Source organism: Thamnophis elegans, chromosome 9 (assembly GCF_009769535.1).
Source record: "Thamnophis elegans isolate rThaEle1 chromosome 9, rThaEle1.pri, whole genome shotgun sequence".
Lineage (NCBI taxonomy): Eukaryota > Metazoa > Chordata > Lepidosauria > Squamata > Colubridae > Thamnophis > Thamnophis elegans.
The window spans coordinates 63,137,530-63,209,618 of record NC_045549.1 but is presented as its reverse complement, the minus strand read 5'-3'; the positions used below and the strand labels follow the sequence as shown (position 1 = coordinate 63,209,618).

At 39.4% G+C, this 72,089-nt stretch overlaps 2 protein-coding genes and 2 long non-coding RNA genes across 4 annotated transcripts in view; 3 read left to right on the top strand and 1 right to left on the bottom strand.

The window, feature by feature from the left end:
• Positions 1 to 15,072: 15,072 nt before the first annotated feature.
• Positions 15,073 to 18,484, top strand: LOC116513460. Its single transcript, XR_004255992.1, has 5 exons — positions 15,073 to 15,109; positions 15,234 to 15,671; positions 17,115 to 17,236; positions 17,853 to 17,982; positions 18,446 to 18,484. It is a non-coding gene; the product is annotated as an uncharacterized LOC116513460 (long non-coding RNA).
• Positions 18,485 to 18,839: 355 nt separating this feature from the next.
• Positions 18,840 to 27,525, top strand: LOC116513473. The gene is made up of 5 exons (XR_004255994.1): positions 18,840 to 18,985; positions 19,471 to 19,698; positions 19,856 to 19,991; positions 20,675 to 20,789; positions 27,222 to 27,525. It is a non-coding gene; the product is annotated as an uncharacterized LOC116513473 (long non-coding RNA).
• A 12,761-nt stretch (positions 27,526 to 40,286) lies between these two features.
• Positions 40,287 to 59,020, bottom strand: PLRG1 (pleiotropic regulator 1). The gene is made up of 15 exons (XM_032224390.1): positions 58,889 to 59,020; positions 56,086 to 56,192; positions 55,139 to 55,281; positions 54,183 to 54,233; positions 52,629 to 52,722; positions 50,586 to 50,676; positions 50,367 to 50,468; positions 48,918 to 49,010; positions 46,937 to 47,086; positions 46,745 to 46,846; positions 46,049 to 46,151; positions 45,260 to 45,368; positions 43,845 to 43,984; positions 41,990 to 42,183; positions 40,287 to 40,954 (listed from the first exon to the last, which is right to left on the bottom strand). Exons 1-15 carry the CDS (start codon positions 58,895 to 58,897, stop codon positions 40,895 to 40,897), a joined length of 1,548 nt encoding a protein of 515 aa, XP_032080281.1. The 5' UTR covers positions 58,898 to 59,020; the 3' UTR covers positions 40,287 to 40,894.
• A 5,277-nt stretch (positions 59,021 to 64,297) lies between these two features.
• Positions 64,298 to 72,089, top strand: part of FGB (fibrinogen beta chain) — a 14,133-nt gene continuing 6,341 nt past the window's right edge. Inside the window, exons 1-5 of the mRNA XM_032223568.1 lie at positions 64,298 to 64,425; positions 64,614 to 64,631; positions 67,862 to 68,074; positions 69,033 to 69,216; positions 70,953 to 71,180. Coding sequence (XP_032079459.1) covers positions 64,327 to 64,425; positions 64,614 to 64,631; positions 67,862 to 68,074; positions 69,033 to 69,216; positions 70,953 to 71,180 — 742 coding nt within the window. The 5' untranslated portion in view covers positions 64,298 to 64,326. The remainder of the gene's footprint in view (positions 64,426 to 64,613; positions 64,632 to 67,861; positions 68,075 to 69,032; positions 69,217 to 70,952; positions 71,181 to 72,089) is intronic.

Here is a 72,089-nt window from a genome sequence, read left to right as displayed (position 1 = left end):
AAAACATGCTGGCAGTCCTTGATCTGCCACTGTAACAGAGACTGCTCACAGGTTCTGATGACTGTTAAGTAAAGTGTCAAACCTAATGACCACCCTCCGCTCTCCCTGATGTAAATGAACATGCAGGTCATTAAGTGGGGCTCAGGGCTGTAAGGAGGCCTTTCTTTTTCTACCTTCAGCTGCTTTGGAGAATAGGTTGACCCCTTCTTCTCTGTAGTAAGCCCTCACATATCGGAACGCTGCTCTCATGTCACTCCTAGTCTTTCTTTTCACTAGACTAGACATACCCAGTTCCTGCAACCATTGTTCATATATTAGCCTCCAAGCCCCTCATCATCTTTGTTGCTCTTCTCTGCACTCTTTCCAGAGTCTCAACATCTTTTTTTATATTATGCTGACCCAAACTGGATGGAGTTCTTCAAGTGTGGCCTTTCTAAAGCTTTATAAAGTGGCACTAATATGTGATCTTGATTCTACAGCCCTGTTAATGCAGCCTAGAATTGTACTGTTTTTTTCGGCTGCTGCCACACACAACTGGCTCATATTTAAGTGATTGTTCACTAGGACCCCAAGATTGTTCTCAGAGTTAATGCTATTGAGCCAAGTTTCAACTAAACTGTACTTGTACATTTAGTTTTTCTTGTGGAACATTACTTTTCTCGCCACTAAATTTTGGGCCCTATCATTTTGTTAGATAGGGTTCCACCACAAAACCGTGCTCGACTAAACCGTGCCCGACTAAACTGCGCCGCTGACATCATCAACAGGGCGACAACAGCGCGGAGACAGAAGCACGCTGTAAACCTAAACCTAAAATTAACCCCTAAACCTAAACCTAACCCCCCTAAACCTAATCCTAAACCTAACCCTTAACCTAACCCTAAACCTAATCCTAACCCTTCACCTAACCCTAAACCTAACCCTAACCCTTAACCTAACCCTAACCCTAACCCTAACCCTTAACCTAACCTTAAAGCTAACCCTAAACCTAACCCTTACCTTAAGTTGAATCGGCTTGCTTTCAAAGCACTATTTAAAGCGCCCTTCTTTCTCCACGCTGGCTGTTGTCGCCCTGTTGACAGCGACGCGGTTTAATCGGGCGCGGCTTAGTCGAGCGCGGTTTTGACGGGTCACGGTTAGATAAGGCCCAGAAACTGGCTCAGGGTTTCTGAGATCACATCTGACAGCTCCTTCTGAGCTCTGGGATGTCATCCCTCTGGTCTTGGTGATTTGAACTCATCCAGAGCAGACAGGTGTTCTCTTTCCATTTTCTTGCTTATTTTAATTTGTATTCCACCTTAGTTATGTGTCCTTCTTTTGATTTTTTTATACTTATTCTTTTTGTCTTTCAGTTTATTAGAGAATTCTGATACGCTGGTTTTTTCTTGAATTTTTTTTTCAATGGTATTGAGTTGGACTGGGCTTTTATACTCATATTTTTCAGAATTCCCCAAGCAAAGTTTCTATTCATGGATTCTATCAGGACTTTAACAATAACAAGGTCATTATTTCATTCAACCGATTTAGTACCTGCTCTTCATACACTTCATAGGCCAAACGTCTCAAACCTTGAAGGAGCTCATCCAAAGAGGCCGCTCCCTGAAGACTATCTGTCAGAAGGAATGAAAGACTGCAATGAACAAGAATCATTCATCTAAGGGTCACATAGATTTCAAAGTAAGCCTGACTCAGAAACTCTTACAATGGAATTACATTCTATATATCTCTGAATATCTCTATATATCTCTGAATAAATCCATATATCTCTGAAGGTATACTTTGTGTACTCTTATGCAAGGCAAATGATGAGATGATTATTCACAAGTCACAATACAAAAAACTAGTTTTAGATCATAAATATTAGTTGTGACAGATTATAAATTAATTGCTGCCCTCTCTACTCCAATAAAATTTGGTTCCAAATACTGACACTATCAAAAGTATAATGCTATAAAATAGGTTTATTGGGCCAAAATGAGTAAAAAGGCAGGTTTCTGGGTGGCAAAGTTAATCATTCTTCACCCAGGAAATTTAGAATTGTATATCCCGAATATATGTTTTAGAAGTATGTGGAAGAAATGTAGTATTTGAGATAAGTGGCTATATAAAACCAAACAAAAAATGAAGAATATTGATGTTTTGGGCTGCTTTTTATATTGAAGATTCTCTTACATGATTTTTGTGTTTTTTAAAACTTTCTAATAGTTTAATCTGTTTTTATATTGTTTTTAATTGTTGTAAGCTGCCCAAAGTCACATATTTGAGGCAGCTACGAATGAAGAAGTAAGGGAATAAAAATAATTAAGATGTTTGAAACTAATTTTTCACACCTACCTTCAGTGGATAGCTGGAATATGGTAGAATTCAATGTTACCCATAGTAACTTATTGAAACAAAAGAATGCCTGGGAAAAAAGATAAAACATTGTTTTCCTGTTAATGTAGTTGATTGTTACAGTTTTCCAAAAGTTAATTAAACCTTATTTGATCGATCAATCGATCCATCGATCCATCGATCCATCCATCCACTTTTTATATAAATTATAAGCAACAATTCAATAAAATAAAACAGCTCACCTTGCCAAATGAGATCGTCTCCACTGAAATCACAAAGAGGAAATAAAGGAGAGGAAACCTAAGGGAAGAAAGAAGGAAAAAGAAAATAAAGGGGGGTTCATTGGGGGTGGGTGGGTGGGTGGACATATAGTTTCAATATATAGAATAAGAAGAATACACTTGTATACTGTTGTTCCTTATCTTTTCTTTTTATTTTTCTCTTTTTTTTTCTTTTTATTTTTTTTTCTTCTTTTTTCTTTTTAGCGTAATTTTTAGTAACTGAATAGATTAAGGAATAGAGAAATGCACCAAAGTGAGAAGTAGAGGAAAGGAAGAGGGAGAAGTAAGGAGGGAGGAAGAGGGGAATGTAAGGAGGATGAGAGGGGAAGGAGGGTGAGGAAGGCGAGAAAGGAAGATAGGAGGGGAAAGGGAAGTAAGAGGGGTGATCGTTGGGGGGAGAAAGGAAAGTTGGAGGGGGAGAAGAAGGGGTGTATGAAAGCGATAGGTTGGGTTTATGATGAGTTGTGTTTAGGTTGGGGTTTTTCTTTTTTTTATTATTATATTATTATTATTGCAAATATTCAGTATATAAGTGAATGTACAAAATTGAAAATGAAAATGAATAAAACATTTAAACATGAACATGAAATAAAGGCAAGGATCTCCTACAAGCTGGTAGGGATCCCTCTGCAAATCCTAAACAACAGAGGACCCAGAGGCAGATGGGAGTCTAAAAGAACCGTCCCCAGGTCCTTAAGCCAGCCAGTACTCTGGGAAAGGCAACTGAGGCACTTACAAAAGGTAGAATAGTCTTCTGCCTAAAGCGAGTTAAAAAAGGCTGTAGACATTTAGACAGCCCATGAGGTCTTCAAAATGAAACCTTTTAGGGAGTACTTTCTCAACCCTCCAATCCTCCCTCCCCCCAGATTTTTTTTTTTTTTAAGTATGAGCCAGTTAGTCCACTTCTAACTCAGAGCAGCTATGAGACACTGGCATTTTTATACAGAAAAGTCAAAGTCCTCCCCTTGTCAACAGAGCCTCAGCAAGGGAAAAGTCGAATTAGCAACTTGTTCCACTTACACCCAAGCAACAGTTAAACGAAGAACCAGGTGGCAGTTGGATCCCCCCCCCCCGTGTTCCGTGACATCAGGCTGACATCATCAGCTGGATGACATCACAACATTCCTGTCCTGCAGCCAAGTCTCTCTTGGTCCCTAGTATCAGTGTCTGAAACGAAGTCCTTCTCAAGGAACTCCATGTAGATAAACCCTCTTTAGTTGTGCTTGGTGGCCAGAATATATCTGAGAATGTATCTCCTTCTGAGTCCTTCTACTAGAGAAAAGGAGCTCTTTTCTTCAGCTGCTTTTAGGCTACTTCTGGCTGCATTATTTCCAGACAGGAAACACATCCTTCCTTCTCTCCTACACACCAACACCCCCTCCCTCCCTCCTCCTACACACCAACACCATCATCCCCAGCTGTTTTGTCAGCTTTTAGAGCCAACGGTCCTTTGCTAGCTGAGGAAAGGGCTTAGAGAGGCAGAGCAACCACTGCACAGACAGAGGCTGTTTTCTAGGCAACCTGACTTCTGACATGGATGAAGTAGATCAAAGTTGCCCTCAAACCAGCTTAACTCCTCCTAACTTACTGAGCACAAACAGATTCAGTAATTGGATTTAAAGTTTTAAAATGTTCTGGGAACCTTTTCAAGATCAACTATATGTGCTGCCAGTGATGAAGGAGCACATCAAATTATTAATGCAATTATTTAAATGTTAGCTTCTGATGTATGGCCCTGTGGAGGCAGCTCAGCTTTTTTGGGAGAATCTTGGCCTTGCTGCATGCTATTATAGGCTTAAAATAAACATATCATAAAACAACAACAAAAGAAAAAGAGAGAGAAACTTGCTTCTCAATTTTTAAATGTTCACTTTTTTTAAAAAAAAAAATGTATGTTTTAAATTCAGTGTTAAATTTGCAAATAGAGAGTGAAGCCAAGCGAAGGCTTCACTCAGGTACAGCTTTAAATGACACATTAGCCTGAAATCCTCTGAACAGCAGGCAGGCAAGAAATAGCTGAAATCAATGAATAAATAAAAGGTGCTTTTTGACGTGCACTTTTCCTTCCACAGACAATCCTGGTTCCCAACTCGGATGTGACATGAAACTGTGGCTGGTTGAACGTTTTCCCTCTTTTGCTTTGCCAACTTGCTAGAAGAAGAGAAGCCAAAGAGGGGATGACTCATCAGGGAGAGATTTGTCAGGATCCGTCCCACCTTTTGCTCGAAGCCTACCAGAGGTTGAAGGCAGAGTGTTGATTGAATCTAGTGGATCTCAGATCTTCATGAACTTCCTCAGGAAGATCCCTTCCCAACCTGACCCTTTTAGGTTCTCCAAGGCTGCACCCACCACTGTTGTAACTGAGTCCATCCACCTTGCTGGTGCTCCTCCTCTGCCCTTCCGCCTGTCCCAGCGCTTGAGCTGTGTTCCAGAGGCAGAAAAGGCACCCCCTGAAATCAGCCCCATCGGATCCGTGACTTTGAGGTGGAATCGGAGGGCTCTGGTTTTGGAGATGACTTCAGTGTGCAGGACCTTTTGTCCCCGCTTTACCAGATGATGGCTCAGAGCAAAGAGGGAACTAGCCCAAGATGATGGGGGTTGTTTTGTTTAGCCTTTGTCTCACGGTTACAGAGTTTTTGCCTGGTGCTCACCTCGCTCTGAGGGAAGAGCTGTGCATAGTGCAGTGAGGAGGCTCATGGCTGGTTGGGGTCAGGAAGGACTGACTGGGCCAAAGTCCTCCAACTTTTGTCACTAAGGAGGACCAGGACCTGGCTCTTCTGACTGTCCTCACATCATCAGTGGTGATCAGTTATAACAATGAAATCACATTGGAGCGACTAACAAAATTCTAGTAATCCTGGAAAATATAGACAGTAAATAGAAATCCCAACTTTCTCAGGGTATATTAGGTTAATAGTTTCTATTTGGAATTGGTTTCTGTTTCTTTCCCTTTCCAAATTTCACCAGGTTTCCTTGTGACTTCCCCTTCAATGCAGAACTCCACTTAAAATCACTCTAAATGTGTTTGGTGATTACCATTTTAATGACAGAAAATATTAACGGTTTAATTAATATCAATATCCTAGCATTAAACTCTTGATAGAATTAAACATGCTTCTTGGGGAGACAGCAATATTTTCTAGTTGTGACTTGCACTGTAAGGTTCATATAGTTCTGTAAGCACAACATCGTTAATAGGTGATTTTAAAAGGAATGAAATTTTCTCCAAATATCATAGGATACCTTGGGAGATTTAATATTGTGAGATTTGGCTCTTTTTGTAATTCATTTTAAAAAGATTGTTTGGGGGAGGAATGTGATTTCTATGAGTCCTCTACAGTATTATAAGACTGACCTAAGCTCCCATATTTGTTAAACAGAGATGTACATTATGGAAGCCATTCCTTTTTTAAATTCCTGAATGTCTCATACCTAACAGTAGTAAGTGAGAAGATCAACAGAGCCAAAAAAGGCCCAGTAAGCAATAGTGAGCAGTTCTTGCAGTGGGAACCAATACTTCTTTATGATGTTGTGCACTGGCCTTGAAGCATTCTGAATTTTATTTTCAAATCCTGCCATTTTAATTCCTTTCAGATCTCTGGGTTTGCATCACAATTGTATCTTTTTTCCTCTGGGTATCTGTACCAGCCACAAGCCACACTTCAAAATGGAGAGGGAAGTGAGACAATGATAAATCAGTGAGTAAATATTGAATTAAGAGCTGCTAAATAAAAAACATTTCTTTACCTACTTCTCTCTCTCTCAATCTGTCATCTATCTATCATCTTTCTATTTCCTGCCCCCTCTCCCCCGATAATTTGAAGCTGAACACTGGAGTCAGTCTCAAACTCACTAATCTAAATCTTTATTGAGAAAGGTGTATTTTTTGTATATTGTTCGTTTATTATAACTACACTTGGGAAGCTATGTCAAAGTTATAAGGGCAAAAGGAGAGAAAAATTAAAATCTGCTTAAACCACTGGGTGGCTGAAAGAATGCTAATCCTTCAGACAGAGAAATCAGTTAAGAAGAGCACCAACAAAGAAGAATATTTATCTTTCTCTGCTTTCCTCCCAGGCCCTTTTCTCTGCTTTCTTCTCAGGCCTCTTTCTCTACTTTTCTCTGTTTTCCTCTCAGGCCTTTTTCTCTGCTTTCCTCTCAGGCCTCTTTCTCTCTTTTTCCCTCAGGCCTCTTTCTTTACTTTTCTCTGTTTTCCCCTCAGGCCTTTTGCTCTGTTTTCTTCTCAGACCTTTTTCTCTGCTTTCCTCTCAGGCCTCTTTCTCTACTTTCCCCCTCAGGTCTCTTTCTCTGCTTTCCCCCTCAGGTCTCTTTCTCTGCTTTCCTCCCAGGCCTTTTTCTCTGCTTTCCTCCCAGGCCTCTTTCTCTACTTTTCTCTATTTTCCCCTCAGGCCTTTTTCTCTGTTTTCTTCTCAGACCTTTTTCTCTGCTTTCCTCTCAGGCCTTTTTCTCTGCTTTCCTCCCAGGCCTTTTTCTCTGCTTTCCTCTCAGGCCTCTTTCTCTACTTTTCTCTATTTTCCCCTCAGGCCTTTTTCTCTGTTTTCTTCTCAGACCTTTTTCTCTGCTTTCCTCTCAGGCCTTTTTCTCTGCTTTCCTCCCAGGCCTTTTTCTCTGCTTTCCTCTCAGGCCTCTTTCTCTACTTTTCTCTATTTTCCCCTCAGGCCTTTTTCTCTGTTTTCTTCTCAGACCTTTTTCTCTGCTTTCCTCTCAGGCCTCTTTCTCTACTTTCCCCTCAGGCCTCTTTCTCTGCTTTCCTCTCAGGCCTCTTTCTCTACTTTTCTCTATTTTCCCCTCAGGCCTTTTTCTCTGTTTTCTTCTCAGACCTTTTTCTCTGCTTTCCTCTCAGGCCTTTTTCTCTGCTTTCCTCCCAGGCCTTTTTCTCTGCTTTCCTCTCAGGCCTCTTTCTCTACTTTTCTCTATTTTCCCCTCAGGCCTTTTTCTCTGTTTTCTTCTCAGACCTTTTTCTCTGCTTTCCTCTCAGGCCTCTTTCTCTACTTTTCTCTGTTTTCCTCTCAGGCCTTTTTCTCTGCTTTCCTCTCAGGCCTCTTTCTCTCTTTTTCCCTCAGGCCTCTTTCTTTACTTTTCTCTGTTTTCCCCTCAGGCCTTTTGCTCTGTTTTCTTCTCAGACCTTTTTCTCTGCTTTCCTCTCAGGCCTCTTTCTCTACTTTCCCCCTCAGGTCTCTTTCTCTGCTTTCCCCCTCAGGTCTCTTTCTCTGCTTTCCTCCCAGGCCTTTTTCTCTGCTTTCCTCCCAGGCCTCTTTCTCTACTTTTCTCTATTTTCCCCTCAGGCCTTTTTCTCTGTTTTCTTCTCAGACCTTTTTCTCTGCTTTCCTCTCAGGCCTTTTTCTCTGCTTTCCTCCCAGGCCTTTTTCTCTGCTTTCCTCTCAGGCCTCTTTCTCTACTTTTCTCTATTTTCCCCTCAGGCCTTTTTCTCTGTTTTCTTCTCAGACCTTTTTCTCTGCTTTCCTCTCAGGCCTTTTTCTCTGCTTTCCTCCCAGGCCTTTTTCTCTGCTTTCCTCTCAGGCCTCTTTCTCTACTTTTCTCTATTTTCCCCTCAGGCCTTTTTCTCTGTTTTCTTCTCAGACCTTTTTCTCTGCTTTCCTCTCAGGCCTCTTTCTCTACTTTCCCCTCAGGCCTCTTTCTCTGCTTTCCTCTCAGGCCTCTTTCTCTACTTTTCTCTATTTTCCCCTCAGGCCTTTTTCTCTGTTTTCTTCTCAGACCTTTTTCTCTGCTTTCCTCTCAGGCCTTTTTCTCTGCTTTCCTCCCAGGCCTTTTTCTCTGCTTTCCTCCCAGGCCTCTTTCTCTACTTTTCTCTATTTTCCCCTCAGGCCTTTTTCTCTGTTTTCTTCTCAGACCTTTTTCTCTGCTTTCCTCTCAGGCCTCTTTCTCTACTTTCCCCTCAGGCCTCTTTCTCTGCTTTCCTCTCAGGCCTCTTTCTCTACTTTTCTCTATTTTCCCCTCAGGCCTTTTTCTCTGTTTTCTTCTCAGACCTTTTTCTCTGCTTTCCTCTCAGGCCTTTTTCTCTGCTTTCCTCCCAGGCCTTTTTCTCTGCTTTCCTCTCAGGCCTCTTTCTCTACTTTTCTCTATTTTCCCCTCAGGCCTTTTTCTCTGTTTCTTCTCAGACCTTTTTCTCTGCTTTCCTCTCAGGCCTTTTTCTCTGCTTTCCTCCCAGGCCTTTTTCTCTGCTTTCCTCTCAGGCCTCTTTCTCTACTTTTCTCTATTTTCCCCTCAGGCCTTTTTCTCTGTTTTCTTCTCAGACCTTTTTCTCTGCTTTCCTCTCAGGCCTCTTTCTCTACTTTCCCCTCAGGCCTCTTTCTCTACTTTCCCCTCAGGCCTTTTTCTCTGCTTTCCTCTCAGGCCTCTTTCTCTCTTTTTCCCTCAGGCCTCTTTCTTTACTTTTCTCTGTTTTCCTCTCAGGCCTTTTTCTCTGCTTTCCTTTCAGGCCTTTTTCTCTGCTTTCCTCTCAGGCCTCTTTCTCTACTTTCCCCTCATGCCTCTTTCTCTGCTTTCCTCCCAGGCCTCTTTCTCTACTTTTCTCTATTTTCCCCTCAGGCCTTTTTCTCTGTTTTCTTCTCAGACCTTTTTCTCTGCTTTCCTCTCAGGCCTTTTTCTCTGCTTTCCTCCCAGGCCTTTTTCTCTGCTTTCCTCTCAGGCCTCTTTCTCTACTTTTCTCTATTTTCCCCTCAGGCCTTTTTCTCTGTTTTCTTCTCAGACCTTTTTCTCTGCTTTCCTCTCAGGCCTCTTTCTCTACTTTCCCCTCAGGCCTCTTTCTCTACTTTCCCCTCAGGCCTTTTTCTCTGCTTTCCTCTCAGGCCTCTTTCTCTCTTTTTCCCTCAGGCCTCTTTCTTTACTTTTCTCTGTTTTCCTCTCAGGCCTTTTTCTCTGCTTTCCTTTCAGGCCTTTTTCTCTGCTTTCCTCTCAGGCCTCTTTCTCTACTTTCCCCTCATGCCTCTTTCTCTGCTTTCCTCCCAGGCCTCTTTCTCTACTTTTCTCTATTTTCCCCTCAGGCCTTTTTCTCTGCTTTCCTCTCAGGCCTTTTTCTCTGCTTTCCTCTCAGGCCTCTTTCTCTACTTTCCCCCTCAGGTCTCTTTCTCTGCTTTCCCCCTCAGGTCTCTTTCTCTGCTTTCCCCCTCAGGTCTCTTTCTCTACTTTCCCCCTCAGGTCTCTTTCTCTGCTTTCCCCCTCAGGTCTCTTTCTCTACTTTCCCCCTCAGGTCTCTTTCTCTACTTTCCCCCTCAGGTCTCTTTCTCTGCTTTCCCCCTCAGGTCTCTTTCTCTGCTTTCCCCCTCAGGTCTCTTTCTCTGCTTTCCCCCTCAGGTCTCTTTCTCTACTTTCCCCCTCAGGTCTCTTTCTCTGCTTTCCCCCTCAGGTCTCTTTCTCTACTTTCCCCCTCAGGTCTCTTTCTCTACTTTCCCCCTCAGGTCTCTTTCTCTACTTTCCCCCTCAGGTCTCTTTCTCTACTTTCCCCCTCAGGTCTCTTTCTCTACTTTCCCCCTCAGGTCTCTTTCTCTGCTTTCCCCCTCAGGTCTCTTTCTCTGCTTTCCCCCTCAGGTCTCTTTCTCTACTTTCCCCCTCAGGTCTCTTTCTCTACTTTCCCCCTCAGGTCTCTTTCTCTACTTTCCCCCTCAGGTCTCTTTCTCTGCTTTCCCCCTCAGGTCTCTTTCTCTGTGTTCCTTAGGCCTCTTTCTCTATTTTCTCCTCAAGCCTCTTTGTCTGCTTTCCCCCTCAGGTCTCTTTCTCTGCTTTCCTCTCAGGCCTTTTTCTCTGCTTTTCTCTGTTTTCCCCTCAGGCCTTCTTCTCTGCCTTCTTCTCAGGCCTTTTTGTCTACTTTCTCCCTCAGGTCTCTTTCTCTGCTTTCTCCTCAGGCCTCTTTCTCTGCTTTCCCCCTCAGGTCTCTTTCTCTGCTTTCCCCTCAGGCCTTTTTCTCTGCTTTCCTCCCAGGCCTCTTTCTCTACTTTTCTCTGTTTTCCCCTCAGGCCTCTTTCTCTGTTTTCTTCTCAGGCCTTTTTCTCTGCTTTCTTCTCAGGCCTTTTTGTCTGCTTTTCCCCTCAGGTCTCTTTCTCTGCTTTCCCCCTCAGGTCTCTTTCTCTGCTTTCCCCTCAGGCCTTTTTCTCTGCTTTCCTCCCAGGCCTCTTTCTCTACTTTTCTCTGCTTTCCCCCTCAGGTCTCTTTCTCTGCTTTCCTCTCAGGCCTTTTTCTCTGCTTTCTTCTCAGGCCTTTTTGTCTGCTTTTCCCCTCAGGTCTCTTTCTCTGCTTTCCCCCTCAGGTCTCTTTCTCTGCTTTCCCCTCAGGCCTTTTTCTCTGCTTTCCCCTCAGGCCTTTTTCCCTGCTTTCCCCTCAGGCCGTTTTCTCTGCTTTCCCCTCAGGCCTTTTTCCCTGCTTTCCTCTCAGGCCTTTTTCTCTGCTTTCTTCTCAGGCCTTTTTGTTTGCTTTCCCCGTCAGGTCTCTTTCTCTGCTTTCCCCCTCAAGTCTCTTTCTCTGCTTTCTCCTCAGGCCTCTTTGTCTGCTTTCCCCCTCAGGTCTCTTTCTCTGCTTTCCTCTCAGGCCTCTTTCTCTACTTTTCTCTGTTTTCCCCTCAGGCCTTTTTCTCTGCCTTCTTCTCAGGCTTCTTTCTCTACTTTCCCCTCAGGCCTCTTTCTCTGCTTTCTCCTCAGGTTTCTTTCTCTGCTTTCCTCTCGGGCCTCTTGGTTTGTAAAATGTAGCTAAAAATAAATTGATGCCTTCTTTCTATGTGCTTGTGTAAAAAGTCAGAAATGGGTCAAAAGTGAATTAAGAATGTAAAAGAAAAAAACTGTTTACCTATGGAAGAGTTTGTTACAGCCATTGCTGCCTGTCCACCCTCTTGGGTGTCATGACCTCATGTTATGGAAGGTCTGCAAGAAAGCCACTGAGCCCAGGGGTGCAAAAAGGACCTCAGCTATTCGGATGCAAACTGGGGGTGCGGAGACCCCACTTTCCCACGTGAAGAAACTGGTGGCTTCCTGGAAAAATTGGTGAAGAGTAAAATTACTTTTTACTTTACACTTTGCTTCTTTTCTCTTCACGTCAATTTCACTATAAATCGTGAATGTTTATACACTATATTGCCAAAAGTACTCGCTCACCCATCCAAATAATCAGAATCAGGTTTTCCAATCCCTTCCATGGCCACAGGTGTATAAAATCAAGTAGCTAGGCCTGCAGACTGTTTCGACAAACATTTGTGAAAGAATGGGTCGCTCTCAGGAGCTCAGTGTCTTCCAGCGTGGAACTGTGATAGGATGCTACCTGTGCAACTAATCCAGTTGTGAAATTTTCTCGTTCCTAAATATTCCACAGTCAACTGTCAGCTGCATTATAAGAACGTGGAAGTGTTTGGGAAGGACAGCAACTCAGCCACGAAGCGGTAGGCCACGTAAATTCATCCAACATCTGTGTGTGACCTCACAAATGCGCTTCTGGAAGAATGGTCAAAAATTCCCCCAAACACCCTCCTAAACCTTGTGGACAGCCTTCCCAGAAGAGTTGAAGCTCTTATAGCTGCAAAGGGTGGACCGAGGTCATATTGAACCCCATGGATTAGGAATGGGAAGTCACTTAACAGTAAGTTCATATGCGAGTAAAGGCAGGTGAGCGAATACTTTTGACAATATAGTGTATGTTTATATCCAAACACTGATTGTGCATTGCTGTACAAAAATGTCATCCCATCTTTCATTTGTCTTCCTCTGGCAGGTTCGCAAAGCAGAAGAGGAAAAATATTTAACCAGCCACAGTTTCATGTCATGTCCTCCATTTCAAGGAGGATTTGGGTAGAAGAGATTTTTTTAGCTGTCTCCCCAATTTTTTCTCCCCAACCCTTTTTTTTCTCTCTCCCAACAGCTATGTGCCACCCCCCTTTGGGACTTCGTTGCAGCTTCTTTTATTCTATCATGAGCAAGGTAGGCTGCTTTACACCCTATGCTTCTCTTAATGCTGGGGTTTCCGTTTTCAGACAGGTGGGAGTCATGTCCCAAGAGGTGTGCATAGCCAAGAACATCGCAGTGGAGGAGAGGAGGTGCATAGTCGACAACATTGCAGTGGAGGAGAGGAGGTGCTTGTTTGAGAACATTGCAGTTCAATTAGATTAGGGAAAGACTATTTTGAGGAATTAAATAAAATAGTGCTGAAGTTTATTTGGCAGGGGGGGGAAAGCAAGAATAAAATTAAAATTGTTACAAGATGCTAGAATAAGAAGAGGACTGGGCTTACCTAACTGGGAATTATATTACCAGGCAACAAGTTTGATGTGGGTTAAGGAGTGGATAACATTAAGGAATTCTAGATTATTGACTGTAGAAGGACATGACTTACTATTGGGATGGCATGCTTTTCTATGATATAAGGGAACTAAAACACAGGGTTATTTTAGAAGACACTATTTACGGGAGGCTTTGTTACTGAATTGGGAGAAGATCAAAAGGCAATATTATTTAAAAATCCCAGTCTGGCTATCAACTATTGAAGCTTTTTCATATCCAATAATATACGAAAAGGAACAAACAGATAGGGTGAAATATTGAATGCAGAGTGTGAACTTAAATCTATGCACGAGTTAAAACAGGAAGAAATAGGAATGAATTGGTTTTCATATGTGCAAATACAATCTAGATATGATAAAGATCATAAAACGGAAGGTTTCTATGTTAAAATGACTGAATTAGACAAAATTTTGACAGGTACTGATGAAAATAATTAAAAAACTATATGGATACTTACTAGAGGTTAAGTTAAAGTAAGAACAAGTTAAAGAATCTATAATAGCTTGGGGGGGGGGAATTTTGGACATGAGATTGAACTAGAAAAATGGCAGAAATTGTAGTCTCAAAATTATAAAATGACAATGTCAACATCATACAAGGAAAATTTGTATAAGATGTTTCACAGGTGGCACCTACACAAACGAGAATAGCAAGAATGTCCAAGAACAAGTCAGAAAAGTGTTGGATATGTCATCAGACACCGGGTTCATATTACCATATGTAGTGGACTTGCATAGAAGCTAAAAGATACTGGACTAAAATTCACACATGGTTGGAGAAAATGATACAAAAACACATAGACCTTAAACCAGAGATTTTTTTTATTGGGAATCATACCAGAAACATATAATAAAGATCTGAAATATTTGATTGTAAATGTTTTAATGGCAGCTAGAATTGTATTTGCAAAAAATTGGAAAAACGAGAAAATACCAACGTAGGAGGAAGTTATTCGAAAGACAATGGAATGTGCTGAAATGAGTAAATTGACATTCAAAATTAGAGAACAAGAAGATGAACAATTTTATAAGGTATGGGATTTGTTCTACAGGGGTAACATTAAAAAAAAATATGGAAATGAAAAATCTTGGAGATGTTTTTCATATTGTAATAATAGAATGAGATAGATGATACTATAAAGACATATTATTACTAAATAGATTAATAACAATGTAATGGAATGTTGGTATATACATGAATCTAATCTTTAGAATATTTGTTTAAAATGAAGGAATAACAATTTTAAGCTGAACATATGATCTACAATGAGAATAATGTACCTATGTATACTTGATGGACAATCTGTGATTTTATATATAATTGAAAGCTGTGATGCACAAATGTTTGTAACCAAACAACATGCTTTATATATATGTATTGATGATGGTTTTATGTTTCATGTGTTGTTCCTCTTTGTCTAAAAATAAAAAAATTTTTTTAAAAAGAACATCACAGTGCAGGAGAGGAGATGCACATAGTGGAAAATATTGCAGTATAGGACAGGAGGTGCATAGTCGAAGCATCACAGTGGAGGAGAGGAGGTGCATAGTCGAGAACATTGCAGTGGAGGAGAGGAGAAGAGACTGGACACTTGCAAAGTTTGGAATATTAGAATATCAGGTAAGACTGCACCTTGATTCTGCAGAATGGAATGGGATCGGATGGGATGGATGAATGGATATAGATAGATAGATGAGAGATGGATGGATGGATGTTTGATTAGATAGATAAATATAGGTGATAAAGCAATAGAGAGAGAGGTAAGATAAAGAGGGGTAGGTAGGTAGGTGGATAAATGGATGGATGGATATAAATAGATAGATGAGAGATGGATGGATGGGTGGATGGGCGGATGGATGGATAGATATAAATGATAAAGCAATAGAGAGAGAGATAGGATTAATAGAGGGATAGATAGGTGGGTAGGTTAATAAATGGATGGATGGAAGTAGATAGATGGATGAGAGGTGGGCAAAGGATAATTGACGCGCAAAATATAGCCTCTCATTATCAAGACAACCCCTGCCTTCTCGAGGTGCCCACCGTTTTCCAACAGAAGGGGCTCTGTCGACTCTTGGGCCCGGCGAGCTCAAGTAGTACTCAGCCTAGAATCATGGATCCCGTTGATTCGGGATGCATGCGACTCTACAGCGAAGGGATTGGCGATGCCGTACCGACGCTAAAGACTTAAGTCAAGTAAGTCAAGATGGATGAGAGATGAAAGATGAGAGATGAGAGACACACAGAGAGATGGATGGATAGGAGCAGCAAGGACACCACATTTCAACCTGGAGTTACAAACATTCTTCTTTATTGATAGGATCTGCTACCAGATCTAGTGGTCTCGCTTCACAGCAGGATGAGCCATATCCTGAAAAAGTTGCGGTTCCTAAAGAAGATGGAGAGAAATGAGTCCAATCCACAGATCTATCGGCGGTGAAACCAGAAAGCCCATTTCTCTGGTTCCTGTCCTTCCAGTTCCCAACCCTCAGCCAATCAGTGAACCACGGAAGTCTTTCCTCTGCTTGTGAAGTCTTCCCCAGCCTCAAAGAAGGTTCAGTCCCCAGCGCTGGGGCTGCCCGGTTTGACACACAGAACAACTGTCAGGATCCCTCCGGGGGCTCTTCAGATGGAGAGGAAGCATGGCATGAAAGAGACCGCTCCCTTGCCAAGGCTGTATGAGAGGGGAAGGGCTCAGAAGAGCAACCTAGTCCAAGGGAAAGACCTTCTCCAGATGCCGTCCCGCCTTTACATCCAGGTATATACGCTAGAGGGCTGGGCTACCTATAGAATAACAGCCTTGTCCTATCACATCAGCCCATCCCACACAATCAATCAGTCAATCAATCAGAACAGAGCCGGAAGGGACTTTGGGTGTTTTCTAGTCCAAGCCCTCCAGTCTTGGAGCACTCACAAGTTCTGGTGGCAAGCCGTTCCACTGGTTGATTGTTCTCATTGTTAGGAAGTTTCTGCTTCATTCCAGGTTGCTTCCATCTGTTGCTTCTCGTCTTGCATTTGGGTGCTTTGGAAAATAGGATGACCTCTCCTCTTTGAGGCAGCCGCTCAAATACTGAATGACTGCTGTCATGTCCTCCCTGGTTCTTATTTTCTCTAGACTGGCCATACCCAGTCCCTGCTACCATTCTTCATCAGGCAGGGAAGTTATGGTGCAGACCCCCTCAGTCAAAGAATTTCAACTTTGAAAGGGGGGGCTCAAGTGGGTTGGACTAGAAGACCTCCAAGGTCCCTTTCAACTCCTATTCTGTTCTGTTCATTCCTAACATTTTGCAATGTCTTGGGAAGACCTACCTTTAGAACCTGGAATCCAATTTTGGTCACCATAATATATATATAAAAAAACTGATCCAGGAGAGATGCAACTTAAGAGTAATAAGGAGAAATGTCCTGACAGATCAATTATCCAGTGGAACAGCTTGCTTCCAGAAGTTGTGGGCTCTTCATCACTGGAGGCTTTTAAGGAAGTCCCTTATCTGAAACGTTATATGGTTTGCTGCCTGAGCAGGGAGTTGGACTAGATGACCTTCATGGTCCCTTCTCACTCTGTTATTCTGTAAAGATTTATTGCAAGATTAAACTCTCCCTGGAATGAGGACCCAGATTGTTGGTGGCAATAGGCTGACTCTGTAAACCGCTTAGAAAGGGCTGTAAGTCTAAAGCTAAGAAAGTCCAAATCCTATTGTTAAATGTCACAAGAATCTGACCAACTGGCCATTAAGGGAAAGAGTTTAAGACAATTGGCTGCGGCCAACTCACCATGACCAATTCGCCACAGCCAACTTTCCATGGGCAACTTGTTTCGGGACAAGAGTTACCCTAATATCAAAGAAATGGTAGACAAGAATCATGAAAGAAAGGACGCAAAAGGAGGAATTGAGTGAAGAGTAAATGACAAAATGATTTGTAAATTTTTTTTTTAAAATAATTAAATTAAATGGTTGAATTGTCCTGGGGAGAGTTGTCCCATTGGATAAGGAAAATACACGGGAGATAAGAAACACATTGAAGGTGGGCTGGACTTAGATGTCTTGTGGGCACAAAGGGACACTTGACTTATGACATGTTTGACCCCCTCCTTCGGGTTCCACCTGGTCATCCTCTATGCATCCTTTTTTTCTCTTCACTTTGCAAAGGCTTGTCCCATTGAATTGTCCAGACATCTCAGTCTGTCTCTTCTTCTCAGAACTCTCCAACAAAGGCTTCCGAAATTTGTGGCAGAGCAAGAAGCCACTACGAGGCCAATCTGTCTTGGACTTGATGGACAAAAGAGAAATATTAGAGAACCTGGACCTTCTTCGTAAAGAGGTTGGTGTGTGTCGCGGTGGGCTCGGAGGTCCACCGTGGAGAGGTTGCAGAAGCAAGGGCTGCCTCGGTGGTGATGATTATCCCAAAAGTAGACAAATGCGGTTATCGATAATTTGCTGAACTCTGGGGCCCTTGGTTTTCCCTGAACTTGGCTGTTTCCTTGCAGACATTTCATGACCCAAGTAGGTAACTTCATCAGTGCTGGTGAGTGTGAGGTTTGCTTTCCTCCCTGCTTATTCAGGAGAAGCTACGGTGTATAAACAGAGAGCAAATATCATTCCCTTCTAGAATTGAATCCGTCCCCTAGTTGGATCATGAAACATCTGGAGGAAAAGAACCAAGTTCAGATAACACCAAGGGCTTCACAGTCCTCCTCCTGCTCCTCCTCCTCTCTGCCAAGCCCAATCCGTTCCAGCACTGATGACATTACCTAGTTGGGTCATGAAACATCTGCAAGAAAACCACCAAGCTCAGAGAGAACCAAGGACTCCTCATGTCAACCCTGAGCTACAAATGTTCTCTTCTCTTGGAGTTGCTAAACTAGCCATCAGAGGAAGGATGTTCAGAAGTTCTAAAGGCCAACATCTAATATTGTGGTTTTTTTCTCCCCACAAAGCTAAAGAGAAGAAAGAGAAAAAGCCCCAAAACAAGAAGGGGAATTATGAGAAATGGGAAAAAGATTTTTTTTTTCAATTTCGGGGCCGGCCATATTTTATGGCATCGAAAACATATCGAAAAGGGCTAAGGTATGTTTTAGTTCAGCATTTTGCCTTGCTTCTTGTTGACCTTCCTTTCGGTCCTCCTCATGACCTGGAAATGGTCAAAAAAGTCAATATAACAGTGGGGACGGCATGATCCAAAGGCTGGAGTTTGGACATCCATCCCACATGATGTCTAGAATTTAAAGCAGAATTATTCCTTCTGGGAATTATAAATGAGAAATGTAGCAAAGGGGTAACCTACTTAATAATACATATTATAATGGCTGCAAGAAAGGTCTTTGCCCAAAACTGGAAAAACAGGGAAATTCCACTTGAAGAGGAAGTGGTTAGGAAAATTTTGACTTGCACTGAAATGGATAGATTGATGTGGGAATTGAAGAATAAAGGTGAAACAGAATACTATAAGATCTGGGGGGGGGGGGGGAACAGCTGTAGATTTCCGGCACAGAGATGATTCAGCCTCGGCTGCCCCCCCCTCTCTTCGCAGACAAAAAAGCTGCAAAGATCAAAAGAAAGCACTTGCCAGCTGGATCTCTCTCCTCCCCTTCTTGCCTGAAGAGTGAGGTATCTGTCAGATGTCTAGGCAGATAACGCGACCAGGAACACGGGAGCAGCTCTATTAAGCTGCCACCATCAGCAAGGCCCTGCCCAGGAAGTCAACATGGATAGAAGATGTCTTTATATTTGTAAATACCAAATGTAAATAAGCAAGGTGATTATGATATCTAATGTATATTTTAGTATGTATGGCAAAGACAAAGCCAGGACAGTTAAATTGTGCCCAGTTTTATTGTGTGTTTAATAAAAAGTCTTTAAATTAAAAAAAAAACCCTGATGCATCTCTGCAAGGTCTCCTTTTCTTCTTTCCAATAGGCCTTGGGTGAACATCCCCCCCACCCCCGCCACCAAACAGGTCACAGACCTGATACTGAAAGTCCTGGAGGCTCTCCCGAAAAAAGAAGATTGTCAGGCTACTGGACAGCTGCTCAACTCTTTTTTGGAAGAATGCGGGATGGACCTGGAGGAAGTAAGAAAATGCAGGGTTTGGAGCAAAAGGGATATAGGAGGTTTCTTTATTATTTTATTAGAATCATATCTAATAATAAAATAAAACACCCCCCCCCCCCACCATGGTGACAACAACTCACATGAGCCATTTAATGGGCTCCATCCCACTTTGCGTTCCCCATACCCATTGGCAGAACTAGGTGTTCTGCGCCTTCCGGAAGGTTGCTAGAGTGAGGGCCAATCTAATCTCTGGGGAATGATGTTCCAGAGAGAGGCACCACGGAGAAGGCAGATATTTCTCTCTCTGGGCACAATGAGAATTTATCTGCTGAACAAAACTCCTCCTTGGTGACAGGAAGGGCATCCCACCAGTAAACATTCAGTTCCATTCAGTTGCCCATATCCACACTGCAAGGGATTATGAGGTCATTGAAAGATGATAATGATGATGTATCTAAGTAATCTGGTGAGCCCAAGGTGACTCTCCTTTCATCCCATTTCTAGGCCACCAGTGCTCTAGCCTACATCCTCACCCTACCCGATGCAGCTGATGCTCTCCAAAGCAAATTCCCCCACCTGCTCATCGTTGGTCATACAAATTTATTTATTCCATGAAGCAAGCAGAATAGGTCCAGCAATACCTTTCAGGTTTCAGAACAGATCAACTTCTTGATGTAAGGAATCTCCTAGGCACAGTCTGGATCCTTTCTCCATTTCTGCAACGCTCGGCAGGTGCCTACAAGTTTTCCCCAAGTCAACGTACGACCACAATGGAGCCCAAAATGTGTTATTAAGTGAAACAGTCATTAAGTGAACTTTGTCCCATTTGGGGGGGGGCGGAGATCAGCTGGATCCTTGGCACTCACGCTTGTTTCTTTGTTTGATTTAGAACTGCCGTAGAAGCAGTCAAAAGTTTAATAAAGTGTGCCGCCTATCAGGAGCAATTCAAGGCTTTGGAGACATTGGGCTGCTGGGAAATGTTAAGGACCCCTGGACGTTTATTTATTTATTTTCCATCTGGCACGGTAAGAAATTCAAAGTCAAAAGAACTTGGCAACAAGTGGCAGTGGGGGAGAGAGAGGGGGGAGGGGAGAGAGTGAGAGTGAGTGCAGAAGCAGAGAGGGGGAGAAAGAGGGTGGATGGATGAGAGAGGGTGATGAATGGGAGAGGGGAAGAGGGAGAAAAAGGCAGAAGCAGAGAGCGAGGGGGGAGAGAGAGAAAGGATGAGAGAAAGGGTGAGGAAGGAGAGAGGGAGACAGAGAAAGAGGGAGAGAGATAAATGAGGGAGGGAGAAAGAGAAGGAAGTGAGGGGGAGAAAGAGGGGGAAGGAAGAGATAGGAAGGGGATCAATAGGGGGTAAGATAGCCGCTAACCTTTCCTGTAATTTTCATTAATTGATCTAAATTCAACTTCTGTAGCCCATTCAATATCCACAAGGACATTCAATAACTGCATGGTTATTTTTATCCACATTCAATATCCGCCTGGTTAGTTTTGTTTTGGATTTATGTTTTGAGGCTTCCTTTATTTATGAACTGTTGTTAAACACCCGGGTGTAAATGGAAGGTGGGCAACCATAGAGGTTCTCTAAATGGAGTAACTAATTCAATCTCTTTATCGATCATTTAGCTAATGATTCTCTAGCTTGGTGATTTTCTTCTCACTAACCGGCAGATCTTGTCTGATCTCTCCATATTTGACCTTTCAGGAGCTTGTTTGCATCCTCGATAGAAGAGCTTGATATCCTGGTTCAAGAGGCCTATAAATACATCCGTCATCCGGATATGAAGGAGAAGACCATTGGGATGGATTTCTTCTCGGAGGTGAGGAGACGTTGTGGTGCACCTCAACATTCTGGAGGTCAAGGAACGTTGCCCAGGGCTCACACGAACTTTATGGTTAGAAACTGAACGTTGTAGGTGTTCCATCACTGAAGGTCTTGAAGAAGGGACTGGACAGCCATTTCTCTAAAGTGGAAATGCCGGCAAGTTGCAGAGAGAAAGGGAAAGGATCTCGGGAGACCCAAAGGGCAGGAAGCAGAGCATGGGGTGTGTTGGGTGTGTGTGAGAATACTGTGGGCCTGGGCCTGTGCTAGGCCTCCAAAGACTTCTCCCATCTGAGGCATCCTGTCCTCTGATTGACAACCCACAACCTTTGTTTAACAGCTGCATCCTAGAGAGCAGAGGGTGGGAGTTGTTAAGCAAGGCTGTTTCATTGAGCCTGCCCATTACAGTCATACAATGAGGACTACAAGATCTTTCTTTTAGGAATTGCCACCCAATTTGATCGCCTGCATTCTTGGAAGTCCAAGATATATGTTTGACAACATTCAGCTTTAATTTCACTTAATATTAAGAATTTCAAAATTACATGGCTGCATTTTCTCACAGTTTCCATTACATTCACTTCACCTGCCAAATTTTATTGATTAGTATCAGATCAAGAAGAAATAATCTTGTACTTCTCCTTTCCCTTTCCTAAGGTGACCAGACATCCCGCTTTTGGCGGGACACACCCGCTTTCCAATGCATTTTCCCGCGTCCCGCCCACTTTTTAAAAAAGCACGCTTTTTTTGGCACTAGCAGCTCCCGCCCATCAGCTGCTAGCTTGGTGGGCTGGCTCATCGTTCTGTTCTCTATCCTACCTCCTACCTACAAATTTAAGCCAGCCCAGCCTGCCACTCACAGATTGGATTGGCCTGGACTCCAGCCAATCAGTGAGCTGGCTGGGATGGAAAACGCGGCGTGCTTAAAGTTTTCCATCCCAACCAGCTCACTGATTGGCTGGAGTCCGCTTAGCATGCCGCATGAGTCCCCCGCCCATCCGTTGCCGCTCGCATGGGCGGGGTAGCGTAGCGAGTGAGCGGGGAGCGAGCTTGCCTTTCCAGCTCCACTTCCGGACAAGCTGTGGAAAAACCTCTGCGAAAAGTGCCACCTGGGGCTGCTGCTTCTTCTCCGAACTCAGAGTAAGTGACGGGCGGGGCGAGTGAGGGGGGGTGGCGGGATCGCCACCCGCTGCACTGCAGCTGACTCACCCCGGGCCGGGCGGGCTGGGAGGCTCTGGGCGTCCGGGCGGGAAGAGCACAGAGAAAGGCAGAGCGGCGCTCGACGCGACTCTGCTATTTCTGCTGGAGGAGTCCCTAGATAGGGAAGGCGGGTGGCGAGGCAGAGCAAGGGAGCGCAAATGGCGGATCCCGGGCTCATATGCAGAGGGAGCTCTCCAGGCACAGGAGCGCTGGAAAAGTGCTCCGCTCATGCACCCACCGGGACGGAGCACGCTCGCTCCAGCCCTGCCTGCCGGCACGACTTTGAAGTGTTGGCTTGCCGCTTGCCTTCCACTTCGGCCCGCGCGGAAGGCAATCCAGCCCTTTCAAAGTCATGCCGGCAGTTTAGAACTCGCCCGCCATTCAGCGAAAGATGTTTCGCTGAATGGCGGCTGAGGGGCACGCTAAAGTGCCAGCATGAGTTTGAAGGGCTGGCTTGCCGCTTGCCTTCCACGTCGGCCCGCGCGGAAGGCAATCCAGCCCTTTCAAAGTCATGCCGGCAGTTTAGAACTTGCCCGTCATTCAGCGAAACATATTTCGCTGAATGGTGGCCAAGGGGCACGCTAAAGTGCCGGCATAGGTTTGAAGGGCTGGCTTGCCGCTTGCCTTCCACGTCGGCCCATGCAGAAGGCAATCCAGCCCTTTCAAAGTCATGCCGGCAGTTTAGAACTTGCCCGTCATTCAGCGAAACATATTTCGCTGAATGGCGGCCAAGGGGCACGCTAAAGTGCCGGCATAGGTTTGAAGGGCTGGCTTGCCGCTTGCCTTCCACGTCGGCCCGCGCGGAAGGCAATCCAGCCCTTTCAAAGTCATGCCGGCAGTTTAGAACTTGCCCGTCATTCAGCGAAACATATTTCGCTGAATGGCGGCCAAGGGGCACGCTAAAGTGCCGGCATAGGTTTGAAGGGCTGGCTTGCCGCTTGCCTTCCACGTCGGCCCATGCAGAAGGCAATCCAGCCCTTTCAAAGTCATGCCGGCAGTTTAGAACTTGCCCGTCATTCAGCGAAACATATTTCGCTGAATGGCGGCCAAGGGGCACGCTAAAGTGCCGGCATAGGTTTGAAGGGCTGGCTTGCCGCTTGCCTTCCACTTCGGCCCGCGCGGAAGGCAATCCAGCCCTTTCAAAGTCATGCCGGCAGTTTAGAACTTGCCCGTCATTCAGCGAAACATATTTCGCTGAATGGTGGCCAAGGGGCATGCTAAAGTGCCGGCATAGGTTTGAAGGGCTGGCTTGCCGCTTGCCTTCCACGTCGGCCCATGCAGAAGGCAATCCAGCCCTTTCAAAGTCATGCCGGCAGTTTAGAACTTGCCCGTCATTCAGCGAAACATGACTTTGAAGTGCTGGCTTGCTTGCCGCGTTTCCCCGGAGCGCTCGGGCTCCTTCTCTGGGCAGAGTTGGAGCCTATCCTCCACCTCCTCCCAACGGAGGGGCGCCCTAAAAAAAAAAAAAAGGAGCCAAGCCGTTCCAAAGATTTGAAGGGAAGCAACCAGATCGCAGCGAGGAGAAGGAGGAGGAAGTAAATACAAGTATAATAAATACAAGTATTTATTATACTTGTATTTATTATACTGTGGATTTGGTCTGCATCAACCTGCCGCCTCCCCTCACCAGGCAAATCGCAGTGAAAACTCTGGGTGAGTCTCCGCGGAGAGCTTGGCGGGCAGCTGGCTGGACTTCTAAGAGGTGGGGGGGAGGAGCGGCAGCTCCTTGAAATGGAAAAAGGCTTGCTTCCCCCTCCCCAATGAGACGCCTTCCACGATAATAGGAGAGGAGAGCTAAGAGAACAGGGTGGGGGTTGGGAGAAGGCATGGGACCGGGCTCGGATTTGCCATTTGAGAGAGAGAGAGAGAGGAAGGGGGAGAACACGAGTGTGTGTATCCCTCCTTCCTTCAGCCCAACACTCTAGCCCGGCTTGGCTCCCGCTTCGTCTGTCCTGCCTCTTCGCTTCTCTGTTCGATTGTTGAAAGTGGGAGCCAAACCGGGTCATTCCTTCCAAGAGGCAAGTTTCCATTCTCTTAGCTACGTTCTGCCTTGTGATTGCTGTCTCCAGGCTCTCCTCTCCTATTATCATGGAAGGTGTCTCATTTGGGGGAGGGGGGGCAGGCCTTTCTCCATTCAACAGATCCAATATACAGAGTTTTATTTTTTGGCCCTAAAAATATTGTCATTGAGGATGACAGAAATTTCTTCATCATTGCTATTGGCCTCAAGTAGCAAATAATTAAACATGGTTTTTAGTGTACTTAGTTAGCTATCTGCTTTTTAACATTACATGGTATCAGTTTCAAGAATGCATGCAATCCTGAAAATTTGTAACAAACTTGTTGAAGGGCCTATGAAATATTTTCTAGTTTAGTGTAGAATAAGTATTCTTAATAAAAGAAAAAGTCATTTTTATTTAATCAATTGCATTCCTGTTTATAATGGCATTAATTAACTAAACTGGAAATAAATCTATGTTTTGCTAGAGTTTTAAAATTAAAAAACCTTACATTTTGTTGCTATTATTTTAATCAGAGTTTTGCCAAGTGAAATTATATAATGGTTCCTCATGTCTCTGTAATTTTCTAAATCTCATCCAGAAGTACCACAGAATCTGGCATTTTCAGCAGAATGATGCTGATGCTAATAAAACATCCTGATTTTTGGTGAAAGGATGGAAAGAGGAAGGAAGGAGGAAGAGAGATCTAAAGAGCAGAAAGACAGAAGGCAGATAGGCAAGAGGAAGGAAGGAAGGAGAAAGAATGGAAAGGAAGGAAGGCTAGAAGGAAGAAAGAGGGAGGGAGGGAGGGAGGGAAGGAAGGTGAAAGGAGGAAGGAAGGAAGGGTACTTCCACTTGTAGGCCTGGGACTGAATGCAGGAGGAGTCTCTCCATAGGATCAGCTGCTCCTCTGATCATGGTCTATGAAAATGTTACTGCCTGCCTGATGCAAATTTAGACAGATGGTGCTTTGGGCTGCCCCTCAAATCCCCCCTTTACTCCTCCCCCTGTAGAATTCAGCCCCCTGAGTTTTGCCTTTGAGGGGCATGTGTGGTTATGGCGGATGGCAGAGTCAACTGGAGGTTGAGAGGGGATTGGGGCTTTTGTCCGCCTGTGGAGTTCTCCCCATGGACAGGATGGGATGTTGGCATGAAAGGGATCCGGGCACAATCTCACCTGTTCCAAGTAAAGTTGCCTTTTGCAATTGGCTACCGGTAATCCTCGACTTACGACCAGGATTGATCCCCCAATTTCTGTTGCTAAGGGAGACGTTTGTTAAATGATTTTTGCCTCATTTTGCGACCTTTTATTGCCACGTTAAGTGAATCATGGTGGTTGTTAAGTCAGGAACATGGCTGTTTAGTGACCAAAATTACAATGGCATTGAAAAAAGTGACTGATGACCATTTTTCACACTTAGCGACCATTTTCACACTTAGCGACCGTTGTGGCATCCTCATGGTTACGCGATCAAAATGTTGATGTTTGGCAACAGATTCGTATTTCTGATGATAGTTTGAAATGGTGACAGTATAAATTATTGCTGGTGTAATACTTAACAATGGTTTTTAAGGATTTCTTTTATTTATAGAATACCTTTTTTATTATTTTGGGGGGATTTTTACTTTTAAATTGTTTATAAAATGTATTTACTACAAGAAATGTTCCTTTTTGCAAATGTGATCTTTGTAAATCTTTGTGATGCAATATGTTCAGACCAGGTTTATGTGTCTCAAAGTGGCTGCTATTCTATGGGCAGGCCAGGTTGGTGCAAGGCAGCTTTGCCAGATTTGGTGTGTTTCACCCTCATTGAATTTTATATCGTATAAAGAATGGAAGGAGGAAGGAAGAGAAAAAAGGAGGAAGGGAGTGAGTGAGGAAAGAAGAGGATGGAAGGAGGGAGGAAGGAAGGAAGAGAGGGAAAGAGCAGAAGACAGATAAGGTGAAGGTAGATCAGCAAGAGGAATGAAGGAAGAAGTGAGGAGTCTCGAGGAGGGGAAAAACATTTAGTGACCAAAGTTACAATGGCATTGAAAAAAGTGACTGATGACCATTTTTCACACTTAGCGACCGTTGCGACCATTTTTCACACTTAGCGACCGTTGCAGCATCCTCATGGTCACGTGATCAAAATTTTGTTTGGCAACAGATTCGTATTTATGCTGGTTTCAGTGTCCTTTTGACAAAAAATTTTTTTTAATCAAGTCCCCCCCCCCCCCCCCGGTCAAGGGTGTCCCTCTTTTCCAATCTGAAAATCTGGTCACCTTACCCTTTCCCCATTCTAATTTGAAAAGTGTATAGTTTGCTTGTCAGAAGTAACTCCTCTTAGAAAATCAGTAGTACTCACCAACAAGTGTCATACATACTTTGTCATGTATAAGAATTTGGCACTTTCCAGATGTGTAAAGATTGTTTTTTTTTAATGTTGGAAAATACATTTTCACTATGTGGATTGTATTATATTAATTTAGGGAAACGTGTTTTGTGACATAACCCAGGTCTTCCAAGTACTCTGCCTTTTTAGAAAGTTCTTGGAAAATCAGGAAAAGAAAGATGGAAGCAAAGTTTCAAATTAAAACTACCTTTGATGTGGTGCTATCTTAGCTGCCTGTTCTTGGATCACGTGCATTTCAATTTTGACCAAAAAGTCTAAAATACTGTAAGGAACATTAAGATAATAGGCCATATGTTTTCTTTTTTAAAAAAATATATGAAAAGTGTCTGCAAATCTGTAGTTGATTAAAAATAAGTTTTGTTCTTTCTCTTTCAAAGCTTAGTCGATTAAGAGAACAAATACTCCATCAAATTAACTTATTTTCAGGAAATTGGAACTATTACTTGCTTTTAAAATGGCTTTTAGCTCATTCCCCAACTCTTTAAATAATGCGGAATGTGTTGCCAATTGAAGACAAATCTCAGATCCAATCTCCTTCATGATTTACATAAAAGCCAACTGTGGTCATGCCAAAATTTTGGTTATTTAGCATTTTGTTCACGATCTATCACAACCATATACTGGATATGAAAAAAAGGAAAGATAAATGTCATGTAATTATTGTAATTATCATTCCATATTGAATCAAATATCAGTAGATAACCAGTTTAGCATAAAACCTCCAAATGTCCAAAGTCAGAAGAATATTTACCATCAACATTTGCATTAAAATAAATATTCAAACTACTTTGAAGTTGATTGAGCTTTAATGACAGCCATTCCTTTCTAATTGCAGGTATATTCTACAAGCAGAGGCTTCATAGCAGAAGCTAATGGAATTTGCTTTGATTTGAGAGGCTGGCTAAATCATTCTTGCTTGGAAGAATTCTGCCATGTATAATGGGATTAGCTTTCAAAGAAATGTGTTTAAGATCAAGATGCTTATTTGTTTTTCTAATACAAAGGAACTTTCTATGCTTGCTAAAGATATTATTGTATGCATATGTACATGCATTTCATTATCTTTAATGAAACTTGGGAGGCAAAAATAATTCTTATTCCATATACACAAAATGAGCTACATTTCCATGAGTGACCAAATAAACCTTCAAAATTACAAATGGGGCTATTATTATCTTGAGCTATTATTTACTTTTGTACTTATACTTCTATTTTTTCCTATTTTTTATGATATATAAAACTGATAGGAAGAGAGATTTTATTGTTTGGAGCATGACAATCAATATTTTGCACTTCTTCTTGTGCCATATCCTTCATCGGACGTTGGCGATCATGTTGGCGATTCTATTTTTATCAACAGCAGCAAGAAAAAGTGCTGTTGAGTTTTGTCCAAACTAGTCCCATAGATTTTGAAGCCATGATGATGTTCTTCTGTCTGCACCTCATTTGCCTTCAATCTTTCCTGGGAGGATTAAGTAAAATATGCATATTTGTCTGGGTGTCACATTACATGTCCAAAATATTCTAACTTTTGCTTTTTTATGGTTTTGATAATTTCCCTTGGCTTTCCCAGGCGGCTTCTCACCACCTCATTTCTGATTTTGTCAACGCAACTTATATGTAGCAGCCGCCTATAAATCTACATTTCAAATACTTCTAGTCTTTTCAAGTGGCTTTCTGTCAGAGACCAATTCTCCACTCCGTAGAGCAGGATAGAAAAGCTGTAGCATCTGACAAGCCTGATTTTCAATCTTAGGTTTATGTCGTGACTACAGAAGACCTTTTTCATTTTGAAGAATGCTGCTCGAGCTTTCTTTATCCTTGTTTTTACTTCAGTGTACAATATTTTGTACCGTAAACTAAATCTAACTGGTTGAGATATCAGTTAGAAAAAAAGGAAATAGCTCCAAATTTCCGAAAAGAAGTTAGTGTATTTGTTCTTTTAATCCATGCTCCATCCAGTTTTATAGCAATACTAGTTGATAACCCGGCTCGGGTATTTATTTATCTCAAAGCTCCTTCCATGAACATCACCACAATTTCTAATGTTGAATTTTCCCCCTTACCAGAGGGAGCCCCCTTGTGGACTACTGTGAAGCCATTACCATGGCAACTCCACAGCACTGTACAGTAGAAGCCATTTTAAGGCACAACAGGCTGTAACATACACCACGAGGTGTCTTACCCCCACAGTATTTGTTTCCAGAGGGTAAGTAATCTGTGTACCAGGTTTGGTTGAAATTACTCTCTGCTAATAGAAGGTCTGAGGAGAGAAGCTCCCTTAGAGAAAGATTGCACCAAAACAACCATCTGCTAGTATCAGGAGGAAATAAAAAGAATAGGCAGGCAAGATCAGTCTGCTATTCTATGGAATAATTGGAAATCCAGGTTGTTATGTATTTATTTCAATAGGAAAAACACATCTCGGTTTTCTGTCGAAAGAAGGGGAAAAACAACTCCTGAGATTTCCATTTTTTAAAATGAGCATTAAATAACTTGCATTCCTAAACACTGCACCCTGCTCACATTTTAGATCTGTCTACACTCAGATGAGCTAATATGTTTTTTTTTTCATTTCTTAGGAGTGCCAAGCTGTAAACCTCTTCTTATATTTAGCTTCCATATTCCAAAAACAATAGTTTTTTTTTCAAGTAAATATAGTAAGCACCTAGTACTAGATCGAATTCAAATTCATCTAACAGTAAAAAAAAAAAACAACTACACAATACTATGAAGAAGTGGAACGGTGCCTTCCAGAAATATTAAACAAATTCTATTAAACAAACCCCAATTAGGTTAGCCAGTGGAAAGTTGTGCTCTATTTTTTTTTAATAAATAGTTTTTATTAAACATTATTACCTTTAAAAACAGAAAGAAAAACACAACAACATAAGAAAAGACAAAACATACATAACAATATAAAGTAGATATACAGCCTTTTGTATCGGCATTCATTAGTTATACATTTTTTTAAGAGTAAAACATACAGATACAAATACAATTTTAAACATACAAACCCCCCCCCCCCCCGCAGTGACAGTCATTCACAGCCCAACTTTTTTCTTTCCTTCCTCATTGTTAGGTCTCTAAGCCACATCTTCTCATTACAAAGTTCAGGGATCTATTACAATACCTATGTTCACTTTTAACTTTCCCCATTTTAAGTCCCTGCTGTTCTCCTTGTCGCCCACATATACCATAAGTTCCAGCTAAGGTAATGTTCCATTTCTCCTTTGTCCCTCAGCCAACCCGTCATTCTGTCCATTTCTGCATATTCATAGATTTTTTTAATTATAGCATCTTCCGATGGTATGGTAGTGGATTTCCAAAATTGTGCATAGGTTATTCTTGCGGCCACAATTATATGTAGGCTCAAATGCCATATTGAACTGCCTATGTTTTCTGGTTTAATGCTTAGAAGGTTCTTGGGTCTCCATTCGATGTTTGCCCCGGTAACCTCTTTTAGCCATTTTTTAATCCTTTTCCAATATTTCGTGGCCTCAGTACAGGACCACCAAATATGGTAGAATGTGCCATCCTTTCTTCCACATTTCCAACACAATGGAGATAACCCAGGGAACATCTTGGCTAACCTTGTTGGGGGGAAGTGCCACCTATAAACCATCTTGTATATGTTTTCTTTGAATGCTGTAGATATTGTAAGTTTAATGGTCTGTGCTCTAAAAAACAATCATTGGAAGAGTCTAGATAAGGACCCAAGGAATATAATAACACAATCATACAACATTGCTGCTTTTGGGGTCTTTTTAATTGAACAATGCCATATTTTGCAACACAAGAAGTGTGCTTTCTCTACTGCTATTCTCTGGAATGATAGAATTTTGGTTTCACCTTATGAAGTTCCAATAATTTTAAAAACTTGCCTGCCTCCCAGGCCTTAGGGAGCTAAGTATACAATATTTTTTTTATTTGCGTTTTACCTTTATTATTTTTACAAATAGCTCAAGGTGAAGAACATATTTGATACAATTCCCTCCCCCCAACATTCCTGTAAAGTGGATTGGGCTGAGAGTGAGTGATTGGTCCAAAATCATCTGTCTTTCACAGCAAAAGTGGGACTTCAACTCACCATTTCCAGCTTTCTAGTCTGATACCTTAAACACTAAAGGTAAAGGTTCCCCTCACACATATGTGCTAGTTCTTCCTGACTCTAGGGGATGTTGCTCACCTCCGTTTCAAAGCCACATAGCGCTGTTTGAAGATGTCTCCGTGGTCATGTGTCTGGCATGACTAAAGGCCGAAGGTGCATGTAACACTGTTACCTTCCCACCAAAGGTGGTTCCTATTTTTCTACTTGCATTTTTACATGCCTTTGAACTGCTAGGTTGGCAGAAGCTGGGGCAAGTAACGCGAGCTCACTCTGTTACGCAGCTCTAGGGATTCAAACCACTGAACCGCCGACCTTCTGTTTGACAAGCTCAGCGTCTTAGCCACTGAGCCACCACGACCCTGCCTTAAACACTAGACCAAATTAAATCATACAAACATAAAAAACCATAAAACATACAAATATTGAATTCTGGCACGAAGCAGTTAAAACCAAGAGAAAAATAATAAAGTTAAAAATTATATCGAATTTAATTGTTCAAATGCATCAGATTTTTAGGTTTTTTTAATAGTTTTATTTTTAATTTAAAACAAACACAACATCTTTCTTTACATGTTGTAGAAAGTGTATCAGTTGGTTACAAAAAGACTTTTGTGTATCTCTTCCACAGTCAACAAATATAATTCATGTTAACTCAAGCATTTTAACTCAAATATTTATACATGTCACCATCATCATATCTCCATTTTCATTTGACTATAATTGTTTAAGCGTCCATCATAAAATATACCAAAATTTAATACATAACCCCATACTGGCCTTTCAATGATTATTTCTAAAATCCTCCACTAACACTAAAGCCTTACACCCTATTCTAGCTAAACATCCATAATATTTAATAACAAGATTTTCTAATCCTCCTTTCCAAATCACTGTTTAAAATTTACATCCAGTTTTCTGTTGTTGTTGTTATTATTATTATTATTGTGTGGTTAATCTTTGGTGAGATTCACAGCCTTTGCGGCTGGTTGGTAGCTCAACAGCTTGAGTCTTAACCAAGGACCTAGGAACTGTTAAGGTAACGTCGGAGGATATAAGCTGTTCCAAGTAGGGTGGTTTTTTGTAGAATCAGAATGTTCAAGTCTGATAAATTTAAAATTTCCAAATAGTGAGGTAGCCCTTTAGGTATTGCTCAAAGGGCTCCAATTACAATCGGGACAACACACAATTTCTTTTTCCACAGTTGCTCAACTTCAATTTGCAAGTCCCGGTACTTTGTGATTTTTTCTTGCTGTTTATCTTCAATTCATGCATCTCCAGGTATTGCAATGTAAATAAACCATACTTTTTTCTTTTCAACTATTGTTAAGTATTTATGGCTTTGATTGTATTTCCACCATTCAATTTAGATTTCAAAATTTTCCTAACTCTGATGGTGTACTCTCTCCTGACAATAGTTTTTACTTCTCCATGTTTGATGTTATCTAACTGCAGAATGCCTAAGTATTTGTAGACTTCATTTTTGTTGCATTTAATTAGTTGACCATTGGGCATTTCAATTCCCTCACATGTAGTGATTTTGCACCTTTGTATGGATACAGTGGCGCATTTTTCCATGCCAAACTGCATTGAAATATCGGTGCTGAATACTCGGACTGTGTTTGTCAATGATTGGATTTCTATTTCTGATTTTCCATAGAGTTTCAAATCATCCATATATAGTAAATGCAAATTTTTTTCAGCTTCTTTGGCTGTTTGGTAGCCTAATTTCATTTTTTTTTAAGATTAATGATAGTGGGATCGTTGCGATGATGAAGAGAAGAGGTGAAAGTGAATCACCCTAGAAAATTCCTTGCTTGATATTAAGTAGTTCTCATTCCCTACTGCCAACTCAGTTCTCCATTGTTTCATCGCCTTTTCAGTAAAGGATGTAATATTTTTGCTAATGCCAGTTGTTTCTAAGCATTTTATGATCCAACTATGTGGCAATGAGTCAAATGCCTTTTTGTAATCAATCCAGACCATATTCAAGTTCGTTTTTCTGTTCTTACAATTATCTAATATCATTTTATCAATTAGGAGCTGATCTTTTGTGCCCCTGCTCCTTCTTTTGTTGCCTTTTTGCGATACTGGCAAGTAGTTGTAGTTAAATCAAGTATGTTTTTCCAGTTGTCAACCACTCATCAATTTGACTATTTTGTAAAATTTCATTCAGTTGCCTGGCCAATATTGCATGTAAACTGGTCAGATATTTGAGCCAGAAACCATGTAATTGGTCATTTCCAGGTGATGTCCAATTTTTTACTTTTTTTACTCGATTTTTGACCATCTCAGTTGTTATTTCTACTACTTGCATTTGTTTGTTGCCAATGCTTTTCTCAAAGTCATGTATCCACATTGCTTCCTTATTGTAGTCCTTTGCATTTTCCACAATTCTTTCCAGAATTCAATTGTGGCCTGCTTTTCTGGTTTTTCACTTTTGGTGTCACCATTCACATTAAGACTTTGATAAAAACGCTGTTAGTCTGATCGAAATTGCTGATTTTGTTTATATTGGATGATTCGTGCCTCATATCTTTCAATTTTTCTAGCTGTTGCTGTTATCTGCTGTTTTACAATCTCTACAGTTTCATTGATGTTTCTTGTATCCAATCTATATCTTCTGATTAGCTGATGTATAATTTTGCTGTTTTTAAGTTGTTGCTCATGCATGTTCTTTAAATTGCTATCATCTGCCCTTAATTTTTTGACTTTTTGTTCTAATCGGATTTTCCATTTTGGCTTTGATGCTTTTTCCATTGTGTGACAAGGTGCTTTGATTCTAATGCCTAGTTCATTAGTGACTATTACAGCTGCACTGTACATTAACTGAGTTGTTTGCAAGATGGATCCTGATTCAATTGTTGAAAGCATTACATTAACCATTTTCATGATAGGGGCCAAATTTTTCTTAGGCACAGTTTTTAATGATGGTAAACGTTGCCTTTCCTCATTAGACAGAAAATGCTTCATGATCTTGTCCTTCAATTCTTCTTGTTTTTGAGTAAGTTCATCAGTTGGTTCAATGATAACTGGTTCTGGTGGTAGTGTTGTAATTTCCGCCCTGACAGCTTCTTCTGGGAGTTCTACTACAATGTCTTTAGTTGTGCCTTGAGTATCAGTTATTTCCGCTTGTGATGTTGTTTTTTTAGTTTTGCAAATTGCCTGAATTTCCTCAAGTTCAACTTCACTAAACACTTTATTCCATATAATAAATCGCCTTTGATCTGCTAGTCTCTGTTCACTAACATTTGAACCTGGATATTGTTGTTTCTATAATTCATACATTCGCTTTAAATAGCCTCTTTTTCCTGGCTCTGAGTTGTAATAACAGGTCATTATGGCATTATGGCATTTAATCTGCACTATATTTTTGTCGTTTTGTTGGCTGGTCCACTTGTAGCCCACTTGTCGACGGATGCCCAGGGACCTCAACATCCACCGCGGCCCTTGTTAACCTGCGCAACGACCGATGCGGTATAGAATTTTTATTCATTTCTTTCACCATGTTGTATGGATTGGCGGGGTTTTTTATGGGGCCAGGTTGCCAACCTGACCCCAACCCTCCTCCTTTCTCATCTGGGCTTGGGACCGGCAAGTGAGAATCCGCATGTGAGAATCAGTGAAACCCTGCTCAACAGCCTTTCTACAAAACCTTGGGGAAATTTTTTTTTTCTCAGGACAGAAATCTAGCTGTAATCTCTAAAGCAAAAGTCTAGACATTATGTCATATCTAATAAGCCAAATGTCCCTTGGAGAATTGAGTCTTTTTGCCATAACCTAAACATATTCTAACAACTAGCAAAAACTGATTTCAAAAAAAATATCTTCCCTTGTGTTGCAAATAACTAAAGTATTCTACTACTCTTTATTTTCAAATGCTTAGACTTATTAAACAGATGAATTATAATTGTCTGTGTTTTCCCCATGTAAAAGAACATTGGAAAAATATGCTGTTCCATATAAAAACCATATGCAAGATTCATGAACAGAACCACAGAGCGCCTACAAGGCTGACAATTTAAAACTGATCAGAAATGTATGTTTGACCGCTCAGAAACAAATGTTACTCTAAAGTAACATTTTTGTAAAGAAGCAGATGGCACTCCTAATGCATTTCATCTCAGGGTTAGTTTTGTTTTCAGCATCAGAAACCATCACAGCCAATTAGAAAAGATTTGTGCATGGGACCATGTTGACTGCAAGACTATAAAGAACCTCCATGAAGATCAGAATCTGATGTCAGGCAAGCCATTCCTGTTTCAATAGGCCATTAGTAATCCTTTCTATATTATCAGTTTGCGTATATATCATTAATTTATATAGTATATAACTGTGGTGGCGAATCTATGGCATGCATGCTACAGGTGGAACACAGAGTCATCTCTGCGGACACACAAGCCGTTGCCCCAGCTGAGCTCCACCACGCATGCATACATGCTTCCTGCCAGCTAATTTTGGGGTTGTTTTTGCTCCAAGGAGGCTGCAGGGAGGCGTACCAGGTCCAAAATGGGGCGCAGGTGGTGGCTTACATGTGCATGCGCAGAGGGGTGGGGGAGCACAGGGGGAGCATGTGCCCATACGCGGCGGCAAGGAGAGTGCATGCATTGCATTATGGGTGCAGGCATGCGCGCACACTTTGGCATACAACAACAAAAGACTTTATCCATCACTGGTATATAATGTGCGACCAAAAGCTATCTCCATGCCATGGAAGTGTGAATGCTTTGTTGGATATTGGGCATCTCCCTTCTTGACATCACAAACGGCACACATTTTGGTGTGGCACCAACTAGAGAAGATGAGAGAAGGCCGGCTCCCCTGGTATGGACATGTCCTGAGAGCAGCACCTTCCATCGTTGCCAAGACTGCCTACCAACTAGAATCCAATGGCCAATGACCTGGCGGGCGAGATGGCAAGATGTCATCAACAAAGATATGCAAGCCGTAGGCTTTCACCCTGGAGATGCAGCTGACTCTGCAAAGTGGCGCTAAATGATCCAAAAAGTAGACCCTGCACTTGCTGGAATATACTAAGAAGAATGTTGTGGTGCAATCACCCGTTGAAGGGAAGAACCTCTACCATGGAAAATAAAGATATTCCTGCTAACGATGGGAGGGGGAGGACATCTAACATCAAACCCTTAGGGGGTTTGCCCATCTGGCAAAATTCTTGCAATATATATTTGTTAAATTTATTTGCTGCCTATCTCACCAGAGGCTACTCTAGGAGGTAGATAGGTGATCAATAATAAAATATCTCTTTGGGCCATCCACAAGTGGTTCTAGTTGCTTGTGCTTGACAAATGTAGAGCTAGATATTTTTTCTGACCCAAGTACTACACCTCTTGATATTTATTTTCATGTTTAAATGCTTTAACTTAATTTCCTTGCTCTCTGGAGTGACCCACCCTCCTTGCCACACAAACAGCAGGACCCAACTTGGCATTTAGTGTCAGTTGACTTTAGTTGAGTTTGTTTTGCAGTGTATTTGATTGCTATTTTACATACATACATATACATATACATATACATATACATATATATATATATATGTTATATTTGTGCTGATAAATAAATAAAGGGAGACTAGTATAGATCTATTTCAAGCTATTTAGCTCTCATCAGCTAGCCATACCCTTACTGGGAATCGAGCCTGTGCTGTATTGCCTCTAAGGTAGATGTGTTAACCATTGAGCCACAGAGCTCGACTCCTTATCAGCCAGCCAGGGTGAAAGGTATCTATTTAGATCTATAGCACAGGCTCGATTCCCAGTAAGGGTATGGCTAGCTGATGAGAGCTAAATAGCTTGAAATAGATCTATACTAGTCTCCCTTTATTTATTTATCAGCACAAATATAACAAATGTAACAAAAAGGCACCAGTAAAAAAAAAAAAAAATGGGTTCTGTCTGGATGGTCTCTTGTGACGAGCCGAAGGACAGAGAATGGAAGTAGTGATCTTCCTCCCATATTTGGGCATACCGGGGGTTGTAAAATCTAAATCTATATATATATGATCTAACTGGCCTGTTTATTCATCTTTTGTTCTGCATATAGGTCTAGATATACATTTGTTCCTGAAATAGGTTGATTTGGGTTTGAGGAGTTTGCAAAATAGCACTATCAAAGAACAGGTGTCTGTACACAATACTAATTATTTAAAGAATAATTAGCACTATAACTGTACGTCTACTATAAATAGAATATATCATAAGGCCTCTCTGGGGGCATTTGAGTGGCTAATGGACTAAGAAAATCCCATCTGTATCCTGCTCATGTAATGCTTAGTTTTACCCAACTTCTGTTAATTTTAATGTTTTAAATTCTTGTTATAGTGTAAGCTACTCAGAGTCATTCAATAGCAAATGAGTGACAAATTTAATAAATAAATGAGCATCATAAGTTTTCCACAGGACTGTTGAGAGAAACAGCCTTTTATTATGCAGAACTAAGAGATATCATATTTTAAACTTTAGCAGAAGCAATATTGAGCATCATTTTGTCTAATGTGAATATCCCCAAAATTTCAATGCACTATGTGATTGCCCAAATAATGTTAATCATTTGGAGTGAGTTCTCAATAGGAACAAAATACTACAATAAATTAAAAATTTATTGTCAGAAATTGCAAACAAGACCAATATTTAGGATTTAGTAAAAAATACGTTGGGTCCATTCTTTCACAAATAGTAGCAACTTTATTCTACATTGATACTGCATGCTAGCATACATACAAGAAACTTATTCTACTTTAATTTCTTTAAAAATAAGAACAATGCAATTAAATTACAAGAGCCAAATTTCTATTTATCTAGACTTTGGAAGCAAAAACAACCAGGTGACAAATATGGTATTTCTTCAAATTCAGAACAGACCATTCCATTGGATATGAAAACTTTGTTTGAATTCTAATCACACTCTGAGATATGCTAATAGGAATCATACAATCTCTTTCAATTCAACATGATCTAAACTTCCTGATTCTGAGAGATCCACTTGTGTGAATCAACTTGGAACTCGTAATCTGAAAAAGAATAATCGACGACGTCTAATGTTTCTTATCTAAAAGATTTTATTCACTACAATACAGATCCACTCATTAATTTTAGTTGCTATTGTTTCTCATTATAGCGGAGTAATATACATGTTAAGGTAAAGGTTCCCCTCGCATATATGTGCTAGCCATTCCCAACCCTATCCATATACACGTTACTTGGAGATAACTTTCATAGAATGGAATGAAACCTACTATATTTCCTGCCAAGGGCATTTAGTCCTTGTTTCTTTTGGGGAAAACAAGCTTCACCAGCATTTCAGTGGTACACTTATCAATTACCTGCATTGATGTGGAAGAGATATTGTTTCAAAAACACTTTTCATGCACAAATCTAAATAGATTACTGTAATAGTCTTGCCATAGCCAAGGAAATAAATAGTTCCCTTTAACCCTCTTTCGTGCAGTCCAACATATGAGCAGCTCTTGCCTTCAAGAATGACAATAATGATAAAGGCAGAATAAATGAAACACATAACAGAATCTGAATTTTTCCTTTAAATAAATGGGAAAAGATCTTTTTGTGCTTTTAAAATGGTTATGAAATCAAACATTACTAATAATATCTCTTGACAAATTGTCCAAATAGCAGTTTTATCCTCAAGAGTTAAAGAGAATTTATAGAGCAAGAATTTCTGTTCACCTCAGTATAGACTGAGTACATCTCAATATAAATGTATATAAATCTCAATAAATGTATTTTCCATCCATGTGGTTCCATGATTATCATCCAGAAATGTTATCTAAAAGTAATTTAGTCATAAAATTATTTTCTATGATCACCATTTTACTTACACCTGCAATGGTGCAAATCAACATTTATAATAGTTCTGGTATTTCTTAAGATAAAGATGAGTATCCTCATATTAACTGAGATAACTATTGTATAGCTTATACCCAGTTACTAGTTTTCTGTTTAGTATCTTGGAAAAATCTATTAACATTTAACCAACGATTTCTAAAACCTCTTCAACAAATGTTATGTAAAATCCAAGCAGGTTGGAGTATGAAATCCTCCAGCAATTACCTTTGCAGCTTACCCTTTTAGAAGCTATCCTTGGGTTTGTTTGTTTTTTGGGAGAGTGGGGACTCTATATACCTGCCCATTTAACCATCCTATGCATGGCTTCTAAAGAATAAGATAGTATTTAAGGGATTGTTTAGAATTTGGCCTGAGTAGCTGATCCCTGGAATTCCTGGAAGATTATGCTCGAAGGATCACATTGAAAGCTCCCATTGATATAGAAAAAAGATCTGGGCACCATTCCTGAGATTAGCACAAGCTCATTGGCCTGAGACACAATTTAAAAAAAAAATCATGGTTACTTTTGGAAACACTAGAATATACTGATTTACTTGACAACACTTCAGACCACCCTGGCCAAGTAACAAATGTTATGAAGTCTTTCCAACACAAATATCCCTGCTTTCAATTAAAATGTGAATATCAGGTACTCAATCTATTAAGCAATTGTTTTTAAGTACAAACCCTTGGACTGTGACCCAAAGAATCAAACATAAAGAAAATAACTTTTAACATTCTTCTGCAAATACCCTATTTTTCAAAGAATAAGACGCACCGCAGTATAAGATACACCAAGATTTCGAAGAGGCAAATTAAAGAAATTTTTGCACTCTGCAGACTTCCCAAAAACGGCCCGTTTTTCATCAAAAAAGGCATTAATAGCCTTTAGGAGGTTCGGGGGGGGGGGGCGGGAGGAATGAGCAAAAAACATCCAAGTTTTTTTTTGCAAAAATGGGCCTGTTTTTTCTCAATAAACTGACACACATAGCCTTTAGGCAGCTTCCAGAGTGCTCTGGGGGCTGGGCAAAATTGAGCAAAAAAACGGTCATATACTTGTGATATGCTAAATTTAGGTTTATAATCTGTGGCTGATGTTTAAAAAGATTGATGCAATGCAGTAATTTCATTTAATAGAGACTTGCACCATAAATTCCTAAGTACTTCTACCTGGTATTAAGTATAATTGATTGCCTTGGTATAAATATAAGCAATGGCTCACAGCTTCACAATGACTCCAACCTGAATCAATTTTAAGGAAAAGTGATAACTATTCCAATTTTTAAGGTACTTAAAAATGTTTCATCACACACTTGCAACATATATGATCTTTGTAATAAAGGCTTTCTACAACAATTACATATTTTTATCAAAACCTACTCGATAGCCTCAGGTGTTATATGGAAATTACATTAATAACAGTACCTTACAAATCAAGCATGCTACTGACATTACATGTGAATGAATACAAGCATACATATAATACATACTTGAAACATTTTTAAGAAAGTTTAAGTGAAGACATTATATCCAACTTGTCTTTGTCACAACTCACATGGAGGGAAGAAAAAGCTAAAGATCTCAATCTATATTAGACACACCCTTGAAGCAGTAAGTAAAATCCAAAGAGAAAAAAATGTGCAGTGATTTTTTCAGCCCTTCCTAACAGACTTCCTCTTCTCTGAAAAGCTAGGGAGGTCATGCTACTGAGAAGCAAAATTCAATGTTGTATGAAGGGCTGCAAAGCAAAATAAGGAATACTTTGCCATTACATTTAAAGCAAAGTCCACCCATATACGTGCAAGGGTATTTTATTTCAGCTGAAAAGTATACCTATTTCTGAAATGTGTTCGATTTCTTTTCCAATGTATTACCTTCACTTTTTAAAGCTTTCATAAATAAGAATGTAAAAATGGAAGAGACAAACATCAAATTATTTTTAAAAGGTTGTTTCAATAAAATTTTAATGATGATTCAAACATGGGATAGGCAAAAATAGAACCGTGACTCAAGCAGAATGATGCACATTCAACATACGAGACTGCAGTTAAGTCTTCTATTTTAGGGGAAATGAAATGTATTGGATTACATCTTTACAAGCAGCACATTGTATTAAGGACGTGAATCATTACTACAATGGCTTTTGTTTTCCCTTGACAATGTTACCATTCAGGGTCCTAGGACAGAGTAGTATGCAAGTTTTTTTTTAAAAAAAAATCATCAAAATTTCAAACATTACTTCTTCATCAAGAAGGCAGAAAGAAAACAGCGCCACCTTCCATCCACACAAAAAGACACACAAACATTTAATGGTCTACAGTTAATAGCACTATGTAATGTACATGTAATAACTGCAGCTGATTTTTCTAGGATGAGAGAAAAGATAAATTCCAAAAGAAAGCATTATAGGAGAAGAGAAAAACTCAGAGAAGAAAGCAATACAAAATGTAAAAACTGCAAACTGAGCAATGGCTTTAGCAGTGTTTCGGCTATGTAACAAAGGGTTGGGATTATGGCACATCAATGGAGGTTTGGTCTCATTTAAAATCGTTTTCTCTTGATGATTTCAGGTTTCCAGCTAACAGGATGAGTTTCTTCAGTCTAGAGAGATTAAAAGAGAAAAAAAAGAGTTCTAGCCCAATTCTAACTTTGCAAATGCTACAGTTACATATTTCCTAAAACTGGCTCTAGGGAATTTCTGAATACAATCCCAAATGATATACCAATTTAACTACTTTGGCCTTTCTTATTTAGAACAGTCACTCGTATTGACTTCCCAGTCAATCCCTAGCTGAAGAGGAACTCAATGCCATATCTTCCGTATAAATATTCTCCATTTCTTTTTAAATTTTAATGGGAAGAGAAAGGCACTATTGGTATGAAAACACAAATGGATTTATTTCCTATTTCATCTCATGTTACCCATGATTAACAGTTTTGGAGAAGAATTTAAAAAGTCCAATTGAAATCTTTCACATAAACCACAGCATCAATTAAGAAACATAAGAATTACAATTGTTTTTGAAAGTGTGTGCTCTATTTACTATTTTCATTAATCAGATATTTTGTTAACTAGTCTAAGAGTGATTTCTTGTCATTTGTGAACTACCAGAATTTGACCAGTTGGTTTGTTTTGATGTATCTTCCTTTATACATCACAACATGCTGCCATACTAAATGTGAAAGCAGATTGAAATATCATAAATTTATTTGGAAATAAAACCCACAAAACTAAGTTGAACTTATGAGTAGATATATATAAAATTGTTCTAATTGTTCTATAAAGTGTAATTCACTGTTTTTAAAATGCAATCATAAATACATATTTTGTTAGCCAAACTGAATAAATATCTGATCACATAATGCTCTGAGTTACTTTACTGAAACTGAAGAACAGAATGCAAAAGCATTTATTTTATTGTATTACTGGAAAGTTTCTATAAAGCAATTGAACTCAACTTATAAACCATATTTTTTAAAAATAATGTTTCCACTGGGGTAAAATGTTGTTTGTGAACTTTATTTAATAACTGTTTAACATTAAATATGCTTTTTAGATTAATTTCAGAATATCTACACTGTGTATCTTCAACCTAGTTTTATGCTGTAAAATGTTATTAAAAATATCCCACATACCGCAGAATCATCTTCTTTATAGACTTTTATAGTTTTGTCAGCTTCAGCTGTAAGAAGTCTGCTTTCAGATTGGTCAAATGCACAAGAAAATATTCCCGATTCACTGTCCAAAGAGCCAGGCTGTACAGCTGCATGCACCCTCTGGAAGTTGTACCCAGTTCTCCAATCCCAAAGGTGCATTGTACCGTTGTCAGCTGAAAATAAAACACCAGGATATTCATTCAAAGTCACAATTCAAGTATATATCATAGTTATTCTGAATACATCCACCATAATCTAGATCTGTTTGCATCCACACAATTCATTTCTATACAATAAGATTAACAATCCATCTCTGGGCCCCTCTGATTTCATTAGGATTGACTTCTAGAAAAAAAATTAATCATCACAAGTGCTCTACCAAGATATAGTATTTTATTTTCCTAGAACTTGTACTGATATTATGTATGGGAAAATAATGCTTGCTATCTGCAGTTAATATATATTGCAGATAGTCTTCTAGTCTTGTCCATTTGTAAGTATTGGATTATATACCTGTTGTGGCTTGGTAGGAGCCTTTGGAGCTGCTATCAGTGAGTGGTTTCAGGATGCTCACAGGAGAAGATAACAAGCAGCTGTGGCTCGTTAAGGATCTCCTCCTGTGGATAAAAGACTGATAGTGCCACGCCCTAGTTGCAGAAGTCAACGTTCCTTCGTTGTTCTAGTCTAGGTTCCCAGTTCGTGTTCATGATTCAGAGAAACCACTTGGATAAGTGATTTGCTTTATATAAACCTGGTTTGCTGTATGAGTTTGTTTTTGCATTTGCTGTTTAACTTTTTGCCAGAGAATTCATCTATGTTTATTTTGGGCTCGCAGCCAGCAAAAGCCGGGACTGATAAAGACATTCCTTTGCAAGCTGTGTGTGGCTGTCGTTTCTGAATGAGCAAGGAGGGGGGTCAGAACAGTACCTAATGGGAGTTATAGCCAAACATAACACTAGAGTACCTGAGGACTAGAAAGCCCAGGAAAAAAACTGTTCCCAGAATTCCTGTGCTAACATACTGGCACCAGGTAGAAATTCTTCATATTATCTGTGATGTTTTAGGCTAAACTTACATTACCATTTCTCCTTGTATATATATTTAAATGGGCTTGAATTAGCTTTCATTGAAGGCTCTCCTAAAAACATGGGTCTATATATATATATATTATTTTTGTATTTAAAGGAATACATACATACATACATACATACATACATACATACATACATACATACATACATACATACATTCCTTTAAATACAAAAATAATTTTAAAATAAAAAATGCTGAAAAATAGAACTACTACCATGCAAACACTTGTTGAAATAAGTGTGCATTGCTGACTTTAGGGAGAAAAAATTGAAAAACTGACATGATACACTACTCCTGGTGGACCTCATGACTGTTAGCTTTGGGCAGGTTCAGCTCCTTGCCCACATCAGATTTCAGCAAGTACCAAAATTTGCAGTAAATATATTCATTTTTTGCCTTTGTGCAGGAAAATCTTACAAGAGAAAAGATAAGGACATTTTAAACTAGAAATGGGAAACTTGCAGATTCCCAATGTCACAGCGTGGTTACTGGTTAGACATGATGGGTACAGTAGTCTGATATCCGACAGATAGCCACAGGTTAGCGGTCCAAAAATTAAGGGTCAAAATAAATTGGAAGCCCATATTAAATCCTTCCATCTCTGATGTTCATGTCTGCCAATAAGTTCTAAATAATCAGAGCTTTAGAATAGCCCACGAAAGATAGTGCTGTATCATGAGTCCTACAGTGCATAATAGCAAATTAGAATTTGTTTACAAATCATATGCAAATTTTAACTTACCTCCAGAAACCAGGACTCCATCTGAGTTCACAGCCAATGTATTGATAATAGCACTATGGCCAGAAAGGTTTTGGATAAAATTTCCATCAGGGAATTTCCACTGTTTTATATTATCTGGAGATCCAGATGCAAATGTGTACCTGCAAGAAAATGTATATTAAGATCTTAAAAACTGTTGGATGTCTAATTAATCAGCATTTAATTATTGATTGTTAAAGTTACCAGGGTTTATCATAGTTTCAATGTTAAATTATTTCCTATGAATTATTTTTGGTGGCAAAGAAACATGGCTTTCCAGATATTTTTGAATTACAACTTCTAGTGATCTGAATTCACATTAGTAGTAGTAAAACTATATGGAAATTGACATTCAGTAGGAACTAGGAAGTGTACGTTCTTCACCCAGCAATTTAAGTACTGTAGAACTGCTTGCTGTATGTATATAGCATACAGATAGATTATGTCCACTTTATCTTTATATTGCTTAACTATGTTTCCCCTATCCTACTCTAGGAAATGGTGCTCATCTCCATTTCCTAGCCGATGGAGCCAGTATTGTCTGAAGACATCTTCCATTGTCATGTTGCCAGCCTGGTTATAAACCAAAGGCACACAGAACATTGTTACCTTCCCACCAAAGTGGTACCTATTAATCTACTCACATTTGCATGTTTTCAAATTGCTAGATGGGCACGATCTGGGGCAGGAACAGGAGCTCTCCCCATTGCATAGCACTTGGGTCTCGAACCCAGGCTGTGAACTTTCCAGCTAACAAACTCAGCATCTTTAACCACTGAGCCATTGTGCCCCCTGATACTTTTACTCAACTAAAGATAATAAAATCAAAGATTTACTGTATGGGAATAATCCACCAAAGTGGGTCATATTTTTTCCACATAATAGCTCTATTTGGTCAGTAGACACTATGGCTTAATTTGCACATCTAACCACTCTCAGTCTTTTATTGAGATGTAAAAGGGGAACAATGCCAGCAGAAGACATACTGTTTTCATCCGGGTAAAGAAATGAACTACCGGTATTTAAATCTAAGAATAAATACTCAACTCTTCCTCACTGATGATAGTGAAAGACAATCTAAGAAAGCATATACAAGATTATAGCTTTAATCTTATATACTTTAATCTTGTTCTGCTGTATACAGAACCAACTTTTGCACAAAACCCTCTGGTCTTAATGAAGGAAAATTTCAAGCAATGATCAAAAGCTCACAAGGTTGTGTGACATTGCAATAATACATTGCTCTAATAGTTAAAACTACTAGAGAAATTAAACAAAATATTGCCTTAAATAGGCAGTACAGTATTGCGTTCATGACTGGCAGTCTGATTTATCTATAATAAAAAAGGTTATTTACTTTTTTAAAAGTCTGTTTAAAAAAAAAAGGAAAATCTTACTGTCTTGGATGCAAGACAACTGCTCTTACGGATTTCTTGTGATTTGTTAACGTGACCCGTGTTTTCCCTGCTACCATGTCCCAGAGACGTATGGTGGTATCATGACTTCCTGCAATGAAGAAATGAATTTAAGAAGTAATATAGATAAATCCTTACACCACATTTTGTTTTTCCTTAATGTATCTGTTTCCCCTGCACTTGAAAATCTTCCTGCTGCTTTGAGTCATATTAAAATAAGAAAGGTGGTAGATATATTACTGGTATTACTTCTGGCACCCCACTGCATGCTCCAGTAATACAGAGGTCATACAGCATGCCGACAACAATTATGACCTTGGCAGAACAGTACCCTCTCTGTTCTACCATAGCTCCAGGGAAAGTCCCCGGAGCCACAAATTGAACTGCTGCAGATACATATTCTAATTCATTTGTGGGCCCTATTCATATGGCCAAAGCAGTAAAAAGGTGATTTTCTGAAAGACCTTCTCTTCCTTTGCAAGGCAGTTTTTCAAATCTTAAATCTATTTGCTTGAATAAGTACTTGCTGCAATTCAATAACAACTGTGAAAAGCATTCAAGATTCTCATGCTTTCAATATATTTTTTAAAGCAATTCTGGGTAGTTATAATTGTTTATATCCAGAGGTTCTTAGCTATATGCAGAATTATTTAAAACATTGACATATTTGAAAACCACAAATGCAACAAATGGAAGCATTTTATTAAACCATAAGCAACTGCGTGGAAGTTGGCTACAGGACCAACTTACTAAATTATGCATTAATCGTACCTGTGATAATCTGTGGCTCTGCTGCTTGACACTTCACTGTTGCCACAGCATTTGTGTGTCCTGACAATGTATGCACACTAGCTTTTGTTCTTACATCCCAAATCTAATAAGATCATAAATTTAAACAATTAAGTACAACAATGCATGGTTATAAATAATCTTTTATCAAACAAACATTACCATCTATATATATTTATGAGCTTATCATGCAAGATCCTGCTGATCTTAGTATCACTTATGAACTCCCACATACAGCAAGAACAGTATTTGTGTAGGAAAATAGCAGACACACACAAGCACTTCCTGCCACTGGCATGGTTCAGTATTGTAAGGAGCAGAACTGAAACTGCTCAACTTTTTTCTGTATGCCTTTGAGGGATAAAGCATGGATTACAACAGTTTGCAGCCCCAGGGATCCTCCTTATTTCTACTCCCAACCCTTAAAACAAAAAAATATTAAACAGTACTATCCCAATTTGGTTATTTTGCAAAAGTATTTCAATGGCACAATCCTGGGATTACAAATGCATCAGATAATTCACTTTCCATATTTAAAAATAATTCTTTTTTGATTAACTGGAATTAATAGAATCTGAAGATTTTAAATAGCTAATGACAAAAAAAAATCACATTAGTTTCCACAGGGACAAACAAGGTTTATATTCATATATATATGAACACTTCTGCTTTACTTACACGTGCTGTTGAATCTCTGCTACAAGTTACAAGCACATCTATTGTTGGATGCAAATCCAAACCATACACAGCGCTGAGATGGCCATGGTAATGCCTAATAACCTGGATGTAAACATATTACAATCAGTACTGAATGTTCTATCATCAGTACATTCCTGAAAGATTCCAACTCTTTCAAATTTATTTAGTTACCTTATTATATTCAAGATCCCAACATTTCACCTGTTTGTCTTCCCCACATGAGAAAAGATAAGGACTTCTTGCACTGACTATTACACCTCGAACTGTACTAATATGTCCTGTTAAAGACAGTTTTAATTTGCCACTTGCAAGATCCCAAATCTGTAATGAGAAAAATACATCTTTGGTGTTCTTTGAAACAAAACACACAAAAGGCCGTTATTCTAATTGAGCAACATCTCAAAGATCTTAGTAGAATACAAAATACATTCCTTCAGGATGGTAGAAAGACTGAAACAATAGTTTACCAATCCGAGTTTGGGATTACTAACATACCGTATTTTCACGACCATAAGCCGCACCGGGTTATAAGCCGCAGTATCAGTTAACGTTAATTTTTCAAACTTTTTTCATACATAAAGCGCACCGGGTTATAAGCCGCACCAACGGAGGGGCGCCCTAAAAAAAAAAAAAAAAAAAAGGAGCCAAGCCGTTCCAGAGATGTGAAGGGAAGCTCCGGGCGAGAAAGCGGCTTTCAAAGCTCCGTTGAGCCCCGCGTGTGGATTTATTTATTATTTGCTCGAGAGAGAGAGAGTATCCCTCCTTCCTTCAGCCCAACACACTCTCGCTGGCATCCCGGCCAGACGAGAGGGACTGCAGAGGGTCTCCCTGAGTTTAGGGCAGCGAGTCAGGGCTGGGCCAGCTTGGGCACCGCAGAAAAGCAGCGGCAGCCAAAAGGGGAAGGGCAGGAACAGCCTGAAGCCACCCCCACACCAGCTAGAGGGGGTGCTGTGGGCTGCAGGCGGCGGCGAACAGGAAGGGAAGCGAATGGCAGCCAGCATCCCTGCCTTCTTCCTCCCAGAGCCGCTTCTTTGCCAGCCTCTCAGCTGATCGGTGCCAGGCAGCCCCCGCGGGGCGAGCGCTGCCGGGGGGAGATCCGGGGGAGAGGAGGGAAAAGGCGTCCCGAACAGAAGTTTCCCTTCTCCTCCCCCTCCCGCTGACTTCTCCCCAGCAGCGCTCGTCTCCAGCCGCAGCAACCCTGGCGGCCCCCAGGGAGACTGAAAGGGGCGCAGGGCTCTCCCAACCGCCGAGGAAGGCAGAGGAGCCGGCCCTGGGCTGTTGGGAGAAGCGCCCCAACCCTCCCTTCCCTTTGGCAGCCGCCTGGCAGAACGGGGAGATTTCTGACATTTTGCAGCTGGGGGACCAATGGGAATTCTCCCTTCTGCAGCGTCATCGGTCTCCGGGCAGAGTTTTCCTTGATTTCACCAATCAGAAATCAGAGTTCAGAAAGGAGGGAAGGGGGATATTTCCAGTCACATTTAAAGACATTCAAAAACACTGCGCTGCACTTTGAAACTTGTGCGCGGTGTTTCTTTGTTACCTGCGCGGCCGCTCACGCGCGCAGCTTAGAGGGAACGCTGGGTGGGGGGAGAAAACGGGGCGAGGGTCTGTCTGGTGGGTGGGCTCCGCTGGCAAATAAAACCTGGGGGGAGAATGGGTCGGTTGAACGACGCGTCAATGCAGGGGTGGAGGGAAAGCCTGGGCTGGGGCTAATGGGGCTTGTATTCCTCTACCCCAACTGGCCGGGGGCTGCTGCTGGGGCTGGTAGTCCGGCCAGCCAGCCAGCCGCAGGCTTGGCTTTCGATCTGGACTTCCTACCAAGCGGGGGGGGGGGGGCCTCGGAAACGGGCGCTCAGCCCAGCCGTCCTCGTGCTTCAAGTTTGAGCGTCAAATCGGGAGGGAGAGATTTTCGATCTTTTTCCATATATAAAGCGCACCGGGTTATAAGCCGCACTGCCGGTTTTTTATCAAATTTTAGGATTTTCAGTGCGGCTTATAGTCGTGAAAATACGGTACTTAAACAATTTGGCCTACAGGCAAAGATAGAAGGTAATAAAATATACTGAAGTGGATATTACTAAAGCATTATTATGAAGTATATTAGTGAAAGAATAAAAAAAAGTACTGGACCACAATTAAGTCAATATCTCACCTTTATAGTCCTGTCAGCAGAACCAGTAACAAACCACTGATTCCCTGGTTCAACTGCAATACATCTCACCCATCCCAAATGTCCACTGATCACCTGCAAAAGTTACAGGGCAATTTATCAATTTAGATCAAATATCAACCGACAGCTTAAAGCAGTTACATAACAAAAAGTTTGTTTGGTCATTCAGCTTCAAATCTACCGGTAACTGTAACGTTGCCAATTTTCAATGAATAATGATTAAGAGGGTTCCAAAGGAAATTGCAAATCCCATAGGATGCAGGTTGCCCAGTTCTGCACTATCATTATGTACAAATAGCAATAGCAATACAAATTATATATCAGTCTTTACAACACTCTCTGGACAGTTTACAATGTCAGCATATTTTTCCCAACAATCTAGATCCTCATTATACCAACCTTGGAAAGATGGAAGGCTGAGTCAATTTTGAGCCAGTCAGGATCAAATTCCTGCAATACTACATTCTAACTACTGAGCCACCGGGACTCTCACACTGCGCCACCACAGCAGATTCATCCATGATCAGGAATTTGTAAACTATGTTAATTTCAAATTTTATTTGAAATAAGATTGTTTTTGTTGCTGCCTTCTAGAGCAAATTCTTTTGCAACAACTTTTGTCTATATAATCCATAGAACTAGATTAAAAGTATCAGTATTATATCAGTTAAACTTCAGTTTGGAGCTGTGTCCCCTCACTCCCCCCAAGTTGCATCATTTTCATCTTGTTAGGTTTCCTCCTTGATGGTATAAATTGTCCATATCTTTCTTCAATTTTAAAAATGAACTTTTGTTAGTCTTGTTTGGACTGTATTTAACAATGTGTTGCCTTGCCTACTATGGTTGTCACATCATTTTGTAAAAGTAACTAGTTAACTAATGTGAGAGGCAATACATAAGTCATATACTGTGGTGCATGTGTGTAATGAACTAGATGCTTCTAAGGGGCTCTACAGTATGTTTCCATGAAGTTCTGAAGAGTGGGAGCTGAAAAATATTTGATCCACTCACTCTGACAGTTCTGCCAATTACATGCAAGACTAAGCTATTCGAACTAAGATTGTTGGAATTAGATTCTACAACAAGCTGCTTTTCCCATCTCCTCTGCTACTTTGAAGTGATTGGAAACATCACTTCAAATTTTAAGCAAGTCACAGAAATTAATTTAATTCAGTTATGATTTACTGGAACAAGACAGGATAAAAATATGATATGGCCTTGATTCAGTCAATAAACCTTAATCAGAATGCTGTTAGTTTATTTAGAGATGTTTCCAACTTACCTGAAACATACTGAAGTGAACTCAAGATCAGAATAGGCTTATTCTTCTAATAACCTCAGTGTATGGTTTTGTATTCCCATCTAAACTAGTTCAACATTTAACAAACTATTTATTCGGCAATAAATACTTTTAATATATTTACTACTTACTCTGTATAGCTTCCATGGTGGATGCCACTGTGGTTTTGGCATTGTTGGAGCTTTTTTTGCCATCAATGCAGAATTTTTATTCCCACCAGCTTCCATCATAGCCTATAAATTGAACAAACGTAACATCATATATTTTTCTTTATCAAATTCTATGTTCTTTCTAGCTCATTAGAAGATTAGAATATAACCTGGTTCATTTACATGAGGAATGAAACTTACCATAGTCAAACCTGGAGGCTGTGAACGCTCAGAAATCCCAGCATGTCTATATATATCACCTACACCAGCAGCAGTTCTATTTGATTCGATTCTGAAATGAGAAAAAATGATGAGGGCTTTTTACCTCCACAATTAATAGACTGCTGATTTTGCATATAACTGATAATACACCTATTCAAGAAAATCTGTGGAGTATCATCATACTAGTGCAGAATGACAAAATATATTCAGATCACAATCCAGCTAAACTGGTAATAAGTAGCAACATTTTAATCATGACTATTAGATTCCATAGTATTTCATGAGCCTGAAACTTTACTAATTTTTTACTTTATATCAGTGCTTCTCATAATACCAAAGGAAGAAACATGTCATAGATGCACATTCATTGAGGCAAGTATGGTTTATCATCTCTGTTGATAATGGGAAGAGTGAATGTCCAAAAGGATTGCTGGAGATAACAATAAAAAGATGCTATTGCTGTCCTGTTGATAAGACCATTTACTCTGGCTGGAATCTATCTATCAGAAAGGGCAGTCTTCTGGATATGGCTTCTTACTAGAATAGCCGTATGGCTCCTTCTCTAATAATATTCAGAAAGGGCATTAAAATACTGCTTCAAGGAATAACATTAAATCGTACTGTGATTAAGTAACCGATTTGTCTGATCCTGTGATAGATTATTTTGGATTTTTAAAAACAGAAGATTATTGTAACTGTAGCGTATTCTGCCAGAGACATTAGAATAAGACAGCATGGAAGACTAGGCAAATTGAACCCATCTTACTTCCTGGCAGGCCATTGGGAAAAAGAATACTTGACCAGACAGACCTGTCCTGATATGGCTCCTCTTCCTTTTTAAGGTTGGTATTAATGTAACAATAATATAGCGAAGAACTGAAGTTAATTACAAGGTCATTTATGCTGCAATTTATTTCTCTATATTTTTAGGATAGCCTAGTTAAGAGCAATCCCACACAGGCATACTTGAATGTATGTCCTATTACCGAGCAGAAGCCTATTAGGACTGTATTATTCATGGATTGTGCCCTGGCTCATACAGAAATCTCTAGACACTATAGCAGTGATGGCGAATCTTTTTTGGCTCCCATGCCAAAAGCGGGGGAAACACAGGGGGTTTGTGCTTGGCATGGCACACCCATAATGATATGCGCACGACCCTCCCGCTTTGGGTGGTTTTTTTTCATTCTCCCCAGGCTCCAGAGGCTTTCTAGGAGTCTAGGGAGGGTGAAAACAGCCTCCCCACACACACATGGACACCCTCTGGAGGCCTCAGGAGCTTCTCTGAAGCCTCCAAAGGGCAAAAAACGGACCTACGGGGAAACCAGAAGTTCAGGAGTGGTGACTTCCGGTTTGCCCGTAGGTCCATTTTTTGACCTCTGGAGCCTTCTGGAGGCTTCCCTGAAGGCTCCAGAGGGCAAAAATTGGCCCTAGGGACAAACCGGAAGTTACCATTCCCGAACTTCTGGGTTCCCCGTAGGTCTATTTTTCACTCTCCGAAACCTTCAGGGCTCTGGTCCGGAGAGCAAAAAATGGTCCTATGAGCAACTTCTGGTTTGCCAGTAGGGCTGGTTTTTTGCAAGCCTCCCGAGGGCGAAAAACAGCCTTAAAAGGACGCAGTTAGCTGGCCAGTGTCACATGGGGGCTGGCCAGCTCACAGAGCAATGCCTCGCGTGCCCTTCAAAATGGCTCTGCGTGACACCTGTGGCACGGGTGCCATAGATTCGTCATCACGACACTATAGAAACTAGCTTTCATCAAAGATCCTTTATGGCACACAAAAGCCATCGGAAACAGAAAAGATATCTATTTACATACTGCTTGTTTTGCTGTTTGATGTAAGTCCCTATTTTACTCCCCCCCTTAAATTATCAATAGTAAATAACGTCTTGCTGAACAATTACAAAGAACATAATCAAATGGAGCACACTATCATGAATCAACAAATATCACTGTGTTTTGCAAATGAATCTAAAATGCCATTTTGCTTTCTTAGCTGATTAATAAATGCAATATAATTACTTGGATTGAGAAGATGGCAGTGCCACAGCTAATGATTGAGATGCTGATTCACTAGGCATCCTTTGGATTTTAGTGTCTGCAGTCAGAGCCACTCCTGGTTTTTTTTTTTTAAGGAAAGAGAATATAATCAATTACAATAAAATTAACAACTAAATGCTTATTCATGTTACAAATTATATATTTAATACATGTACCATTTTTCATTTTGCAACATATAAAGGAACAATGATCACTTCTCCAAGCAATTATGGAATCAGGGGAAAAAAGGGAATTCTATGTGAAGTTTTTCCCTGGTAACAGATATGTTATATATTGAAAGATTGCCCATTTCAAGTATTATTCTATCTGCTTTTTAATTTTGAACACTTTTAATTTATTGCAGTTTCTGGGTATATGGCTAATGTGGTCACACAGATATTTCAACTGCTTAGTTTCATAGTACTCAGCAAAAATAATCAGTTTTTTAAATTTTAAAAAAGGTCAGTTTCACAAGAGTTCTACAAGAAGTTAAAACATTAATTCCATATATGAGTTTGGAAATTCAGTGACTGGAAGCAGAGATTAAAAACTAAATTCAGATTAAAGAATTTGTGATCTGTAATGTATATAACACATGAATCTGAATAAGATTTTTTTGAAGCTATATAAAGAGATAGAACATGAATAGATCAATGAACATATATATATATATATATATATATATATATATATATATATATATATATATATATATATATATATATATATATATATATATATTCATTCCTAGTTTAAAAGTTTGAAAAATATCTGGCAGCCTGCTAATTGTCAATTCAAAGTATACCAAGCAAGAAGCAATTCTGTTTGTTTGTCTCAATGTCTAAGAATGGGTGAATTCTTCCATGAGATTGCTGAGCTTCTAAAAATAATGCAGAGAGGAACAGCAAGGTGGGGAGTGTCTTGCAGGCTAAATCTTACAAATACTTCAAAAACTGGGCATGTTTATCTTAAAAAAGTCAAAGTTAAGGGATGACCAATACCAGTCTTCCAATATTTGCATAGGAAGACAACACAGACTTATTCTACCCTGATGTTAGGACAAAAACCAATAGATATTTGGTTTTAGTATTTACAGATAGAGATCCAAATATGAGGAACTTTCTTACTATTAAGCAGTGGAACAATATGTCTCCTGGAATCATAAGTGCTCCATCACTGGAGGTTTTCAAATAAAGGCTGGGCAATCATTTGCCTGGGAGGTTTGAGGAATGCTACCCTGGGTAGAAAGTTGAACTAAAGGACGCTCTGTTCCCTGATTATAACTATGCTGAGATTTTTAAACATTTCAAGATATATTGGCAATACACCTGCATTTAAACTATTAGACATGGTAACAGAGGATATCATAAATATTACCAAAAGCAATAAAGATTATTTATAATTCTCCCATGAATAACACTCAAACTGTTTTGAAATCCATGTCTATATTAGTATGCTGCACCTTAATATACAATGACATCTTTCTTAAGATTTCCAATTGGAAACATAATTGTATTTGGCAGTAAGCTTACTCACCAGGTCCAGGAGGATATGGATGTGTTCCTGTTATCAAATAATCATCCTCTCCTAAGCATTAAGAGATGTATTAAGTCATTTATAGAAGAGTCAAAACAATCATTTAATGATTATACAATTCCTGTCATGATTTCAAACTGCAGCCATCGTTTGAATTTCTACTGAATAATTAATGTAGAAAATATGCATATATTTATGCATATGAATACATGTATAATAAGTATGTAAATATGTATCTGAATATCTGAAAAGCTCAGGAGGAGTTTAGCAAGATGTTAAACATATTCTGAACAATATCTGGATGTTCAAGAAATTTTCGTATTTGAACTGATACTGCTTTCTTTTAACCAGGCACATATGGACTTTACCCTGTAGGATCTAGTTTATTTGACTAGAATTTCAAGATCATTGACTGAACTCAGAAGAAAAATAACAGTTTGAACAAAAAGACATAAGTTAAGAATTCACAAAGGATCTACCCACAAGAACCCATCCTAGCCACTTATGATTAGTAATGGAACCAGACTCATGTTCTGAAAATAGAAATTAACTTGGTTTTCTTTTTCATTAGTTTGACTTGGGGTTTGAAAACTTTTTTAGTTATTACAATTTTCTGCATAGCTGGTAGTCAGATACTCTGCCAATGTATTTTAAAACATCTAGATATCTATTATTACATTCTGATCTATATTTAATTATCTCTGCCTTAAATCAATGACTCAAGTCAATGACAAGCCTTCAGGCAGTTGCAATTCACTGTTTCAGCCCGCAGGCAACCCTCTCTTTAAAAGTGGGACACAAATCCAATAAAACAATCGTAAGCATCTCTACAGTTACTATCATCTAATAGTGACCACATGGTTACAAAAGGTGTTTCTTGAACAAGGGTTCAGGATTATTAAAGCCATATCTGTATCCATCACCAGCACACTTGCACACATGTAATTGTTACCTACCTGGGTTTTGAAGATACTGCTTGTGTCCATAGGACTCTACTATGCCATGGGGACCCTTCTCTCGAACACATTCTTTCAATATAGGCATATGTAGCACAGATCCATACTCTGTACGGAGTTTAACTGCCATCTTAACCTTGTGGCTGCACAAAAACATATTTTATTACATCTTTGTTTTTTAACATATGTTTTACTATAATAACACCATACCTCAGTAGAGATTCATAAAGTCTGATGTAAACATACTTATGCCATGCGCTGGCACACATTTCCCCCCCACCCAAATACCACTTTCCTGTATTTTCTAAATTTGAATGAAATGCCAAAGTCAATTCGGATTATTTAACATACAATAACTTGAAGTTTATTTAACTGCATTAATTAAGGGGAATAATTCCATTTTTCCATGGTATATAGCTCTGAATACTGGACTGAGTCAAGACTTCAGAATTCAAGCTATGAACAATGCCAATGGTAGAAGCTAAAGTGAGGTAAGGAAAAGGAAGCATTGGGAAGATGAGGGGGGGGGGGAGGGGGAGAGCTAGCTGCTACTGTCCTTGGTTTCAAAAACAGCATATTCAAAAGGCGAGCCCACTCGGTCTTCAAATAGCTTTCCTTTCCTTTCCTATCTGCTGACTGCCTTGGCTTCAAATATGGCATAAGGAGGGGGGGGGAGCATTGGATAGATGGAGGTGACTAAGTCAGTTAGATATGCTGCATTTGAACTCACTAATAGTAGGACAGGCAGGGAAAGTACTCAGAAGATCAGTGTACAAACCACATGGGGGTTGCAAGAGAGATGCACACTAGTCTTTCCTATTCATTATATAAAAATCCCCACATTTTGTTTCAGCTGAAACCTTGGCAGAACTTTTAAAGCACAGTGTGCTTATTCTGGGTTCAAAACAAAACCTATTTTTCATTTCATGCCTAGTTCTATTTCTTACCTCTTTTCATCTAATAATACAGGTTTTGCGTTGTCAGCCACAAACATATCATGAGTCCTCTTTAAAGACCTGAATACAAGAGTGTGGACAGAATGCTTCTGCACTTCCTAAATAAGAAAAAAAGCACACATTGCGTTAGAGACATTCCTTGAGGATGGGCTCCAGCCCGAGTCCAAAAACTCAGAAGACTAAACCTCTGGTCGCGAGGATTGACCCAGATTGGATCCTGCAAAGAAAAAAGAGTTCAGATTTATCCATAATACTTTCAGTAAAACAAAGAAGTGAAAAATGAAAACAAAAGATTCATTTACTAGATAACCATAATTTCTCTTTATGTACCAATGAGCAAAGAAAATGAACATCTGATCTCACTGGGATTTGAAAAAGAAATCACATAAAACTTTTCCTACCTCCTTCAAAACTCAACAGAATAGGAGAAATCTAACCTTCAGGTCAGAAGGAACCTCTACAGTAATCACTAAACAAAACAATCATGTTTTACTTTTTATGGGAGAAAACCAAAGGCAGCCATTTCTTCTTGCTCTAAAGATCAGCATATCAAAAGAAATCTCTCCCTTACTATTGTACCATTTATATGAAAGTAACCATCCAGCTATTTATTTATCTGCCAATATCTCAAGGCTGAAAATGAGATGCTGCCTTCTGTTTGTGCAATTTTACACAATGGAAATGAGATTGTCCTTGACTTACAACAGTTCATTTAGTGACTGTTCAAAGTTACAGCTGCACTTTAAAAAGTGACTTACAGACATTTTTCACCCTTATGACCATTGCAGCATCCCCATGGTCATGTGATCAAAATGCAGACGCTTGGGAACTGACTCACATTTATGACTGCTGTAGTGTCCCAGGTCAACTTCTGTGACTTTCTGACAAAGTCAATGGGAAAATCATTCACTTAACAACCGTGTTACTAATTTAACTGCAGTGATTCACTTAACAACTGTGGCAAAAAAGGTCATAAAATGAAGCAAAAGTCACTTAACAAATGCCTCAGCAACAAAAAATTTGGGAATCAATTGTGGTCATAAACTTGAGGACTACCTGTATTGTTTTGCCTATGTAATTGTGGAAAAGGAGAAAAGTGTAAAAACCACAAAAATTAATTTCCATGTTACTGTTTTAATATTATTTAACTGTAAAAATCATTTGTGTGGTGGCTAAAAGTTAAAAATAATCTGAGGGCATATAATCAATTGTTGTTACAGTACTATTACAGATGGAACAGTGGGAAAACATGAGTGACTATGTCACCTTTAGATTTGACTACTGCAACATACTCAACACAGGGCTGCTCCTGAAGACTATCTGGAAGAATACAGTGGTATGGGAAGTATGGGACCTCCTAAAACAGCATATGTTGCATCTCTGCTCCACAAGATGTTTAGGTTATCAGTTTGTTTCTTGGTCCAACACAGTTTGTTTTTTTTAACCTATAGAGCCTTTCGTAGTATTGAAACATTTTGGATGGATTGGCACATAATTTCACTTTCTGGCTGGTATCAGTGGCATCATATGCCTCATTTTATCAGTATCTTACCTTCCCAATGTACTGTGCTTTTCTTACAAGAGGCAGTGAGCCAGAACTTAATCAACAATTTTGTTTGTTGCTGAATTAGCCTATTCCGTTTGGATATTTTATTCTTTGTATCATGAAAAATCTGAACATTGCAATAATCAAGTAAGCTACAGTTAACCATGAAAAACAGTGTTGAACAAGCTCAAACATATCATTTTGTAGACAGGTACAAAAATAAACAGGTAGAAAGCAAAGACAAGTAAGAACTAAACTTAGCTGGAAACAAGAATCGTGGTTGTATAATAAACCTTTCAATTTAAACAGAATAAAGATGGAAGGAATGTTGAAGGTCTTCTAATCGAAATCCCCTGCTCAAGCAAGAGATCCTAAACAATGGGTGTCAAACTCGATTGTGTCATATGATATATTGTGACTTTTCTGCCTTTGTGGAGCTGGGATGGTGTGGCCTGTGCATGATGCATCCAGCCCATGGGCCATCAGTTTGACAAGCCTGTCCTAAACCATTTCAGATAGGTGGTTGTCCAGTCTTTTCTTAAAGACCTCCAGTGATGGAGCACCCACAACTTCTGAAGGCAAGCTGCTCTACTGATTAACTGTCCTGTTAGGAAGTTTCTCCTTAATTCTGGGTTGGTTCTCTCCTTGATTAGCTTCCATCCATCGTTTCCATCCATCCATTGTCTTGCCTTCTGGTGCTCTGGAAAATAGGTTGACCCCCTTTTTATGGCAGCCCCTCAAATGCTGGAACACTGTTATGATGTCACCCCTAGTCCTTTTTTTCTCTAGACTAGCCAAACCCAAATCCTGCCACCAAAACTGGATACAAGATTCCAGGTGTGATTTTACTATGGCTTTATAAAGCAGTAAAAATACTTCACGCAATCTTGATTCTATGCCTCTCTTCATACAACCGTTCACATTTATGCTTTGGATCCTCTCACGTCAATATTCGCCTAAGAAGGCACCCCATTAGGTTCCTACTCATAATATTCTATTTTATTTTTCTTTTATGTACACTGAGAGCATATGCACCAAAGACAAATTCCTTGTGTGTCCAATCACACTTGGCCAATAAATAATTCTATTTTAATCTATTCTAATTCTATAATGGACCGTTTTGAGGGGCTAAGGTGTTGGGCAAACGCAGCCCCAGCGGGAGAGACCGAGGAGCCGTCACTAATTTCCTTTCGAATAAAGCCCCGGACGCGTCCAAAGGGTCGGAAGGGAAGCCTCTTCCTTTCTTACCTCCACCATGATGGCAGCTGGCCTCGGTAAAGCCGCCCGTTGCGGCTTCGGCTTCCCCCCCTCAACGGCAACGCACAGCTCCCACTTACACCACAACCAAGTCTGTTACCAACAGTCGCTTCCGGCAACCGTCACCGGTGCGACGGAAGTGACGTTTCCGCTGCTTGCATCCGGGAGCATGCGCAAAAGCTCGCCGTCTGATTGGCGGCGCAAATGGACCCGGGACGCCTTTGGATGTGATGGGAGGGCGGGGGACCGTAGATGCGAAGTTATAGTCAAGAGCTGGTGTCCCCAAACTTGGCCACTTTAAGACTTGTGGACTTCAACTCCCAGAATTCTCCAGCCAGCAGAGCTGGAGAATTCTGGGGGTTGAAGTCCACAAATCTTAAAGCGGCCAAGTTTGAAGACCTCGGTTCAAGAATTTCAGCCGGTGGTGGGGGGAAGTCTTCTTAACTGCAGAAGCAGCCACGGGAAACCTATAAATAAATCATATTGCAATAAATTTCGTATATTAACAGTTCAAATGTGTGAGATGAACTCTCATGGTTCCTGCCTGGAGGAGTGCAAGCTTAAGCCCTCTTGAAATTCGGTTGGTCGCTTACAACGGGGGTTCCCAATCTTGGTAACTGTTGAGTTGTGTGGACTTCAACTCTCAGAATTCCTCAGCCAGATTGGATGACTGAGAAATCCCGGGAGTTGAAGTCCCGGCGTCTTAAAATTGCCAAGATTGGGATTCCCCTTGGCTTACAAAACAGAGAGGATCACAAGATTCACGTTCTTCTCTGTTTCTCCCAAGTTCCGGATTTGGTTCAAAAATCAAGAGTTTGCAAGATTTGTGAAGCAGAAAATTCTATTTTTTAACTTTTCTTTAGAAACACACACAATAAAAGGGTTTGTCAAAAGTTAAAACTAGTTTTGGTGCTATTAAAGAAATGGAAAACCAGCATACTTCTGCAGGCTAAAATATAGTAATAAAGATCTACCAAGCAATTCTTTGCAGCCATTCCTCCAGTCTTTGTACTTATTTGTAGCCTATGACTATCATTAAGTGTTGTATCTTATGATTCGTGATGAATGTATCTTATTTTATGTACAATGAGATCATATGCACCAAAGACAAATTCCTTGTGTGTCCAATTACACTTGGCCAATAAAGAATTCTATTCTATTCGGTTCTATTCTGCAGAAAAGTGTGTTGGCATGATCTGTGATACCTTGATAAGGTCTAATTTGCATTGGTAACAAGGTTTGCTTAGTAGAGGATTCCCGAGATAATTGGTTCTTAAAGAAAGCCTGGTTTATCTTTGGGCCAGAAATTATAGAATTGAAGTAGCTACACAACCTGTTAAGGTCAACTAATTTTAGACTTTGGATAAAAAATGCTGAAGTAATCTAGGGAAGATGAAAAGCACTTGAAACAAAAAGGTTGCTAGTATTTTTTTTTTTAAGGGAGATTTAATGGAGTGATTTTTTTTTAAGGCAGTCTCCTATGCAATTCAGATATTCAAAAGATAACAAAAATATATATTTACAGCATTATGAACTTTGCATAGTATTTTAGAGTTGCATACAACTTTGTACAACTTTCATCCTCTGGCTTCATGTTATATTTTGGGACAGAAAGTGCCATTACAGATTGTGAACAGTAGAGTGTGCAGTTTAGCTTGTTTCACAGCAAAGTACCAAAAATCAATTATACCAGTATCAAAAGATGGGGGCTTCCCCCCACTCCAAATGAAAAAAAAAAAATCCAAAATCCAAACTGATGAAAGATTTAGGTTGGTTGTGGGTTGCAGTTCAATACTTCCAGAGGCTATTAGCTTTAGAACAATTAATACTACAAGCCTGTATAATTTAAATCTCAAGATTTGTTGAATTTATCAGAGCTTGAGTATAAAGATGATTGTTTCCTAATAAAGGAGTATCATGCTTTGCGTGGCATGACAAAACCGCGCTCGACTAAAGCACGCCCGATTAAACCGCGTCGCTGACGTCATCAACAGGGCGACAACAGCGAGCACGGAGAAAGAAGGGCACTTTAAATAGTGCTTTGAAAGCAAGCCGATTCAACTTAGGTTAGGGTTAGGGATAGGGTTAGCTTTAGGGTTAAGTTTAGGGTTAGGTTAAGGGTTAGGGTTAGGTTTAGGGTTAGGTTAAGGGTTAGGGTTAGGTTTAGGGTTAGGTTAAGGGTTAGGATTAGGTTTAGGGTTAGGTTAAGGGTTAGGTTTAGGGTTAGGTTTAGGGGGGTTAGGTTTAGGTTTAGGGGTTAATTTTAGGTTTAGCGTTTACAGCGTGCTTCTGTCTCTGCGCTGTTGTCGCCCTGTGATGACATCAGCTACACAGTTTCGTCGAGCGCGCTTTAGTCGAATGCGGTTTTGTGGTGGAACCATGCTTTTGTTGCTAAATGATCATCTGCAAATAATTGGGCATCTGTGGGAAGAAAATGTGTAAGATGCAATGGACAAAATGGGCAAATTTCCCAATATATAAGGGTAGGATTTGCACCACGATGCTATTGCATGCATTTTATAATAATTTCAAATCCATGCCAATAACCAAAATATGCGATGACATACAAAATGCTAAGGAAACTAGGTTGATCACCAACGATTTCAAAATAATCACATATCTAATAATTTTTGCTTAATGGGTTTTAAGATTTTCCTTAAAATTGAATGATTTTCATTAAATACACTTGAGTATTTAATAGCTAAGTGACTAAGAGCTGATCTGATAATTCTATCAATTTTTTTAAAATCAGCTGTTGATTGTCTCTGTGTATTATAATGGAATATAAAAGCTGTCTTTTTTCAAACAACTACTTAAAAATGTACGTTGTGTAAATCCTGTACTATGTGCTGCTACCATATTTATTCAGCTGGGGCAACTGAAAACTATATATTAGTCTTCACAAAGTGTTTTTGGTTGTTTTCTTTATATTGTGATTACATTAGATTCTCATTTACAAGAAGCTACTGCTGCAACTTATTGTTGTTTTTAGATTACAATTCGAGATATAGAGATAGACTGTTTGCTTTGCTGTTTTAAAAGTCAGAACAAACTTGCAACACCATTTGTGAAAAAATACTTTTAAATGAACAACCAGAGGAACTGGTTGGCTTCCCCTTCAATATTGCTTATATTTGGTCAAAAGTCTCTGTTCCCGGTGCTATGTGCAAAGGCATTGTGATATGAGAGTCACCGAGAGGTGGCCTTGACTCATCTGATAGATACGGCAGGATATTTCACCACTGTTTGAATAAACCCAGCAAGGCAAACAATGCAAGTTAGCATCTCTGTCCTCCACTGGCTAAATAAATAACTTGGTAAATGAATGAAAAACCAAGGAAGAACAAAATGACTACCAACATCTTTACCTCCACTTCTGTTTACATGGAAAACACTGTTCTCCATCTAGTTTTAGCAATGCAGCTTATTTATATACTCCATTCTCATAAAAAGCTCAGGCAAGACAATATGCTACATGCTTAGGCATAATAGTTCAAAGAAACCATGATTTTCCTGTGTAATCTTTCTCTGATTTGAACTGCATTCAGTAGATATTTCTCTACATGCTATTGCAATTCAAATTAGGCAAACAGATTACACGGGAAAATCATGGTGGCAAGTATTGTGTAACATTGGTCAACAGGATAATAAATATAGTCAAATGATTTCCCCTAAATGCCGCAAGACATTATTTGTGGCCTAGCTGAGAAAACTATTTTGTAATGTTAACTTTGGTGCACGATGTACTACTTCAATCATTGTCTATTTTACTTTGCTAATCTTATGAGTCATTGTTGGATGCTCTATTCCACATTTTCCTGTTATAACACTAGGACATCAACAGGTCAAACTATCTATATTAACAGATCAATCAAATATATTTAGGAATGGCTAATGCAAAAACATCAAATGTGACATTCTTATATTTTATATTACATATGTTTAAATCTCAGGGTGCTAATTAAATTCTGCTCCAAAGACTTTATGATAAATATACCAGAAGTGGTTAAGATGTTGCGCTAAAAATGGGAAGACACAGGTTTTAGTCCACCATCAATCATAAATTCGCTGGTTGTCTTGGATGAAATAATATTTCTCAGCACATTCTGTTTCATGGAGATGTGGGAAAATTAGGAAGAAGGAATGATGAACAGTATATATGTTTCCTTAAGTTCCTCAGTGTAAGGCAGACTATAACATAAATAACACTTTTACACATTCTGGCAGTTTCCAGACTTCCTTCCCAACCTCAACATCTATTAATTTATGGAATTGGATCATAAGTCCTTCATTGGACAGGATGCCATAGAAGGAGTATTTTTGAAAATAATATTGGCGGATGATTTTCAAGTCTTTTAGCTGCAGAATCTTCTCTTCATTATATAACCAATAATTGAGCAGGTAACACTACAATAAACTTGCATGCATGATAAAATTATATAGCCATCAAATTTTTATTTTCTCAAAGATCAAGATACTACTGTAGTCACCTACAGCAGTATTTTGAACAGTAGGATAAATTCAGTATCATATAATGTGGCCCTACCACTCTTTTAGCTTCAGCTAGCCTAAGAAAGATTATTGCTGTATAATATAGACTTGGGGACATTTCTCAAAGTTGAGATGGCTATTGACAATCATCTGCAAAAAACTTGAGTTTATGTCAGGAAAAAAAACCATATAACAATACCATATCATAAATCCAGACATTATGTACTTCCATCCTAATTCCTGATTCAAACATGAGTTCTGGTTTTTTTTTGTCATTTCCCTCCCCCTATAACAGTTACCATTTCTTTTGTCCAGGTTTTTTTTTTAAAGTGGTATCCAGTATATAAATAACCATGGGATTTGATTATTTGATTTAATCAGAACAAAATATATGTGAATTCCCAAACATAACCTAAGTTTCTCTGAAACCCTGTTTTTTATGCAGGGAATAAATTTGCATTTACAATTGTTTTTTCTTTATGCAAGCCTTAAAACTCAATTGTACAGTAAGGCTTGTAATTGACAGACAAATTAGGTTTTTACCTGTGGTTCAGATTGAAGTGTCACTTGACAGTACAAATCGTACTGTAAGGAAACATCTCTAAACTACAGCTGAAGTTCCTATTGGTCAAAGATATAACCCAGATTCAAAGAAACAAGTTGTGCTAAAGCCCCACTGAATACTGATCATTTTGAATCACCTCCATTTAATTTCTGTAAATGAGCAGAAACTATATTTTAAAAACTTTGTTTCTGTGCTTAAACTTGTGCATAGCAAATATTGCTCCATTAGTGACTTTTCCAGGCACAATAAGGTTAACTATTAACAATTGGAATGACAGTTGGACCTATCAGGAATCATTTAGTACCCCTCATGGTGACGCACTTATATAGGAGCTTGGATTTGCTTTCCCTAATTTGGGGAAAATACTGCAAAGATGTTCAGGCAACTCAGTATCACGAAGTTACTATTGCTCTTTCTTCTTTCTCTTGCTGTAGTTAAATCTGATGAAACTGCAGACTATGATGAAGATGAGGTTAGAATATCACTTATTTTATATGATAGCATGTTTTCTATTTCATTTAGATTAAAACATATTTCTGATTTGTATAAATAAAAGTTTGGTTTTCAACTTAATGTAAGAAAAACATGCTGCACTTTTGATCATCTGAGTACATATTTTCAATTTCTCTCTTCATTTTCTTCTTCTTTGTCTTTATACAGGTAACTGATGCACCACTGGTAAGATTTTTTTTTAAAAATTTTTTTTTAAAGTTAAAATATTTAGCATATCATGGTTTATGCTTGTTTCTGTGGTAGACAGCATTCTGGTAATGTGTTAATAGTGTCTTATCAAATGCCTTAATGCAGAAAAATCTTTGTACAGAAAAATTAAACTTGTCTGAAAAATTTAAATTCAAAAGCAAATGTTATTGCTACTAGGAATGAAATCTGGTAGGTATAAGGGGAACCAGTTGATTTTATAGACATTCCTTCAGCGTAATTTATAGAATCCTTAGTGGTTATGGTTTTAAAAAGAATGTAAGAAAAAAAGAATGTGGAAAGTGTTCTTCATTCCTATAGTTAAGTGGGTGGAGTATAGAATCATTTGTCTTGATAATGCACACTGAAGACATGTTAAACAAAAATCTATTGTGAGCAGGTAATCACGGAACTTTTCAGAAATTAAAAAATATTCCATATTAGTCAAAAAAACTATTAAATGTTTTATTACGCTCAATAGATACTTGTAAATAAATTTTTAAAACTTTGTGGAATGAAATATGGTATTAGATTACTTATTTACCAATAAAATGTTTTACAAAATATATGATTAACATTGATAATCCATATAGCTAATATGTACATATATATGTTATCCAGTGGTGGGTTTAAAATTTTTTTAGAACCTCTTCTGTAGGTGTGGCCTGCTTTGTGGGAGTGGCTTGCCAGCCATGTGACTGGGTGGGAGTGGCTTGCCAGTCATGTGACTGAGTGGGAGTGGTTTGGCAGTCATGTGACTGGGTGGGCATGGCCAACTTGTAAAATGTGGTGAAACACTTAACAATGGTCTTGCTTAGCAACCAAAATGTTGGCTCAGAAACTCTGGCATTGAAGTGTGCAAGTCTTAAAGCTATCAAATTTCAAGAACCTTGCACCCCTAACCCTTTAGAAAAAAAAAACCAGGGGTGTTCAAACTTGACAGCTTTAAGACTTGTGGACTTCAACTCCCAGAATTCCTCCTCTTGCTCTTCATCTTGATGATGCGGGGACAGGCAGGGGGAGGGAGCTGGAACCGGTTCTAAACGGCACTGTAGATTTGTGGAACCTCTTCTATAGAAGAGGTTAGAACTGGCAGGAATCCACTCCTGATGTAATCTAAGAAAGTAAAAAAATTGTTTCTCTTCATATTTGTAGCCATAGAGCCTCAAGTTCTTCAGTCACTGTCTTTTATTTTAAAGTACAAAATATTTTAACTGCTTTCCATGTTTTTTTTTCAAATTTATCATTTGTTGTATAAAATGTTGTGTGAGAAATTTTTGGAGATAATACCAATCACTTCCATGATTTTTGAACTCTGATTTCTTATATCCAGATTCATAGCCCACATCCATAGAACTGTGTTGTTCCTGAAGTAGATATAACCCATAAGAACGTCATGTCTTGAAACTTTTCCTGGCTATTTTAAACTGATTTTTATATCCTGCTGCTTTATTTCTTTTTCCTTTCCGCATATGTAGATTTTTACATTTCATTTGTCTTGGTACGGTAATTTATTCTTAGGTCATCTGTTTAGTTAAAGTTGGCTTCCATAATCGGAGTCTGGATGAAATCTGAATGACTACTACTGGTCTTCCAATTTTTTCTTTCTTACTTTTTTAGTCTAGCAATGATATTTTTAGGATTAAGCTATCTATCACACTCTTTTCCCCAACAAATATATACTGTGTGTGTGTATGTGTGCGTGTATATTGTATGTGATATTTGACAGCATTAAGCAGAAGGAGGTCAAGTCTTTCGCCATGGCTGTTTTTCTCTTTTAGTCATATAATTAGAGGCTACTTCTCTTCCATGTGGTTTCAGATCAACTTTTATTGTGCATTATATTGAACAATTCAAATATAAGTCCTGCCCGTAGACACATTTTAGAAATGTGTGTTACTCTCTGCTTTCTTCAACAAATTAACATTTGAAATGAGATTCCCGCTGCATTCGGTGTAGCTCCCACCCTGATGGTGTTACATGGAGCCTTCAAGACATAGTTATTCTCTCAAGCCAGGGAGTGAGATGGAGGGGCTCCCTGACTGGGCGTCCCTGCGTGCCTATTACTTTTCTGGTTTGTATATTGTGCCCAAATCACATTTGAGTTTTGGCTTGTCTTGGTTTTTAATATTAGTATTTGTGAGCTACTCAGAGTCAGTTGGAGTTGGACAATGTCTGAATTAAGTAAACAATCTAATACATAAACATGTTTCAGCTGGAATCCTATTTTGCATTTTTTAAGAATAAATCTCATTGAACGAATGGGTTTTACATTTGACTAAATTAACAGGACTAAATTAATTTGTTAATGTTAATGCTGTAAACCTTCAGCTCAACCCGTCATGTTTGCAATTATAAATCCATTTGTTTGAGACTAATAGAGCTTTTCTCTGAGTAGATGTATATTGTGAATTAGTACTCTGCAGTTGTGCATACTATAATAAGAGAAGAAAACAGCTCTTTGAAAGAAGAGATAGCATTATTCTATGGAATTATGGATTATTACTTGTTTGTGCCTTAATCTTTTTTTCTGTGGATGGAAATAATTCATACTTATGTTACCTAATCAATATGGTTTGCGTAGTTCCCCAAATCATGATTTTTTAAAAAAATATTGTTGAATAAGATGCATTGTACTAAAACATAAGCAATATAAACCATTGCTAACAATCCACAGAAGATGAATTAATACTGCACCTTAAATTAAAACCAAACCAATGATATTGTGCCATAGTGCAATTTAGGAATCTAGCTATTATTGTTAGTCATCTAGTAAAAAAATTACAATGTTAATTAGGTATTGTTTCTAATCATCTCCATACAGTCTACAGTACAAGTTAATTATTATTTAATTTGACCAATTAGTTTCCATGAAAGAAAACTGAACATGCTTATTATAAAACATTAAATCACCAAGAGTATTCATGTATCATAACTAAGGTACTGAAGTAGGATCTGGAATGATTGGTGTCAACTTGATGTCCCAAGGAAAATAAATCTAACAAAGTAAAAAAAAACAAAAAACAAGAAAAATACAGTACACAGAAATATTCAAAAAAGCATGGCACAATTTGTTTTACATGAGTTTGCCTCACTTTTTTTTGGGGGGGGGAATTTGATTATCTGTGTTTTTTGCTAGAAAATTTCTCATCTTGAAAATGCTTGATGGTTTGCAATTTATAACAGTATTTTTCCTTGATGCTAAATAGATTGAAAATAAAGGTGAGGCGGTGGATGCACGAGGTCATAGGCCTTTGAACAAGAAACGGGATCCACTTCCGACTCTCAGGCCAGTTCCCCTCCCTCCTGTTGGTGGTGTGAGATACCGAGCACGTCCAACCAAAAAGCCTGTTACTGGTGCAAGGCTAGGCCCCATCGTTTACCCTGACAGTGGTGGTTGCAAACACTTGGCAGAGGAACTGGTAGGTATTCGTTGTACTGAGGTAGAGTTGGGCTGGAATATTTAAGACTAAACAATATGTTGCTTTCATTAAAGTTTCTTTTTCAGATTTATGGCACATTTTCTTGAATAGAATGTTTATGTGCAAGCCCATGTATTATTTCCTGTGGACAATAAACCATTACAAGTAGAACACACATACGCCCACACAAACATAGATTCCTAGGAAGATTGTTTCAAAACACACAAATTAGGTCATTGCAATTATAATTGTTTGAATATATCTTCTCTTTCATTATTTGTCTGATACGATTAAATCAGTGGCAGAGAGGTCAACATGTCCTTCCTCATAGAACTCCATAAGGCACCAAGTTCAGAATATTGATGGACTCATTTCCTGTAACTCTGCTTGAAGAAGGAATGGGCAGGACCAGATATCTGAGTTTGATTCATTTATTTTTTAAATCCTTTTAGGACTCCTTCCAGTGATCTTTGATGGCACCATGGGGAAAAGGGTTCCATATTTCTGCAAATTCCCATGAATAGCGCACTTAGTCTCACAAGATCCCTAGAATCAGTGGTGGGATACAAATAATTTAACAACCGGTTCTCTGCCCTAGTGATTTCTTCCAACAACCGGTTCACCAAATTGCTCAGAAACTTAACAACTGGTTCTCCCGAAGTGGTGGGAACTGGCTGAATCCCACCACTGCATAAGATCCACAAAAAGTACTCTTCATATCATAAAGGATTATTATTTGGAAAATATTACTTGTATTGCTGCGAGATGTTGTTGAGAGGAGAGATTTTTATGAGGCTCATAGCAAAATAGAAAATAATTAAGCTCTCTCAATCAGATTGTTCAATGTAGTTTTGATAACAAAGAGAGCTATCCTGACAGTTACTCTTTGCAATTTTTGAACGTTATTTTATCATTTCTTATTTTGAATTAACCTATTGAATTTGTTGTTCTTTTTAAGGGTGTATTATGTCCAACAGGTTGTGAACTGAGAACTGAACTATTGAAGCAAGAAAACACAGTGAAGCCAACTGTTAAGGATCTACTAGACAAAACAAAGAATCTACATCAGTCCTCCACAACTATCCATACTTATGCCCATTTATTGGATGAACGTTTAGCCCAAAAGCAGAAACAATATAGAGGTAACATGTCCAACAGTAAATTTGGGCAAAACTGCCTTATTTTCATCATGAAAGTTTTGTTTTTAAAAAAAAGATGGGGGGTGGGTAGCAAAAAATATGAAAAGGCAAATACATTCTGCAAAATAAATACACTTGAATCAAGTATGCTTAAATCACGTGATTTACGTCCCAAAGGTGCACGAAGAGCCAAGGTGGCGCAGTGGTTAGAATGCAGTACTGCAGCTACTTCTGCTGACTGCCAGCTACCTGCAATTTGGCAGTTTGAATCTCATCAGACTCAAGGTTGACTCAGTCTTCCCTCCTTCCAAGGACAGTAAAATGAGAGCCCAGATTGTTGGCAGCAATATGCTGACTCTGTAAACCGCTTAGAGAGGGCTGTAAAGATCTCTGAAGCGGTAAATAAGTCTAAGTGTGATTGCTATTGCTACTTTTTAAAAGACAACTGAACTTTGTTTTTCCTTGAAGACATTTTGCTTGGATATACAGTACTGAAGAAGCTTTTTGGATGAGAAGCAGTGGTGGGATTCAGCCAGTTCGCACCTATTTGGGAGAACCGGTTGGTAACTTTCTAAGTAGTTCAGATAACTGATTGTTGGAAGAAATCTCCTTTTGTTTTTTTCCACTTTACAGGGCTAATACTGTAAGGAAGGCAGGAAGGAAACATTCTAGTGTTGTTTCTAGCCTAATCTTTATTGACCTGCTATAGAAACTGCCTTTCTGGTTAACCCTTATTACATTGCAACAGTTAAGGCAAAGCGCCCATCGACCTGAGTGACCTTCAGCTGGCCAAGCCCACCCAGTCACATGGCCATCGAGCCCCTCCTACCCAGATAGTCATTAGGGCAGAGAACCGGTTGTTAAATTATTTGAATCCCACCACTGATGAGAAGCAAAATGTCTTCAAGGAAACACCCCCCCCCCCCCCGAAAGTCCAATTGCCTTTTGAAAAAAAATATTTGGGACAACCATGACCTAGATGACTGAGAATCTCCATAGACACATGATCTAAGCCAAAAAAGGTGACAAGTGATTTATACTTAGTAAATAAAGCTTATATGTGTTTGCTTTAATATCTGTAAAAATTAACTTTAATCAGTGTCGCATTTTCTTTATAGTTATACAATAGGTATCATAAATAACAGTTTTCTAGTATAATCTTGTATTTATTTAAAAGTGAGCTCTGTCTTTGGTTGCAAAATCTGCTTGTGAAATTTGCCATGCACAGTATGCCAAATTTGTCACATCAGTTGGTTCCCAAACTGAGTAATTAGTAATTCCCAACCTGGGCTATTAAATGCTTTTGACAAACATTTTCTTTCATTTTTTGACCATTAACCAATTCTTCCTGGGAATGATGAGTCCTTGAATAATCTAGGAACCCAAGAGTGAAAACTACTTAAATTAATATAATAATACCAGTCACGTTCTGGATCCAGTAAGCAGATATGTCCCTCAATCATCTGTGATCTTTGTTTAAGAGGAAAAGAGACAAAAAGTTTTGGCCCTGGTTTATAAAACTGCAAAATTGTAATTATTTATGTAGCATATAGTGCCACCTGTTCATAGAAATTTACATAGATTGGGAAGCCTTTTATCCTGGAGCTTTAGAATCTAGAAATAAGCATAGTACAGGAATTAGAAGAACATGGAAAGTCTTAATATCTAGTTAAATGTATTTTGTTGTTCTTTTTAAAAAGCTTGCCTCCTCTTCACATTCATTTCTCATTTTTCTCCAGATAATCAGAATTTAATTTCCCAATATAACAGAGAACTTGAGGACCACTACACTTTCATCAAAGAGAAATTAGATAACAACATTCCATCCAATTTACGACTTCTTCGTTCAGTTGTGGATACTCTGAACAAAAAGTTACAAAAACTAGAAAACGCTATTACGGAACAGTTGTCTAAATGCCAAACCTCTTGTACAGTTTCTTGCAATGTCCCAGTTGTGAGTGGCAAAGGTAATGTTTCATTTCTCCCACTTGCTTTGCTCTTACAAATGAGACCGATTCTTAGATAGCTTAGACTGCTGCAATTATGGAGAGATCCTTACATTTCAATCTCCTGCAAAATTAACATTGCTCATTGCTTTGTATCAGTGTCGTACCTCTTTGGATTACCAACATTTGTCCTGGCTAATTACACTACCTAACACTGCATAACACTGATGCACTTTTTGAATCCACATCCCTAGATTCTCATGTTGTCCCTCATGGCCCTTGTAACTGGCTGTTGACATTTCTGAGATAAAAATGAAAATCTTTGAGGATTACAAGCCAATATGGTTAGATGTGAGACCTGTGATGTATGAAACTAGAGTTATGTGTAGATGGGCTACCTTTTTACTTTGATAGCCTCCTCCTTTCCTTCCTTCCCGGAAAAGGAGAAGTTCTTTGTGACTACGGAGAACATTTGAAATTCAGTTAACAAATGCTGCATTTATAGCTTCACAAGTTACCTTTTCTAGCTGCAGCAACCTGGCTGTTGTTCCTTTCCTTCCTCTTATTTCTCAACCGTCTAGAGCAGGGGTAGTCAACTTTTTTATACCTACCGCCCACTTTAGTATCTCTGTTAGTAGTAAAATTTTCTAACCGCCCACCAGTTCCACAGTAATTTATAAAGTAGGGAAGTAATTTTACTTTATAAAATTTATAAAGCAGAGTTACAGCAAACCCCTACCGCCAACCATGGAAGCTGAAACACCCACTAGTGGGCGGTAGGGACAAGGTTAACTACCACTGATCTAGAGGAATATGGGAGAACTAATTCTTGGACTTTTAAGTTAATACCACATATTCTAAAAGTATATCTTTATCCTTGTATTTCATGGATTTATCTGCACAGGTAGTCTGTCAGGAAAGCTTTCATTC

Excerpts from the sequence above, each read along its gene's own strand:
- PLRG1 (XM_032224390.1), bottom strand. Across the intron at positions 54,234-55,138 it reads GCAGTATCTTCAAAACCCAG|GAGAGGATGATTATTTGATA; the intron begins GTAGGTAACAAT and ends CTTAATGCTTAG. Across the intron at positions 49,011-50,366 it reads CACCATGGAAGCTATACAGA|GTGATCAGTGGACATTTGGG; the intron begins GTAAGTAGTAAA and ends TAACTTTTGCAG.